Raw genomic sequence first — 72,089 nt, forward strand, 5'->3', positions numbered from 1 at the left:
ACCTGCGGTAAAGACAATGGACGTTCTTCAGTCTGAGACTAACACACACATAGGATGGCTTCTGCCAGTGATCTTTCAGTTACACACTCAACGCCTGAAAACATCCTCCAAAATATGTTTTTCCCTTATTAGAGTAGTTCAGGATGGTAACCAAAAACGTTTTGGTAGAATCATGTAAGACCCGGAATTGATTGTTGCAGCAATTCTTCTACCAAAGTTCAAAAACACACTTGGACTAATAGCACTGAGACTATAGGAGGAGGTACAATTTACTTTTTTTTTATGTCATAGTATAATCTGTTGTTTTCTGTATTTTCCATCTTTTCATAGAAAAAAATATTTAATATGCAATGCTGCATTTGTCTTTCAACAGGTCTAGTCTACGTGAGACAACACATTGACCAGATGGCAGAAATGGAGCAAGTTGGGCAACATTCGTCAGATAAAAAAGATTTCTTTGCATCAATAAAATCTAGAAGGTCACAAAGTACAGGGGAGGTTGATGGGTACTTTGCTTGTAGTTCAACCAAAATGGATCTTTTTAACTCATTTCAACACATCAAAAACCATTCTCTCAAACTGAACACTGGTCTTCCTGCTTCGGTTGCCTGTGAGGGTCTATTCAGTGGTGCTGGACTATGATTCACTGCAAAGCGAGCTTGATTAAAATCTAATAACTTTGAAAACCAATTGCTTCTCAAACTTAACAAAAAGTTTATAGTGTAAAGATATACAGAAAACAATGTTTATATTTTATTATTCGACAGCTGTTATCTGACAATGGCTGTTAAAAAAGTAACGCTGTAACTTTTACTTGGAGTACATTTTTATTAAGCTACTTTTTACAGTTGAGTAAACTTTTTGACCAATCACTTTTTGACCAATAACTTTTGACCAATAACTTTTACTTGTACTTGAGTACAATTTTACTCAAGTAACAGCGCCTTACTTGAGTTCAGAATATTTTAAGTTTTTCCACCTCTGATGTTGAGTAAGATGCTCATTCGACCAGTTATAAATTTTATGTTGAAATGGCTTTTATATTCGCACTCTTTTACTTCTGATGAGAGTCTTAGTTGTTCAGTTTGAAATATAACTAATAAATTTATACTCTCACCAGCCATAAAAACAAGGTCAGAAATATAACTACGAAATCTAATAAATAAAGGAATTTTGATAAATGGGAGAGTCGGAATATTAAACATTTCAAAATATAAAACAGCTCGCTGAATTTTTTAACACGGAAAACGGTATGAAATATGGGGTAACAGTTGGCGACCACTTCTTGTGAAACTTTGAAAATAATAGAATCATTTCTATGGACGTCATCTTTGGATTACCTTTTTAGCGGCTTTAATATAATTTATGTTAAAAAGGCTTTTATATTAGCATTAAGCTTGATGACGGTCTAAGTTATTTAGTTTGAAATATAACGAATATATTAATACTCTCACCTGCCAAGTAAATTACCTGCCAAGTAAATCACCTGCCAAGTAAAAAGTATTTTCTTCGTGATGGCCCTTGGGTAGAAATCTTTTGTCTTCCTGTCGATAAATGTGCTTCTTACATAACTTCGTGGATTCAGGCTGGCATGGAATCTTTTATTCCCTCTCGACGGTTCCAGGTCAAGCCTCACTCTCCTCCATGGTTTTCCTCACACTGTGCTGCTGCGATTGCCAATCGAAACCGTTACTTCCATATTTATCAGCAAAACAATTCTCCAGAAAACAGGCGTCTGTTTATTACTGCTAGAAACAATTGTAAAAAGGTTTTTTTCTAACGCCAAAACCCGCTATTCTCAGGTCATGAAATCTCGTATCTTATCTCAAAAATTAGGCTCTCGTGACTTCTGGAGAATCTTTAATAATATCAATAATAAGGGCAAATCTATAATTCCACCTCTCTTGAATGGTTCAGACTTTGCCACCTCACCCAAAGACAAAGCCGAATTGTTTGCTAAAAACTTTTCATCAATATCATCTCTTGATTCCACTAGTTGCGTTCTACCTGATATTGTCAACAAACAGGTTGATCCATTGCTTGACATTCATATCACTCCAGCATCTGTATCTAAAGTGATTTCCTGCCTCGACTCTTCTACAGCTTGTGGTCCGGACAACATACCTGTTATTGTCTTGCAGAAGTGTTCTCTGGAGCTGTCGTCTATACTCTCAAAACTATTCAGCAAGTGCTTATCAGAGTCTTGCTTTCCAGCCTGCTGGAAAGCGGCATCTGTTATCCATATCTTCAAAAATTCTGGAGAGCGATCTGATTTGTCTAACTACCGTTCTATTAGTCTTCTTTCTATCATAAGCAAGGTTTTTGAATCTTTAATTAACAAACACTAAATTTCTCATCTTGAATCTAATCACTTACTTTCTGACCATCAATATGGATTTTGATCTTCTCGTTCTACAGCTGATTTGTTAACAGTATTAACTGACAGGTTTTATCGTGCATTAGATAAAGGTGGAGAGGTTAAGGCCATCGCTCTCGACATTTTAAAAGCATTTGATAAAGTTTGGCATGCTGGTCTTCTCCATAAGCTTTCTTCTTATGGTGTATCTGGCAACATCTTTAAGATCATTGAATCCTTCCTTTCCAATCGTAGCATAAAAATTGTCCTCGATGGACAACACTCTTCTTCTTATTCTGTAACTTCAGGGTTTCCTCAAGGTTCTATCCTTGGCCCTATACTCTTTTTAATTTACATTAACGATCTTCCAGATATTCTCTTATCTAAGGTGGCATTGTTTGCTGATGACACTACCATTAATTCTTGTCGTGATAAAAAACCAATACCCTCTGATTGCTTGGAGGGGGCATTTGGGCTTGAAAAGGATCTCACTTCTGCTACAGCATGGGGCTCACAGTGGCTGGTGAACTTTAATTCAGATAAAACTCAATTTTTTTCAGCCAATTGTTATCGCAATAATTTAGATCTTCTTATATTTATGAACGGTGATATACTCGATGAGTCACCTACTCTTAATCTTCTAGGATTAACTCTTACTTCCAATCTTTCTTGGAAACCATATATCAAATCAGTTGCAAAATTAGCATCTGCTAAGGTCGCTTCTCTTTATCGAGCTCGTCACTTTCTTACTTCGGATTCTATTCTCTATCTCTTTAAATCTCAAATCCGGCCTTGTATGGAATATTGTTGCCATATCTGGGGGGGATCCTCTAATGGTGCCCTTTTTTCTTTTAGACAAGGTGCAAAAACGCGTTGTAAACATAATTGGACCTGCTCTTGCAGCCAACCTCCAACCATTATCACATCGTCGTAATGTTGCTTCTCTTTCTCTTTTCTACAAATCCTATAATGGGCACTGCTCTAAAGAGTTAGCGTCTCTTGTGCCATCTACTATAATTCATTCTCGTGTTACTCGTCATTCAATTAAGTGTCATCCTTTTTCTGTGACTGTTCCTAAGTGCTCCAAAAACACTTATTCGTCTAGTTTTTTTCCTCGAACATCAGCTCTTTGGAATTCGCTTCCTTCATCTTGCTTTCCTGATTCATATAATTTGCAATCTTTTAAGTCGTCTGTCAATCGTTATCTTGCTCTACAATCTTCATCTTTTCTTTTTTAGTAACTTCCAACTTAAATTAGTGGCTGCTTGCAGCCTTGTTGGAAGCGAAGATGTTTAAAAAAAAAAAAAAAAAAAAAAAAAAGAAAAAAAAAAGGGGGATTCTTAATAAATGAGAGGGTCACAATTTATAAAAAAGGGAACAATAAAAGCAACAAAGATTTTTTAATAGCTGCAGCAAATAAATTTACATTAAATAAAATTAATCAGAAGCGATTCTGAACTAAACAAGGTGTAGTTTCTTATGAAATAGCAGTTGTATGGTCTTTCCATCCTTTGACACTGTGTGCAATGAGGAAAAATACGTGCTATCTAAGACATATAACATAAATAGCCGTAATTGCAGTGTATTGTACTTACATTGACTGACAAAAATAGGGATAGGTACAGTGGAGTAAACATATATCGACTGAGGGTATATATTATAAATAATGCCTGCTGCCATTTTATTGGTTGGAAACGTAAAAAAAGAAACATCGCGGAAGCAATTAAAACCATTTAATACGCAAACCTTTTTAAACTTTTTAAAAGTTTTAAACCTTTAAACGTTTAAAAAGTTTTAATTGAGTTTAATAAGTTTTAAACTTTTAAACGTTTAAAAGTACTTTTTAACGTTTTATAGATTGTGAATTTTGTTGTTGTTGTTGTTGTAATTTGTCAAAACTAATAGCGAAATACGAGGTCGCAAATTTTTAATGAATATTAAAAGATATAATGAATACTAAAAGGTATTGTTTTGCAATATGTATTTATTAAAAATAAAAACATATCGTTATTGTAAATAACAAAATAAATAAAAAATTTAGGATGTCGACTTATTCAAAAAAACTTTGATCAAAATCTGACAATTTATTTATAATATAATTTTTTTTGTCGAAATGACTATTTTAGCCAATTGCATAGTAAAACTTCCAACTTCTAACTTTTGTTTTAAATTTCAAACTATTAATTTATTCGAGAGATAAAGAAAAAAAAAAAATTATAATCTTTTTGCAATAAATCATGTAAAACGAAATTTTTGATGTTTTTTAACATTTGTTCTTAATCAATATTTTAATTGCTCGTTAACCTAAAAACAAACGTGAAATTATTTTTCATTACCGCCTCCAATTGATTTTGTCTTCAAAATTTCATTTGGAGGCAGCCACCAATGGCTTTCGCCCCTCAATTAGCGTTGGCCTCCAAAACATTTTGCCTCTAAAAAAAAACTCTGGCTGCGGCCGCCAATAAAAAGGTGGAAGCCACTGAGGGCAGAAGAAAGAACATTTTGCCGCTAAAATTTTTTTGGGAGGCTACCGCCAATCGGGAGGATTGAATTTTAAGCGGAAAAAAGTTAGCCGACTTATTTAGATAAAATCTAAATAAGTCAGAGTTGAAGTTTGCCGCCGGGCGGCACTATCAACTCTGATTTTATCTATTATTCTATTTATGGACTATAATATTATGTCAATACTTTATCGACTGACTGTAAAGATCATAAAGTTATTTACAATAATGTTTTTAATTACGGCAACCAGTCAATATATAAATGTGGATCAAATGTATTGGTCCCCGCCACTTCATCTAATGGAGTTTTTCCGAATTTGTTTTTTACTGAAACATTAGCTCCATTCTCAATAAGAAGTTTGTAGATTTTTAACTGTCGCATTCTTGCCGCAATGTGAAGAGGTGTATCTCCATGGTTATTACACAAATTTACGTTTGCTGATTTCTTTATTAAATAATCTACAACTGAAAACATTTCCTTTCCGACAGCCAGATGCAACGCAGTGTTTCCATTTTGGCTTTGTGAATTAACGTTCACATTGTTAGCACATAAAAGTTCAATTATAGAAATAGCATTTTTTGAGATGCATCTATGCAATGGATAGTTGCCATGCACTGGTTTGTTTACATCAGCACCTAATTTTAATAAAACTTCAACCATTTCGACGCAATTATTCAACACCGCTCTATTTAATAATGTGTTTCCTAAATAGTAAAATAGTATTGTAGTAATATTATAGTAAAATAAACAGCAAAAGAAAAACAAAAAAAAAACAAAAAAACAAATAGAACTGCAAAAGATGAACACAGTTCTCATTCTCGTTATGCGCAAACGAAACTTTCATCAAAATAATATTTTGTTTGATTTAGTTGACCATGTCGAGAAATCGACATGGTCAACTAAAATCGAGTAAAAACTAAAATCGAGTCAAAACTAAAATCGAGTCAAAACTAAATATATAGAACGATTTTCTATTTTACAACAAACCGTATGTATACAGGGCAAGCACAACACAGGGTAATATTTTAGAATTCGAATCTAAAATATTACCCTGTGTGCGTCTTAAAAAGTTAATACTTTTTAAGACCGCACTTTTTTTTTTAAATTTTGGATCAAAGAATAATATTTTATTTCTATTTTAGGAACTTTATGTATCAATACAATTGTATACAAATATGAATTTTATTCAATCAACCAAATTTTTATTTTAAAGCTCTCTATTTGCTCCTTATGATTTTTTAAATCTAATAAAATGATCTGTCAAACTAAGCGGATTATTTAAACTTATTTTTGTGTTAACCTTTTTGAACTTTATGTATCAATACAATTGTATACAAATATGAATTTTATTCAATCAACCAAATTTTTATTTTAAAGCTCTCTATTTGCTCCTTATGATTTTTTAAATCTAATAAAATGATCTGTCAAACTAAGCGGATTATTTAAACTTATATTTGTGTTAATCTTTTTGAACTTTATGTATCAATACAATTGTATACAAATATGAATTTTATTCAATCAACCAAATTTTTATTTTAAAGCTCTTTATTTGCTCCTTAAGATTTTTCAAATTTAATAAAATGATCTGTCAATTTAAGCGGATTATTTAAACTTATTTTTGTGTTAACCTTTTTGAACTTTATGTATCAATACAATTGTATACAAATATGAACTTTATTCAATCAACCAAATTTTTATTTTAAAGCTCTTTATTTGCTCCTTAAGATTTTTCAAATTTAATAAAATGATCTGTCAAACTAAGCGGATTATTTAAACTTATTTTTGTGTCAACCTTTTGGGGATAAAAAAATGTATTTTTTCCCAATGCTTTTATTAACTCGTCTCTGTCTGTTGATCTATCTGTTAACATCATCATTTTATCTATCTGTTAACATCATCATTTTATCTATCTGTTAACATCATCATTTATCTATCTGTTAACATCATCATTTTATCTATCTGTTCACATCATCATTTTATCTATCTGTTAACATCATCATTTTATCTATCTGTTAACATCATCATTTTATCTATCTGTTAACATCATCATTTTATTTATCTGTTAACATCATCATTTTATCTATCTGTTAACATCATCATTTTATCTATCTGTTAACATCATCATTTTATCTATCCGTTAACATCATCATTTTATAAAAACGTCTCTGTATGTTGATCTATCTGTTAACATCTTGCAATCAATTCTCGAGTTACTTCTTGATGTTAGATATTCTTCAAATTTTGCATACATACTCTTGCTGATGACAATACAATATTCAATAATTAGTTTTGCAATAAGTCAATTAATTTACTTAATTTTAGTTAGGTTTATTTTTATATAGGAAGAGGAATAATAACTTTTATATGCGATTAACAAAACTTCATGAAAAATAAATTTAACCGCAATGGCTTAATAAAATAAAACAGTAGGGTAGATGAGCACCTTGGTAATATGAGCATTCTTAAAGATTTCTTAGATGTTAGCAGAGAAGTTAAAGTTGCTATGTATTTTTAAATCGACTTTATGTGGTGATTACAGGAATCAGTACAATTAGCGTAAATCTATATGCAGTAATTAGCGGCTATCATCTAATTAAACTTAACGCCGTTAAGTTTTTTGCGTTGTTAAAATTTTATTATACGTATGAATAAATCTGTGGCACTAAATGTTGATGCTAAAATAATGAAATTAATTTTTTCATAAGGAAAAATATGTTATCTGAAAATCCAATCCATTTTTGTTTGAAAAACAATGCATAGAACTGTTTAGTTTTGACTTTATTTAAAGATGCTATTTTTGTGTAATATGAGCATGCCCAAGTTACCCAGTGATTTTCATTGAAACTACCTAGTTTAAAGTCCTAAAAAAGCAGTGGTTTTAATTGGTTTTTTGAATAAAAACAAAATATAGTAAAAGTTTTTAATATTCTTCAATAATAAATATTTTTCTGTAATTTAAATTCAAAAAAGTTGAATTTTTATCGTTCAAAGGTTTGAGTTTATAAAATTGAAAAAGTTATGATACTTTTTGTTGTTGTTGTTGTTGCGGAAAAAGTTCGGGTGCCCAAACATCTAAGTGGATCATGAGTAGGGATCCCTATATATTGTTTATTCACAAAAATTTTGGATCCAGCTTAATTAATTTTTAAATTATTTCAATTTTCGCTTAAGGTGCTCATATTACCCTAATCTACCCTAATACCAGTAAAAATTGATTGCAAAGTTTGTGTTTTAATAACATATTTAATAACATATAGCATTGGCTTTTAAACATTCGTTTTTAATTTTACTTGCTGGCCTTCAATTCGTTTTTAATTTTACTTGTAAGTACCTTCAAAATAATCTAATAGGGTTGTTTTTGCAGTGTCTAAACGGAGGCGTTTAGATATTGTGTCATTAATGCAAAAAGTAAAATGTTTAATTGTTTTTAAATTGAGCAAAATGTATATTAAAAAGTTTATAGGCTATAGTTATAAAACAGTGACTTGACATTGATCAGACTTATTCAAAAAAAAAAAAAAAAAAAAAAATCTTAGGTATTTAAAAGTTTTCTCAAACAGCTACATCATTTAAAAAAAATCATTTAAATTATTTACAGTTATTGTAACCTATATTTTTAGATTACTTTTCATTTCTTTCAGAAAATCGTTTTAAAAGCAAAATGCAAGTTAATGTTGTTTTTCAAACTTTTATCCCCTGCATATATATTTTTTTAATTAAAAGGTTTAATAAGTTTAAATCGTGTGTGGTAAAATTATGCTAATTAATTTTTTATTATGAACTTATAAGCATCGGGGGGTCAAATACAACTGCTTAATTCTTTATTTCAAATGAAAATCATCTTTTGCACATTTATCTTTTTTTTTTTTTTTTTTTTAATAAATATTTATAGCAAATTATATTAAATAACAATTGATTATTATATATTTTATTAAACACCCACTGTTTTTAGTAGAAGACAAATTATAATAAACCTAGTTTAAAATAGAATAAAAGTAGTTTAGAATAAAAGTAGTTTAGAATAAAAGTAGTTTAGTAAATGAATAAAAAAGATCATCTTTAATATTCTTGTAGATTTACTGAGACAAGTTTTAACTTTACTTTTTCTATGCATTATTTACGAGATTGATTTAACATTTAGTTCTTAACCAATTACCCAAACCTTTTACATCATCTAAAAGAAGTGACAAATAAATAAGTTAAACTTATTTTGCTGTATAACTGTTGAAAACTCTTGGATGTAAAATAATTTTTACTATATTTGAAAATATTGAAGAATGAGTTTAGTGTATTCCTAATATATTGATATACTTAACATTTAATTTAACAAAATAACAAAAAATACATTTTTAAGGCCGTAATTAAATAATGTGATAAAGTGAAATACTTTTTGGTATGAATATTAAATTAATAGAATTCGAAAGCATTCAGCAAGTAACTAGAGGGATATGAAAACTTTTCTATTTTGGAAAAAACCAAATAAACTTTTAGTTTTTCATCAAAATTGATTTGCCAACACATTCGGGTGAGGATCATAAAACATTTTTCAAATTTTACAGATTTTCTACTACTACGCTTTAATTTTTTCTATATATTTTTTTATTATTTTTTAAATTAATTACTTAAATAATAAAATGCTTTTTAAGTATTTTTGGCGCGTTGTTTGTTTTTATAGGTCTTACGAAATTTGAAATCGGTTTTAATCAAACCAAAAAATGTAAAATAATTGTTTAAATATTGCAAGGTTTTTTAATTGTCGATCAAGTTTTTTTTTTATCATCAATCAAGGTTTTTTTAAATAGTACTGTACGGTTAAGATATTTTATACAAATTCAGAGAAATAAATATTTTATTGCGGAGATTTAAGCAGAACGCAAAATATCGTAGATGACTTAACATAACAATTATTAATCAATATGCAAATAAAAAAAATAAAAAATCACGCAAACTGTAAAAAAAAAAAAAAAATGTTATAAAAAAACAAACCTAAATATTCGGCGTTGACGTCAAAATCAAATTCAGTAATCAAACGTTGAGCTTTAGTGAAATCATTTCTGTCGATGGCATTTAACAAATCAGTTTTATAATCTTGTGTTGTTTGTTTTGGTTGTTTGGAGTAACTTGTAAACAATCTCATTCCAAATTGCATCCATATCTACAGAAATATTTTTTACTTCATTTATAATAACACAAAAATTGGAAAAAATATGTTTAATAATTTATTAGTGAAACGATTTTTTCACGTTTGTCTCAATTGAAAACTTATCTCAAGTGAAAACTTGTTTCAAGTAAAAACTTTTCTAAAACAAAAATTATGCACATTTATATTAAAATAAAATTATATTTTATTCTTCTTGATCTGATTATTCTTAACACGACTCTTTTAATATATATTATAAACAGTTTTTGTTAAAAAAAAAAAAATTTAATAAAACAATTTTATTTAAATTTTACTTAAAACAACTTAAGCAAAAAACTACGGTCGTTGAAAAAGTTCATTAATTTTACAAATTTATTAATTTTACAATAGGACAGGAAATAATTAAATATTTATACATCACGTTATTACGAAGTCTACCGACTTTTTACACGTTTCAAATTTGACAAAAAAACGTCTATATAATGCCGTGGCAACCTTTAACATAATCTTTCAGAACAATTTAAAGTTATTTTATCAAATCAGAATAAGGATCTGGCATTTGTTGCAAATTTTGATTTAAATCGACAGCATCAATAACATTTTCTCAACATATTTGCTAGAATAATTTTGCAGCAAGTATTTGCTATCAAAAAACATCGAAATAACTAAAATATAACTCTATAGTATGTTCGTATTTAGTCGTATTACAATATTTCAATATTGCATTGAGAAGCGCCCGGTAAATGTTATAATCAGGGCCGTCCCGAGGGGGTTGCTTAGATACCCCCTTCCTTTAAGATCTCTATGGGACGACCCTGGTTATAGTATTATAAAAATGATGCTCTATTCAAAATAGAGTAGTGGAAGAGGCGGTGTAAATGTTACATGTGTATAATTTCAAACATAGTAATATTTTTGATGAAATTTTAAATTGTTAAACAAATAATTTGTTGTTTCCCTCACTTTTTTTTTCATTAAAAAAAAAGTGAGAGAAATTTTTTATTTGAAATTCTCTTACCCTTAAACCCTAAACTATGAACCTTCTTCAACAAGTCGTTGAACACAACTTGTTGAAGAAGGTTCATAGTTTAGGAGTTTAGTTGAACAAGTTGTTTAGTTGTTTACATAAACTCCTTGTTGAACAAGGAGTTTAAATAAACAAGTTGTTGAACACAACTTGTTGAAGAAAGTTCATGTTTAGGAGTTTTGAATAATTTAGGGCCGCTGCATATAGAAATAAGTAAGGCAAAATACTTCCAGAGGCTTAGGGTAGATTTAAACATGATTATGAGCCAAAAGGTCAATTGCCAGTTTATTACCTCATTATTTACGTGGGTAATGCACATTTTTGCCGTTTTATGTAATAAATACAAATGTTTAGAGTTAAAAACCTTTACATGACATAAATATGAACATGATTGGAGTTAAAAACTTACCAGGAAGTTACTTAATTCGAATATTAAAAATCCAGTTGGGCTACATGCGCGACATTTTGTTGATTGCACAAAGAAACTTATGCGCTAAGTTAAAGAATCTATTGATACATGCTATACGTAAAGTAAAGAATCTAATGATATATGTTATACGTAAAATAACAGTTTAGCATATCAGAAGATTTATTTAACTTTTATCTTCATAAGTTTATTTGAATTGGTTTTTAAAATGTTCTGCATTTATATTTATAAATACTACGTATATTTAAACAACATTAAAAAACTCAACAGTTTTAAACATGTAAATTATACGCTTAAAAAAAAAGATTTATATCAACAATTTACAGAAAGAACTTTTAAGACTGCTAATATTAACAACATACACAAACGTTTTAAAAAAGTTTTAAAACTCTAAAAACATGCTCTAAAAACATGCTCTAAAATAAACAAAATAAAAATAAAAAAAAAAACATTACCAATTTCCAACAAAAAGTCTTACATTTAGTTATTCCAAATAAACAATTTTGTTTAAAGTAGAAAAATTCTTATGAAAGCGCTAAACAAATAATATTGAAGCGATTCGTTTTTTATCAAAATGGATCTATTAACAATTTTAAATAACGCGTTTTAAAACGTAATTTGACCTTAGCGGTATTTGCTAATTTTAGAAATCCTTTGCATAATGCCTATTTAAAAATCCATTGTGTAATAATATTATTTCTAAGTTTTTTTTATAATATAATATATATATATATATATTTTTTTATACAAATATATATATATATATATATATATATATATATATATATATATATATAAATATATATATATATATAAATATATATATATATATATATATATATATATATATATATATATATATCTATATATATATATATATATATATATATATATATATATATATATATATATATATATATATCTATATATATATATATATATATATATATATATATATATATATATATATATATATATATATATTATTTGTTATTATTATTGTTATTATAATTATTATTATTACTCAATGCTGTTGGATTATACTATTTGTTACACATTTATATTTACTTTTAATTGGAGTATATTTTTATTACTAATCATGTAAGCAATTCATAACGATTCATTATAAAATTGATATAAATTTTAAAACCGCCAGGTTGAATGCAAAAAAACGCCATACTAAATGCAAAAAACCGCCAGATTAAATGAAAAAAATCACCAGATTCGTGCAAAAAACCACCAGATTAAATGCAATAACCGGTAGTTTGTATGACAAAGTTATTGGCTTTAAATAGGTTTTATTCATTACATCTTTCTTGTGACAGAATAATCTTGTGATCAACCGAAATTCTGTTTCGGAATAGGTTATGACCGAAATTTTAATTTGATAAAAGTAAAAATACCGAAAAGTACCGATACCGAAATTTCGGTTTCGGTACTTTTTATTCAGTAAAAAGCACAATTACGGTTGAAAAACACGTTTATTTAAAGAAAACAAGTTTGCTTTAAAATAGTATAAGTATTTTAAATCTAAATCAACAATAGACAAAAGATCAAAGACCAAAATCTGATCAAAGAAGTGCCTAATGATTATCTTAATAATTAACCCTGATCCGGATTCTAAATTATCCTCTGGCTGTCTAAATTTGTGGAAGAATTTTAGACAACCAGAGGGTTAATCATTAAGATAATCATTAAGCACTTCTTTGATCAGGGTTAATCATTAATAATAAAATTACGAAAACATTTCGAGTAGTGATGTCAAGCTGGTCCTTGCTAAAACCCCCAGGAGGTTTTTCACCCCTCAACCAACATCGACTGATGTGGAAAGATTATTTTTAACCACTAGAGATATACTGAGTAATAAAAGAAACAGACTATTACCAGATAACCTCGAAAAAATCTTCTTTTGCAGAGAAAACTGCCAGTTGTTAACTTTCGCTATTAACTTATATCACCAACTTATGTATTAAATCTCAATTTGTGAAACACGTGTAATTAATTTTAACATAATACACGTATAAAAAACAACAAATGTAAAATTGCATTTTTAAATAAAATTTTTATAATGAAATTAATTTCGACTAGCCAAAATGTTTGCATCGGTTTCGATAAAATATTTGCTGAAATGTCGGTTTCGGTTTCGGCACCGAACAAGAGTATCCAAAACTTCGGTTTATTTCTATTTCGGCTTTTTTTTCTGTTTCAGTCAATCACTAGAACAATCTAATAATATTATTACCCAGGTCAGTGACCTGGGTAATAATGTATTAGATATGAGGCCACTGATTCTCTGACTACGTAACACTGTAATTTATTACTATTTAACGGATAATGATAATGATAATAATAATGCTATCTTTACTCGCTTTAAGTAAGCAATCAATTAGTTAATCAGTTAAGCCATCGTCATCCAGAGAAACATTTTAATAGTATTTAATAGACGTTTTTAAATAGTTATTTAATAGACTTTTCTCTAATTCGATTGCGCAACTGATTTCTCATCTTCAAAATGAGACCAGTAAGCACAAAAATGTAAACAAACTTTGTAGCTTCGCTCCTAAACAAAAATGTCTTAAACCAACTATAGCATTATCAGACCAAAAAAGGAGAAAAATGTAAGAGGGAATTATTGCTGTATATCATGGTGTGGAAATTCATTTTATAATAACAATATAGATAAAACTAATATTAGTCTACTTTCTTTCCCGAATCAAGAGAAAAAACACGACTTTTTTTTTTTTGTTACCGTTTAATAATATATACAGTTTCAAAACATATAAATAAAAATAAATATTGGCGGGGCAAGAAGACTTATTAAGCCTTATCACGTTCACAAAGCTTGTAACGAAATATTTAAATAAATTTTTTTATTTATGTGAGTTTCAATTTAGGCCTTAAGTGATATTAGTTCAGTTTGCGATAAAAATCTTTAAAAAAAGGAAATAAAGTTCCAAGCTTGTATTTGTAAGAATGTGCTTCGCGATGTAGATCTTAAGAAAACAATATTTATGTTAATGTAATTTTGTAAAAGATTATTATATAGAAGTAAGCGATAATAAAGGTTGTTTTACTTCATCAAATTGGCGACGAAAATAAAAAAAAAAAAATAACAAATAAATAAATAAGAGGGTTTAAATAAACCTTATATTTACCATGGCTATAAAAAACCTTAATCTACCAAACTTTCCACCATTTTCATGTACGGAAGATGCGAGTAAGTTATTTTCTAGCTGGAAACGCTACATAAAACGATTCGAGTTACTTTGCGATTCACTCATAATTACAGATGATAAGCAAAAACTTTCGTTACTTCTTACTTTAATTCGAGATAACACTTCTTACTTTAATTCGAGATACCGCAAGATACGCTGATCACATACCAGCAAGCTGTCGAAGCTTTTAATGAACACTTCAAATCCCAAGTTAACCCGAGCTATGAAATTTTTATTTTCCGTAAAATGGCTCAACGTACAAATGAAACCACTCAGCAGTTTTTCGTTCGATTACACGAACATGCTTTAAAATGCGAGTTTGCCGATAAAGATAAAGAAATTAAACAACAAATTGAGCTTAGTACAAACATTTTAAAACTTCGTAAATACAGTTTTCAAAATCCTAACAAAACTTTATAAGATTTGTTAACTACTGCAAAAACATTCGAACTGATGGACAATCAAATAGAAGAATTGGAGAAAGAAACGAATAAACAAAGCAAAGTAAATACAGTCAAGAAAACAAACCACTAATCAGTAAAGAACCATATAAGATTATAAATGAAAAAATTTGTAATCGATTCGGAACTGAATTTCCGCACACTAATGCGTGTTTAGCGTTAGGGATAACTTGCTACTCCTGCGGAAAAATTGGACATTTTACAACAGTCTGTAAAAGTAAAAAAACAAAAAGAACAGAATACAACAACACATCGAGAGAAATACCAAAAAAACCTATACTGAACAAACCTATACTAAACCAATAAATACAATTTACAAAGATATCAATGAATCCGAAAATCCTCGTGCAAAGTTAAATCAAGGAGACTTGTACTCTGTTAATGCTAACAAGATAAATACTGACGCAGTCGAAAACTTCGAGGTAACGATTGATATAGAAAATATACCAATATCCGTTTTAATAGATACCGGAGCTTCTATCAATATTCTCAACTTTAAAATATTTGAAAAGATAAATAATTTAATCAAAAGACCGCTTCGCCTATATAAATCTAAAACACAGATTATTACTTACAGGGATAACAATCCAAAACTTAAAATTGAAAGGCAAATCAATGCCGTGATAGAAAGTCAAATGAAATTCTTTCAGTCCACATTCTACGTGATTAAAACGCACCACAAAAATCTATTATCTGGAAACGATGCCAAATTACTCGGTTTAATACAATTGAATTAAGCTCTAGTACATACTGACGTCAATGAGAAACCTTTAAACAAACAAAAAAACCTTTAAACAAACAAAATAGTTATGGCGAAAGTAAACGACAAACTTGCCAAACCATGTGGAACATTAGCAAATTAAACAATTCTAAACGTTCCAAAACGACTACAACCACTTATAAACTCATACAAAAATTCTGTTTTTAGCGGGAAAATAGGAAAACTTTCTAACTACCAAGTTAAGTTGAAAATAAATGAAAGTATACCATCAGTCGCACAAAGAGAAAAGAGAATTCTTTTTGCACTTAGAGAAAAAGTTAAAGATGAACTCACAAGCTTGAAGCAGAAGGAATAATTGAAACGGTAATGGACGAAGCGAAACCCTGGATAAGTCCAATGGTAATTGTTCCAAAAAATGACGGTAACCTAAGGGTTTGCGTAGACATGCGAGCCGCTAACAAAGCTATTGGAAGAATGCGTTTCCCGACTCCAAACCTAGACGATGTTATTATAAAACTTAAAGACTCAGCCGTTTTCTCAAAACTAGATTTAATGAAAGCATTTCACCAGCTCAAACTTGCGCCGGAATCGAGATCAATTACTACTTTTCAACCCGAAACTCAAATTAAACGTTTCACAAGACTTAATTTTGGAGTAAATTCTGCGCAGGAGGAACTACAAAACGCTTTACGAGAAGTTTTGAAAGTTATAGAAAGGAACTCTTAATATTGCTGACGATGTTTTAATATTCGCTTTAAATGCAAAACAACACAATTCAATATTACACAAAGTATTAGAAAGATTCAAACAGAGAGGTTTAACTCTAAACTTTAAAAATGCTTATTTGGAAAAGAAAAAGTCAAATTTTTTGGATTTATATTTTCAAAAGAAGGAATGCAACCAGATCCTGAAAAACTTGATAATATCAAAAACATGTCTATACCAGAAAACACTAAGGCTCTCCAAAGCTTTTTTGGGCTTATGAACTATTTTAGGCGTTTCATTCTACACTACTGTACAATTACTTATCCTTTACGAAACCTTCTTCATAAAGATTCATCATGGAACTGGAACTTTGAGTGCCAGCGTGCGTTAGATAAACTGAAAAACACTATGACATTAGACTCATGCGTTGAGTACTTCGATCCCAACAAAGAAACTACAGTCTTCACCGATGCAAGTCTTGTAGACATATCGGCAATCATTGTACAAAACACGCCAAATAAACAAGACTTTAAACTCATATGCTATAATTCAAAAGCGCTGTCATCTGTACAACAACGCTGCTCTAAGCTGGAAAGAGAATATTTAGCTATAGTGTACGCCTGCGAACAAAACAGGACATACCTGTTTGAACACCCTTTTAAAATGTACAGCGATTACGAAGCTATTGTGAAGGTTTTAAACAACCCAAATGCTGCAGTACCACTTCGCATTGAGAGTATGACTTTACGATTACAGGGATATTCTTTTGATTTACACTACGTCCAAGGAAAACATAATATATCTGATTATTCAAGTTGACACCCGGTAGACCCTTGTGATAACGAAAAGCTAGAAAAGTATGTCAACTTTACTGCTGATGAAGCATGTTCTAAAGCCCTTTCACTACTAGATATTCAAAGAGAAACTAAAGCCAATCCTATTCAACGAATACTTACAGAGTTAGTCGCCACTAATACCTGGTATAAACTAACACATCCGAATTGCCCTCCAGAAATAAGAAAGTTTCAAAAAGACAGTAAATCAAACATCAGACGTTATCCTAAAAGCAAATCGAATTATCATTTTACGATCACTAGATATTACGGTTATACAACTGGCGCATAATAGTCACATGGGACTCGAGAAAACCAAAGCACTACTTAGACAGAAAGTTTACTTTCCTGGCCTAGACACTAAAGTAGAACAATATATAAAACAATGTGCAATTTGTCAAGCACTTGGTAAACAAAATCCACCAGCCGAGCTATTATTCACACCAACACCATCGGAAGTTTGGGACACAGTTAACATAGATTTCCTTGGTCCTTTACCTAACGGATTTTATTTGGTAGTTCTCATAGACCAAAAATCAAAATTTCCGATTGTTGATATTATAAATAACACATCCGCTGACCTTCTAATTGATTTTCTACAGAAAATGATCACAGTATATGGAATACCGAAAAAAATTATCAGCGATAATGGACCACCTTTTACTTCGTTCAAATAAAGATGTTTTTTAACAAACTGAATATTGAACATAAACGAATCACGCCGCTTTGGCCGCAAGCTAACTCACAAGCCGAATCATTCATGAAACCACTGATGAAAACAATACTAGCAACACACATTAAAAGAAGAGACAGGAAAAAGCAGTTATACAACTTCCTGTTCTCCTACCGTACCACTCCTCATTGCACAACTCGGATACCACCATCTACACTCATGTTCAATTGCCTTACAGGTTTCACAATACCCTCATTTAGACAAGGGTTGATACAAATATTAATGATCAAGCCAAGAAGAGACAAGAAAATGCTAAGTTATACAGAAAGAAATACCATGATTCAAAAAACCACGCTTAAAATCCAAATTTAAATATTGGAGATACAGTACTGATAAAACAAAAAAAATATAACAAAACTACAGCACCGTTTGAGTTTAAACCTTACACAATTACGGCAAAGAACGGTACAATGATTACTGCCAAATCTCCCGTTCATAACTCGCAAAAAACTCGGAATGCTTCACACATGAAGAAAATACCAATGGATATACAATTCAATCCAACACCAATTAAAGAAGAGGATGACGAGGAATACTCTCAGAACGAATCAGTTTCACCAGTAAAGGAAATAACAACTACTATGCCGATACAACGAAGCCATTATCAAAAACCGAATCCGAAAACATATCCAAACAGAGAAAGATGTCCTATAGAATTATGGAGGAAATATTAAAACATTCCCGAACTTAAATAGTAAAACATTTCATTTAAAGTAGAAGGGGAAGATATAAGAATGTGCTCCGCGATTGAGATCTTAAAAAAACTACATTTATGTTAATGTAATTTTGTAAAAGATTATTATATAGAAGTAAGCGATAATAAAGGTTGTTTTACTTCATCAAAGTATTCATTTAAGACATGACAAGAAAAATTACTGTGTATACAAATACAACACCGGACCACTATGGACCACACCGGATCGCAACGGACCACAATGGACCACTATGGACCACAATGGGCCACACCGGACCACAATAGACCACACAGAAGTCTGAAAAATCATTTTTGAATATTTCGCGAAAGTCATATGTGCAATAAATAGTCATGCTTGCAAATGGCAGTAAAGACCATTTTTATTTAATAATATAGTTTTAAATACTATTGATTTTTCTCAAAAATGTAATTTTGATTCTTTTAAACGGAATATAAAAAAACTTGGGTCATAAACCACAAAACCTATATCATAACTACGGAAGTCAAGCTACTATTTTTTTTAAAGTAGTTTATTATGTTATAAAAAATATTTTATTTTGAAATAAAAAATTAATTTAAATTCAATTGGTCTGCTAACGTCACAAATAATATATTGAGGCGCTTAATTAATGTTACCTACTTAAGATTAAAACGTCGACGTAAAGATAAATCTGTCAAAAGTCCATTTATTATTGGACCAATTTTTATTCACAGTCACTTTAATTTAGATACTTTTGGACGTTTTTTTGCACATCTTGCTCTGGGTTTTAGAGAATGCAATACAGGCCAACTTATCTTGGGATCAGATCTTCGTCTGATTAGTAAAAATTAGTAAAATATTACATTTTACCAATTTTTATTAGTTTTTCTATAAAATTACGTTTTTAGTCATTGATCATGATCAGGCTTGCATTGCATTGTGCAATGGATTTGTATTTTCCAAGGTTTGGACGTGTAATTTGCAGAAAACCCCTTCGACAAAGCGTTTTGAAAAAATTTAATCGTGTCACAGGTACACATAATGCAATAAAAAATCTGTTGCTGAAGGTATATTTAGTGATAAAGGTCTATCATCTTGCCGCAGCACCATTTAATTTAAAAAGGATGTTGAGAGATTGCGTGAAAACGTTCTCGGAACGTGTCCAGAGGTTAACTCTTTTACTTGATTTGTTGCTAATTTTATTACAAAATAGGGTTACTTAATGTTTTTTTAAATGCACTTAGTTTATTAGTTTTGATTAAACATTTTGTCTATTCAGGAGTTTTTATCGTACTTTAATACTCGCTTAGTGGTAAATCTTCGCAACAACGTTGTTATTGGTCTTCCTAATCGGACAAAAAACAACAGCAAAAGTATTAATCATGTGCTTAAAAGTTATACGCATTAGAAAACTCAGCAGATTTAGTTGAAAAGCTCAAGTTATTATACGAAGGCAAACATATTGAAACAGGTCGTTCTTTGTGTGATCTTGCTGATTTTGAACTAAAACCAAGCCAATTTTTAAAGGTAGTAAAATCAAAATCAAAATGTAACCCATCACTTTATATTGGATATTTAAAAAGTTTTTGTACAATCTTTTTATTTTTCAAGAACAAACTACAACATTTTTATTTTTAGCTTGTTTTATTTTACAATTTGAGAATATTTACAATACGTACGCATTTAACGAAAATTCTTTTCTAAATGCTCTAGTGAAGCCTTCTTTTGATATCTGTTCTTACTTGGCTTCTAACTTTATTTTGCCTGGTCATGATCAATGACTAAATGTTATATTATAGAAAAAATAATAAAAATATATATTTTACTAAATGTTATTAGTTTTTAAATAATCTGTCTAGAAATCACGACAAAAAAATATTTGTGAAAATTACTATTTTTAATGTGAGTACACTTTCTATTGCACTATATGACTTAAGCTCAACTAAAATGGTTTTCAGACTCCAGTGTGGTCCAGTGCGGTCAGGTGTGGTCCGGTGTAATACGTATACACCCTTATACATAACTGGATTTCACAAATAGTGAAAATTTTCAAAACTGTAAGTTGTTGTTATCCGAATTAAAGAAGCATCTAAAAAAGACTGGTAGTAGTTTATGAATATGTCTTGCTTGAAAAACGTGTTTAGCTACAAAAAAGATGATAAATGTTTTAACTTGTTCACTGGCATGAGAAAAAAAAAGTTTGTCATTTTATTTGAATATTTAAATCCTTGAAATGAATGTGAAAATATGAAGTATTATCCTTAACATCATTTTGAGGAAAAGTTACCCAAAAAACTGTTTACATATCCTTCATATTTTACACCAGAATCTGGTTATAGGTCAAACATAAAATTTTATTATATGTTTGACCTATAACAAGATTCTGGTTATAGGTCACACATGAAATAATATAAAAATATAACCGATTGACCAACTATTTATGTTTTTAACAAGGCTTAGACTTTTTTTATTTAAATTTTACTTCATGGTTATTTAAGTGACCAAAATCTACTATGTCAAGGTCTTATTATAGGTCAAATTTGGTATACCTTAAACTTGGTGCAATACTATTTTGGCCTAATTTAAATCACCTAAAACTTAACAAACCGTAATGTTTCAAAGAAACTTATCCTAAAATGAAAGTTATTATTGACTGTATTAAGTTGGTTTGTCAAAGACATTCAAGCCTTACATTTCAAAGTAGCTTGTTTTCCCACTATAAGCATCATTTTATCTTTAAAGGATTAGTCGGAATTATTTTTTTTGGTGCAATAGCATTTTGTTAGTGAACTACAAGTTGATTCTACGTTTTGTTAGTAAACTACAAGCTGGTTCAAAATTTTATAGTAATTTCTGATACTGAAATAGTTAAGCAATTAAGACTTTTCAAAAAGAATGCTATACCCAATAGGCAAAGAATGTACTGTTTATGTCCATTCGTTCAAGTCCAAAATGGTACGCCTTGGGACATCCAATTGACGTCAAAAAAAGTCCAAGTCCAAAATAGTACGTCCTCGGACGTCCATTGGACGTCCGCATCCAAAAGAGGTTTATTCTCTTCTCTGTGTGCTACTTTTACGCATGCGTGAATGTAAAATATTTTTTAAATGGTTAAAAAACATAGTTTTTTAACCATTTTAAAAATATTTTTCAATCACGCATTCAATTTTTAATGCTAAAAAACTCAACTATTTAGTTATCGAATACTAACTAGTAGTTAAACTATATAGCTATATGATGATTTTATTTAGATTAATAAATTTAATTAACAAATATGGACTGCACACGGTAATCAGATAGGTAAAATATTTTTCCTTCCCAAAGTTTATTTTGTGAGTTGATATATATATATATATATATATATATATATATATATATATATATAATATTATTATATATATATAAAATTAATATATATATATATATATATATATATATATATATATATATATATATATATATATATATATATATATATATATATATATATATATATATATATATATAATATTAATACAACATTAATTGGAAGTCTTAGATATTTTGAATACGCAGTTCAAAACATTCGCATCCTTTTTTAGATGATGTCAAAGATTTGTGCAACCGAAATGAACCGAAATGAAATCTATTAAACTTAATGCAAAACAAACAAAAAAGTAAAAGTTTATGTCCTAACAAATATATTTCCAAAAAAAGAGCTTCAAAATTTAAACTATGCAATAGATTGTTGGGATCTAAAAGATCAAAAAATTAATTTCAATGTTATTCTTGAGTTAAAAATTCAAAGGTAAAATTGTTTCTTTTTATTTATTTTATTTGTTTGTATCTTATTTCTTCTCCAAACTTTTGAAATAGTTTAACCTATATATATATATATATATATTATATACTGTAGGCGATAAATGAAATATAAATTAGGAATTTTTATAGTGGTATTTCATAAAACGATTGTCTTCTTAGAATTAAATATTTAGTTTAAACAAAATCTTCGCACGAGAGTTAATGAAATTATTATTAACTAATTTTATTAACTCTATTTAAATTAACATGAGCAGTTTTTAAAATGATTTTAATGAGCAAAATGTGCATTAGGGTGTTGACATTTTGGTAAATATTTGGTATCTTCAATTTCCTGTATAAAAAACAGATGAACTTTGGTTCGAAAGTAACTTAAAAGTCATTGCTTTTATTTAAGTTTTTGATAAAGGTCACCCACCATGACCCTTGATTACACACTTGCTCCCATATATCAGTTAATTTTTTTTCTTCAAAAGTATATCAACCTGGGTCTCAAAAGAACCAGAATTTTATAGTAATTTCAAAATTCATAAACTTTTCTAATGAAACCTATTTTTTAAATATATTGCAAACAAAATGCCATAAAAAACGACCTTTTCAGTTTTTAGTTAAAAATGTTATTTTTTTGTATATATATTTTAAACAACTTATTTTTATTTGAAATCATTATTATTTCTGAAATCTCTATGAAATCTTGGTTCTTTTGAGACCCAGGTTGACATACTTTTGAAGAAAAAAAATTCACTGAAATATGGGAGCTGTGGTGGGTGACCTTTTTCAAAAATTAAATAAAACCAATTTCATCTGTTTTTTATACAGGAAACCAAAATTTTTATACAGGAGATACCAAAAGATTTAACAAAGAGATACCAAAGATTTTATACTGGAGATACCAAAAAGTCAGCATCCTAATGTACAATCATTTTCTTCTTTAACGTCGTTAACTTTAAAGATTAAATTTCTTAATTAATTATTATTTGAAATTGTGGTAACTAAGTGTGTAACTAAGAACATTTTTTTTTCATTCAATCTTTTCATTTATTTTCTCGTAGCTTTTTCCGCCCTTAGCCACGAATGAATTATTTTTAAATAAATTTAAAATTATTATTGCGCGTATGACCTTTTTTTTCTATTATTGAATTTTAAAAGATTTATCAAACGTCAACCTATTAAAATGGAGGCGAATCAACTCATTAAAAAAAGATAAACAACGATTTCATTTTTGATAATACTTGAATCAAAGTTAAAACAACCGCACAGTGACTCAAAACAACAAAAAAATGGTAATAAACCCCTCACAACTTTTTTATAAATTAAGTGCCCTTTTTTGAATAATATTAAATTGCAATAATTATTTATTTTAAAAGAATAAATAATTTTTTGATAAATCTTTTATTGTGTATTTTATAGTAAAAAGAAGTGAAAAAATTTGTTATTATTTTTAAAGAAATCTGAAAAATGTGAGATTTTTATTTAACTAAAATAGAGTACTTTTAATTTAAATAAAAGTGTATATTTATTTTGAAGATAATCTTTTGACCCTATATATTTCAAATTTACTAAAAAGAAAAAAAAAGTCTGATTTTTTTGTTCAAGTTTGAAGACTTTTTGGAAAAAAAGGCAGCAAATAATTGCATTTTTTTGGTTTATAAATCAGCTAAAAAAATGTTCCACCGAGTTCCAAAATTATATTTTTTTTTTCTAGTTAGTTAACATTTCTACTTTTAAAATATAAAGAGATTACTGCGGTCTCCTGCGGTATTGGAAGTTATTAAAGAAATACAAGTGTTGTCAAACACTTAAAAATCTTGTTTTCCGCCATTTTTGAAAGTATTTTGTTATAATCAAACATATGAAAATGGCGGGAAACTTAAATTTTTTACTTGTATTACTTTTTTTACTTGCATTACTTGCTCTAATATAGTTTTTAAATCATAAATATTAAATATAGCTTTAAAAAACGTGCTTTTGTCATTATATACTATTTAAAATTTTGTTAAAATATTTATTGACAATTTTAAAGAACGATTTATTATTCGATAAGTACAACATGTTTGAAAAAGCTTAACTGAACAACTTTATTATTTCCTGTAATATAAAGTTAACTTAGTAATATAGTGTTTTTACAAGATGTAACAATGTGACAATTGTTAAAGCCATAACAAAATAAAATTTTAAACAGTGTTAAGTAAAAAAATATATAATGTAATTTAAAATGTTTCTGATATATTAGCTTTATTATATTGATGGTTCTTAAAAACAATAACAATGAAAAGATTAGATCTTATCCCAATTATACGTGAATTAGGAGTGGATAAATTAAGATTATGGAAGGATTTAATACTGAATACTGAAGAAATTTGCAAGGAAAACTTAAATAAAGTAAAGGTTGCTTTAGTTATATTTAATTCAAAGGTGAAGAAAAAACTAAAACAATATGGACAAGATTATGGACTAAAACAATGTGGAAAAAATTATGATACATTTATACAAAAAGAAAATCGTTGGCTTCAAAAAAATCTTATGAACAATAAAAATGGGTATTTTGGTTCTGGAAGGCCCCATAAACAATGGAGTGTTTTTGGAGAGCGAAGCAAAAGAAAAAAAAAAGAAAAGAATAGTTCTTTTCTTTTTTTTTTCACTGGACATCATGAAGCTCTATTTTAGCTTCTGCAAAAAGTGCAGCTGCTGAAGAAAAAAAAAAGCTTCTATTTTAAAAAACAATATTTCTAATGTTTTAGAGATAGAAAAAGTTGATGAAACTTTGGATAAAACCTTTCCCATTAATATGAGTGTAGAGGAGCTCTTGCGTTAAAAATGAACACTAATCTCAGCGATAAACAATATCAAATGATCAAAAACTCAGCTCTGGTACACAATGTACATATTTATCCTACCTTGTACGATATTTTTGAGGAAAAATTGAAATGCTATCCTGAGAATATACACTTTTCTGAAATTTCTGCAAAACTCTTTAAAGCATGTTAGATCAAACTGTGAGTAGAATAACTGAAATGATTGATATGCCTAATTGTGGTCAAGGTAACGAAATATTTGGAGTTTTATATGGAAAGATTGGTTTTGATAGAACATCGAGCCAAAGTATTTATAAACAGAAATACGTGTGAAGAAAATCTTTTTAGTACAGCTTTTGTGCCTCTATTGCTCAAAGTAGAAGATGGCAAAATTTGGAAAAATGGAAATCCTTCAAATTGTCACTTTTGTAGACCTCTTCATCTACAATATAAAAAAGAGAGTCCAATTTTATCCAGAGAAGAAGAATCAAATCTAAACAATCAAATAAATACCTTAAAGACGTTTTGAAAAGTTTTTGATATTGCAGGAAGAAAGGTGACCTTTAATATCAGCTATAGAGTTGATCTTACAATGTTTGATAATAAAGTAGTTAACACACTTACAGATACAAAATCCACTCAATCATGCAATGTGTGCAATGCTAAACCCAACAAAATGAACACTATTGATTTATTAAAAGCAAAAACTGAGAATGAGTCAGCCTAGGGGCTAGGAGTTTCAGCTTTGGATTGCTGGATAAGATGCTTGGAATATATTCTTCATTTGAGTTATAAAATTGAAATTAAAAAGTATAAGCCAAAAACAATTGAGGAAAAATTATCTGTAGACTTAAAAAAAAAGAGATTCAGGTACTCTTCAGAAAACGGTTAAGCCTATATGTTGACATGCCTAAAACTGTGTCTGGAAATACCAATGACGACAATACTGCAAGAAGAGCATTTAAAAATAGTGAAGTTTTTTCTAAAATTGCTAAAGTTGATTGTGGTATAATTGAAAGATTGCATAATATTCTTATAAAAATATCTTGTGGATATTATATTAATATCAATGAACTAGATTTATACTGCACTGAAACAGCTAAACGTATAGTTAGTTTGTACGACTGGTAGGTTATGCCTCCTACTGTACATAAACTGCTACTGCATAGTTCTTCTATATCACATAAATTACCTTTGCCAATTGGGATATATTTGGAAGATGCATTGGAGTGTTTAAATAAACAGATAAGAAACTCTAGACTTAAGCACACGGCAAAAATATCAAGGTTAAACACAATGATGAATCAGATGTACTACCTTCTAGTAAGATCAGATCCAAAAGTATCAAGCATATCTTTTAGAAAACATAAGAGCTATTGAGCAAAACCGTTACCAAACGAAGTTATTAAATTGATTGTAATGCAAATAATAAAATAAATGTAACAAAATATAGTTTTTTTTCTCTATGTATCAACATCCTTTAAAAACAATTTTTTTTTAAATATCAAGTAAAGCAATTAATCAAGATAATTTGTTTGTCTTGAAGATTCTAAAACTTAAATAAAAAATATTTTGTACGCGTATAGTCACCTTTAACGCGCGCATACGCGCATTATACGCGTTGAAGAAGCGCATAAAAAAAATTTATTGACAAATTTGAAATCTTTGACCCAAAAATTAATATTTTGATAAATAACATTATTTATTTACAACTTATGTCAAATTTTATTTATTTTTTGCCGTTTTTTGATCGTCCTGAGTCACTGTGCACCGGTTGAAAAAAAAATAGTCTACAGTAGAAATTTACAGCTAACGACAGCTCAAAAATGGGTAAATACTACTCTTGCAAAATATAATGCAAATCATGGTCAGAGATAGAAAATAATGGAAATGCTACTGCATTAAAATGTACTGTATGTCGTCAGTATGCTATACTTATAAAAGATTTACATGGAATGGGGAAGCAATTAAGGTAGTTTTCGAATACCTCGCAGTGGCGCAGTTGATCATGCAAATGGATTGCCACATCAAAGAGCATCTGAATTTGCAATGAAAAGTAAAGGGATGGATGTGAGCGAACGTATTGATATATTAAGCAACCTGGAAATAGCAATGCGGCAAACTGACATTTTATCAAGCCTGAAAACCATGATTAAGAAAGATTTAAATTTAACCAGGAAAAAATTTGAGGTCGCATACTTTATTGCTAAAGAAGAGCTTCCGCTTATACCCAGAAATACTACGCTTGGAAGGAAATCAGGGTTAGAATTCGGCCAAGCTTATAGAAACAAAATAACTTGTGGAACTTTTATTGACTACATTGGATTGAGTTTGTTAAACAGTCTTAGGAACAAATTGAAAGTACGAAATTATTTAAGTATTTTGATTGATGCATCAACCGATGTTTCGTGATTGAAAAAGAAGCTATATTTATTATCAGCTTCGGTCCAACTCTTATAGTAAAGGCTGAGATCCGCGTTAAATGTTCTTCTTTTTTCTGATCTTGAATATGGAACATCTAATGGAGTTTTCTATATAATCAGTCAATCTTTTGAATCAAAAGGCATCGAAAATTATAAAACTAAGTTAGTTGGTTTTGGCACTGATGGCGCAGCTGTAAATAGAGGAAGTAGGACAAGTATAAATTTATTACTTTAGACAGAAATTCCATGGTTAACTTTTGGTTGGTGTGTTGCACATTGCCTAGAGTTAGCATTAAAAGATAAATTTGCAGAAATTAAAGCGTTTAATGAAGTTGACAAAATCATTTTGAAAATGTATAACATTTGAAATCCCCCAAAAAGTTAAGGCAGTTAAGAGAGCTTACTGCTATCCTTGAACAGGGTAATGCATTTGACCTTGCAGGTATTTGCATTTAATTTTTTTTAATATTTTATTTTTAAAAAAGGTGCTTTATAAAATATTATACTTTATTAAATTCTCTTTTTTTTATACAACAAAACATTTTATACTACAATAGGGTAATTAAGTTATTATATAAATAAGTATAAATAAAGTTATTATATAAATAAGTATAAATAAAGTTATTATATAAATATATAAATAAAGTTATTATATAAATACATAAATTTATACTACAATCGGGTACTGAGCAACAAAAAAATTGTATGCAGTAAAATATATTATGCAAGGAAAATTTTATAAAATCATAAATTATTTTTGCTATAATAAAAAGGAACACGCTGGATTTCACATAAAATTCAAACACTTGAGATGATTTTAGATATATATATGGAGTTTATATGAAACATCTCGAAAACATGTCTGCAGGTTTGAGCTTTATTTACACAAGCAGAAAGAGCAATATTTACAAAAAGAGAATATTTACACAAGCAGAAAAAGCAAACTTTAAAGGGTACCATCAGAAGTGAAATCACGGAACCTCTTTATATAGCATTATTTATAGAAATTTTATCACCAGCTAAGTTGTTGTTGTTACCTTTTCAAAACAACAAAATTGATTTAGCAGCATCTTCTGGATTTGTTGAACAAGCTAAAAACAGTTAGGTTCGCCTACAAAAAACAGTTAGTTTCACTTACAGAAAAAATATTTTAATGATTTACCAACAGTCAAACGTTTTCTTGCAAAAGTAACAAACAGTAATCTAAAGTATTCATTTCAGGATGTTGTGCTTAATTATTTTAAAAATGTACTAACTTTAGTAAAGAATTCAAAAACAATGACTGTAGCATTAATTACCAAATCCATAGAAGAGCATTTAGAAACTCAAAATTCAGTTCATGACATGTATTGAATGTTAATTCTAAACACTGCTGGTTGGTTACAAAATAACACCAATAATTCATTTGCTAATGATAACATCAAAAAATTGTATGACTTTTATAGTATACCGTTACGTAATGCTGGCTTCACTGGGAGTGTAAACAATATGTTAGATGCTTGGCATAGCCTAGCTGATTATACTGTCAAATGTTTGGCACCGGATTTTTTCGAGTTATTTTAAAAAAGAGTGAAATCCAGAACTGCTTCTTGTTGAACTGTTGTTTGTATTGCCTGTTTCGAATGGAAAAGTTGAGCGTTTTTTTTCCTCCTATGAATCGAATTATAATAGATACTAAATCGCTTAAATGAAAAACGATAGAACAATTTAATTCAGGTGTGCATGGATAAAACAAAAAAAGTGTTGAATTTGATTTGAATCCTGCAGTTTAATTATGGGCTGAAATATGTTGAGAAGGCCAGTACAGAAAAGCAGAAAAATTTATTCTAAAATGGAAATAAAACCAACTATAAAAACACTAATTTGATTTAGAATCATCATCTGACGAAACTGTGGGTTTAGAATCGTCATTCAACAAAACTTTAGATCAGGAGTCAGACGAAACATTTATTTGAACACATATTTATTATGATTGTTATAGTAGTATTTCATAAATAAAATTTCTTTTAGTCGCAAGTATTCAGTTTAATTATTTTAAATATTTTATAAAATTGTTTTTTAATTTAAAATAAAATATAACATTAACGGGGATTAACCAAGCCAGTTTTGGTTCTTGCTGGAGTGTTATGGGTGCCCAAATAATATTTATTAGGGGAAAGAGGGGTAATTAGTACCGCTGTGCAATTCGTACCAGCGTCATTGTTCTTTTTCTAATTCGTTGAAATTGGTGGAAACACGATAAAATCAAGCCAGCAGATGAAATATGTATACTGACCAAAAAATGGCGGAATCGAACGTTAAAGAAAGGAGGTAAGTCTGTTTCCCTTTTTTTACACTATTTGATGTAATAATTAGGGGTCGTCCATAAAGTACGTACGCTCATAGGGGGAGGGGGGAGTTCTTCAAAAAGCGTACAAAAGCGTATGGGGGGGGGGGGTTCAATGTAAAAGTAAGTACTTCGATTTTCTAATTTATCACAATTAACCAGCTAATCAATAGAAAAGTTACATTCTGACTAAAGATTCTAGTTCGCCAACATAAAAAGATGTATGGTATATGGACTAGAGGGTATAGTTTTTCTCTATGCACACACATGTATCGCACCCTCAGAATTTTTTGATGCTCCAGATAGGACACTTTCACACATCGTGTAAACTCCTAACTTAAGTTTGTTTATATCTATGCCAAATGAGGAGGCCTTGCAAAATATCGGGATGGCGGAGGCCTGTGAACAAAAGCCCTAAAACGCTTACCCTCCCCTGCCCATACGTGAGGGCACTAATGTAGTAAAATTTTCAACTTTACTATCTAAAACTAAATTTAAATTTATTGACAGATTTTAATTTTTGTAGAAAAATATTTTAAATTACAAAAGTTATGACCATGCAAATATTCCGACCCCCAAAATGAGAGGGAAGTAAATTTTGCATGGTCATAACTTTTTTGTAATTTACAATATTTTTCTACAAAAATTAAAATCTGTCGATAAATTTAAATTTAGTTTTAGATGGTAAAGTTAAAAGTTTTGCTGCATATTTCCCTCAGGGAAATATGTAGCAAAACTTTAAATAAACTTTAAATTTAACTTTTAACTTTACCGGGAAGGGGGGAGGCAAACGTTTTAGGGCTTTTTGTTCCCAGGCCTCTGCCATCCTAATTTTTTGCAAGGCCACCTCATTTGGCATATAAACAAACTTAAGTTTACATGATGTGTGAAAGTGTTCTATCTGGAACATGAAAACATCCTGCGGAGGCCCATGCACACATGCCACTTCTTATATACTAGCCATGAGGAAGACCAATTTTTTGAGTTGACAAAAAACAGGTTTTAGCAGGGCCGTGGTTGATGGATCGGAGTCCCCCCCAAAAAAAAATAAAAATAAAACGTGTCATTGGCGTCTCAAAATCTTCCAAATTTGACCGCTAGGTTTTGCTAAAATAAAAAGCTTCTTAAATTAGCAAAAGGGCATAAAATTTCCTGTTGCCCCCTCCCCTTCCAATTAAGAGGTATAGGCTACCCTCATCATTGGGTTTTACCCTTTGTTTTCAATATTACTGATCTCGCGTAAGACTCGTTTTTTACTTACTAAAGAGGGGTGCCAGAAAAAAACGTCCGCCTTATACCAAAAGTATAGTTTATATATATTTGATTCGTTATTAAAACAAAGAAAAATGATTATACGGATTTCTCCGCGAATCAAACCTGGATCTCCGCCGACTATTTCCACCGCATTAACCTCTCGGCCAAACATACGCTCTACTCTAAAACAGTTTAAATTTATTTAAATTATTATTTGCATATATACTTAAGGACATTTTTAAAATGCGCAAACAAAAAGTTTTGGGGTCGTATAAAGTATCTAAGGTACTCTCCGTTTTTTTTTTTTAAATAAACATTTTTATTGAGAAAATAAAGTTGGGGGGGGGGTATTTGAGAAACGTACGTACTTTTTAGGGGGGGGGGGGGATAAAAGTAAGCATGGCAACAGGGGGGAGGAGGGAGGGTCAAATTTCAAAATTTTTTGCGTACGTACTTTATGGACGACTCCTTACACTGTCCTACTAGTCGTACCTTGCAGGCGTGGATATACGTAACTTATTTATATTTTTTTATGGTGTTAGCCCATCCATTCTTCTTCATTAATAAATATGTTTTTTTCCGATTCACTTTGCCCATTAAAACACTGAAGTAAAAAAATTTGTTTAGTCATAGTCGGGTAAATCGTACCTGTGATGATGGGGTGAATTGTACCTGTGGTACTAATTACCCCAACCTCTAAAGATAACAAAGGACAGCGTTGGTACTGCTTCATGTGTGATGAGGACATTGAGGAGGATATGATCCAGTGTTTAATTTGTGGAGCACGGGTACATGTTGCATGCTCATCATCTGAGTCTCAAAGTTGGTCACATGATAGTTATATATGTGAATTATGTCAATAAATATATTTTACAAGTGTAGAATGAACCAGTTATTGTTTTATTTATTACTTATTATTAGTGCTGAGCTTTTTTTTTCTTCATACCCTTTGATACTTATTAGCCTCACTAGTGGTACTATTTGAACCTTCTTGTGGGTAATTAGTACCACCTTGTTTAATTTTAGTTTTTATTAGTGTGCTCTTTATTTTAATATTTACATCTTGAAATCATGATTGTTTGTTTTAGTTTCATCAATGCTTGTTTCTATTTAAAAATAAACTTTTTACTACATTTAGTTTTATTTTTATTAATTTTTTTCCTTAGGGGGTACTATTTAGCCCTCTTTCCCCTATTTGTTGTTTTTCTTTTTTATTAAACTTAAGAAAAAAATTTCGTTTTCAAATGCAATAGTAAATAACACAACTTTTCTGTTTATTTAGGTTGTTCGCTTTTTATCAGGACAATAAAATGAATTAAAAAGTAATTTTTTTCTTTTTTCTCTTTATTTTTTGCCGTATAAAAATATAAATACAACCATTACTTTCAAGATAATGTATATGATTTGTCCAAGTAATGTTTTCGTCAAGGAGTACTCCTAAAAATTTTAATGACTGTTCTCTTTTTATAAATTGACTGCCAATTTTTTGGAAGTTTTGGAAGTTTTTTTGGAAGTTTTAAAGTTTTTATAAATTGACTGCCAATGTTTTGGAAGTTTTAAAGGGATTTTATCGCGTTCATGAAAGCGATGGAAAAAAGAATACTTTGTTTTATCTAAATTAATTGATAATTTATTTGCACTAAGCCATTCTGTGAGTTTTATGAGTTCCATGTTAACTGAATTAAACAACATTTTAATATCGTGACAAGCGTGAAACAAATTTGTATCATCCGCAAACAAAATAGTGTTTAGTACCTTACAAGATTTGCTTAAATCATTAATATAAATTAAAAATAAGAGTAGTCCTAAAATTGACCCTTGTGGAACACCATATTTTATATTCATATTATCAGTTTTTCCGCAGCTAAATGAAATGCATTGTTTCCTATTTGACAAATAGCTTTGAAACCATTTAAAATTTGAGTGCTTAATCCCGTAATTTTCAAGTTTATTTAATAGAATATAATGATCAACAGTGTCAAACGCTTTGCTAAGATCAATAAATACATCTAGCGTATATTTTGTTTTCATCAAATGCCTGAAAAATATTTTGAACAAGATGAATAATTGCTTGATCTGTGGAGTGATTTTTTTTAAATCCAAATTGTTTGTTATAAAGAATATTGTTTTTTCTAGAAAGGTAAATAGTCTATGATGCATAATGTATTCTAATAGTTTTGAAAGGCATGGTAGTATTGAGATTAGTCTGTAATTGGAAATGCTGGTATCATCTCCAGATTTAAAGTCTGGTACCACCCTTGCAAGTTTAAATTTATCAGAAAAGATTCCTTGCTCAAGAGACAAAGTAAAAATATGCATGAGCGGAGATTTTAAATAAGATATTGATTTTATTATTACATTACTGCAAACATCGTCAAGACCTAGACTTATGTTTGGTTTTAAATTAGGGGCAGCATTTAATAATTCTTTTTTAGTTAATTTATTATTTTCCATTATGGTATTATTAGCGGTTAGGTATGATTTAAAATCAGATTTATTAAGTTTAAAAAGAAGACTGTTACTATTTATACTTTTTTTTACCAATGACGTCATTTATTAAACGCCATGTTTTTTGCGAACTGTTTTTAAATTTTATTAACTGGTTAGTATAGTACGATTTTTTTGAGGACTTTATAATTGATTCAAAAAGTCGCTTGTAGTTTTTATAATTCGACTCATTTTCAAAGGTTCTTTTTTTAATAAATTTTTCATAGAAGCGTTGTTTTTTTTTTGATGATTTTATGATACCCGGTGTTATCCACGGATTTTGAAATGTTTTTTTTTTAATAAGTTTTTTAATTTTTGGATTACATGCCGCAACTCGCTTAATATTTAAAACGGACAGTTTTAACATTTAAATTAACATTTAACACGGACCAAAGGGCATTTGGTTACTAACCGAACATTAGATAATAAAAGACAATGAATTGTTGCAAAACTCAATTTCAAAAATGCAGCGGAAGGTATGACAATTTTATTTTTCGCCTTGCCGAATAAATTAAACAATTTTAAAATTGTCAACAAGCAGAAATTAACATAACTATGAAGTTTTTTGCTTGCTGGCAACTAAAAGTTAACTGTTTATAATAATTAATTAATGATGCTCAATATTAAAAAGATTTTGTTCACGAACAAATTCTTCAAATTTCAAAAATTTCAATCCTAATGACACTTTAGTAATTTAATTTGTGAATGAATGATCTTTGATCTTTAGCTCGCTTTTTTATTTGACATTAGTACTACTAATTTATCATATCTTGGATGTACATCAAAAATATTTAGACTGTCTCGGGATCAAGGATCCATACTGTCGCCTCATTTCTACAATATCTACACCGAAAATCTTCTAGAGAAAATTGTTTCAGAATCAAAAGTTGGAACTTCAATAAATGGGGTATACACAGGTGTCATTGCGTATGCTGATGATATAGTTTTACAAATTTCCGCTATTTCTGGTCTTCAGAGTCTTAATAACATTGTTCAAAAGTATTTAACTTTATTAAACGACAGTATTGTGCAAGTTATCATTTTTTTTCTTTTTACTTTTTGTTTCATAGAAAGTTAAATTATAGAAAACACAGAGTTTTTTATAATTTAACTGTAATTAGAAGAATAAATAAATAAAAATAGGATAAAAAAATGTAAATAAACAAAGATGGACACTACATCAAGAAAAAGATCTAAAATATTAACTTTACTTAAATATTCTGATAAATCTCAACGGGAGATAACCACATTGTGTTCGGTAAACCAATCTACAGTTAGCCGGGTTAAGAAGCATTACATTGCAACAGGCAGCTTATCACCATTAAGACAAAGAAAATGTGGTCGAAAACGAAAGACCACAGAAAGAGATGACCGATATCTGATGCTCGAGAGTATCAAAAATCCAAAAAAGACAAGTGACCAAATTATGAATGATTTAGGTATGCGTGACATTCATGTCTGCTCGAGTACTGTGTGGAGGAGGTTAATAGCTGTTAGAAGGTTTGCCAGAAAATCTTTTAAGAAACCATTACTTACAGATATCATGAAGAAGAAGCGTTTCTTGTAGGCAAAGGAATACAAAAAGTGGACTAAATAAGAAGATTAAGACAAAATGTGTTTATTAAATTTACAACTATTTGATTTATTATATTTATATAGTCATACTATTTTAAAAAATTGAAGCTATAAAATTGAAGAGACTTGATATCAGTTAACTTACTTATTTATTGATTGGAGGTTTTATTTTCGGATGAATCACATTTTGAAGTGCAAGACCAGCGGTCACAATTTGTTTGTCGTTCTGATGGTGAGCTTATACAACCCGAAAACATTGAAAAATATGCCAAGCATCCAGAAAAGAAGATGTTTTGAGGTTGTTTATCTGATTTTGGAGCAGGAAGACTCTACCCAGTTACTGGTATGATGAAATCTGCCACTTACATTGAGGTTCTGCAAACACATTTAATTCCAGAGATGTTAAAAGTATTTCCAAATGGAAATAGAATATTACAGCAGGATTTAACTACATGCCATACATCCAAAAAAGTCAAGAAATTCATGGTAAAAAATAATATTAAAACACTTAAATGGCCTGGCAACTCCATAGATCTTAATCCAATTGAGAATCTCTATGCAATTGTAAAAAAAAGACTGCGAAAACATGACTGCACAACTTAAACTAAGCTCACCACCACTATCCTTCAGATTTGGATCGAAGACACAGAAATCCAAAACATTTGTAAAAACTTAGTGGATTCCATGTCAAATCGTGTGCAGAAAGTCATAGCAGCACGAGGAGGACACATAAAATATTAGTGCATGAGTTTTTATTTTATTAGAGTAAGAAAACTTAAAATTTCCTGAACTTTTATTCTTTTTAAATTTGATGCAATTAATTTGCACAACACTGTAAATACAAAAAAAACTAAATTTTTAATATCTGGAATAAGCTCGATTACAAATAGCGTTATTTATATTAACGGTGCTCCTATCAAGTCTCAAAGCAATCTAAAATATCTTCTTTTCCATTGAAATAATAAGAACAAAAACATGATAGAAACATTCCAAAAAACAGTTATAACTAAATGTGTAACGCAATTTTTATCTGTTGCAAGAGCTCTTATAATTAAATGGACATCGCTTTTGCCAGCCTGCTACCATAATTCATTTGTTTAATTCCTAAGCTGTTCCAACGTTGTTATACGGATTAGAACTGTGTGGAAGCAACAATAAGTTTCTAAATAGCATTGATATAGTTAGACGAATTGTCTTAAAATCTTTCTTTAACGTTTCAAAGCAAAGTAGAAATTACCTGCATTCTTATTTTAAAGTAAACGCTATGTCAGCCATTCTTTTTCGCAACAAATTAAACTTATTTATCAGGCTTCTAAGCAATCCAATATGTTATTTGTTGTATAAAAAACAATGAAAATAAAGTAAAAAAAATTTAAAAAAAGTTTTAGTTATTTTTAAACCATAATGTATTTTTAAATCAATTCTGCAAGCAATATGATCGAGCATTTCGTGAAAAAAATAAATAATTGTGAAGACCAAAATTGTTTTAACTCCATGGATGTCTAACGGGTTACTAAAATCTTTAAAAAGAAAACAGAAGTTATATGATAAGTACTTGAAAAAAAAACTTATGAAAACGAAATGACATAAAAGTTATAAAAATATATTTGAAAATACAAAAAGGAACTCAAAACAGCTTTATTATGCAAAGCTATTAAGTAAAGCCACCCGAAACACTAAAAAAACATGGAGTGTAATTAAAGAAATAATCGGAAAAAATAATCATGCGAGAAACATTCTGCCAAAAAAATAACAATTGATAAAAACACAATTTATGGTAAATCAATTACTGCTGAAAAACTAAACAGCTTCTTTACTAATGCTGGTCCGAATTTGGCATTAAAAATTCCTATGAATTCAACACCATTTGAATCTTATTTAAAAAATTACGATAAAGTTATGGATGAACCTAATTTAAAACTAATTGAACTGCAAACCGCTTTTTTTTTACCTTAAATCTAATAAAAGTGCTGGATTTGATAAAATTAACGTTAATGTTGTAAAATCAGTATATAATATAATAAAACCCTCGTTATTTCACATATTTAATCTCTCATTTAAAACAGATATTGTCCTGAAAAGCTAAAAAAAACGTTTAAAAAAAATGGCGAATATTAGCGTTTTTTAATTTTTTAAACTTTAACAGCGAATTAGAGCACTTTTTGTTGATTTTTAGACCTATGTTTTTATACGATTCTTAATCAGCATAAAATTCTCTATCATAATCACAATAAAAAAAAAAAGGGTATATATATATACTTCTGATGGTTTGTATTTTTTGTGCATATATATATATATATATATATATATATATATATATATATATATATATATATATATATATATATATATATATATATATATATATATATATATATATATATATATATATATACACATAGAGAGTAAACTGGGGTAAAGCGAACTAGGAGTAAAGTGAACTATTTTTTGATATTAAAAAATGATCATGTTTTGAAAGTTTTTCGTTTAGTTATTTAGTTTAGTAATTTAGCATTATTTTTGCTTAATACAACATTTTAAAATTTTTCAAAAAAAAATCAAATTTAAATACAGCTTTTTTTATTTACGTGAAAGCCATTTTAAAAAACGAGTTTTGCGGAAGTTTTAAAATTACATTTTCAAACTTTTGCGATAGGTGTTACGAAATTTAAGATTTGTTGTTATTAATGCGAATATCAGCTATATTATTTATATACATTTTGAAGATAATATAATGCTGCTTAACAAAAATTTAGTTTTTATCATGTTATAAAACAGTAAAGTTTTTAGTTTGTAAATTAATTTAACTCACTTTACCCGCTCATTTTTCTGTCTAATGGGGTAAAGTGAACTAGTCTTTTTGTTATGTTTTTTAATCAAATACTTTTAGTAGAGCTGTATATATACATCGTAATTACTTACCTAAATTGTTTACTCTTAAAATAAATGTTTGCACTAGAAATTTTCTTGAAATTTATTTCAGAAATATAATATATTAAAACAATGCCAATAACACTGCCCAACAGTGATTTTGTATCGGAACCAAAATTAGTTATTTCTTATGCATTTCCATCTGCTGAATTCGAAAATGACATTGAAAATGACATATTAGCTCTAGTTTAAGAAATAAAAGCAAAAATTTTCTCTCAAGGCATGGGTTGAATTAAAGTGATCGCGAAATGAAAAATCCGGAAAAATATCTGGTCTTCAAAATTTTAGTTTATGCAAAACCGTGTACTTTGTTTTTAAGGGCGAATCAACTTAAATTTGTTAGCGAAAAAGTTATAAAGTATAAAATAACAAACTTACGACTACAAAAGTAATAACACTCTAGTAACTTCATTATAAAAGTAATAACACTATATAAGTGTAATACTTTTACAACGCACTTATAACTTTTATAATTCATTCTTAGTTTAAATAACATAAGTAATCCCAAATTTTAATTGAAGTAAAAAAGCATCTAGAAAAATAGAGTGGATATTTAAATAATATTTATAACGTGTTAAAGAACTTAAACAACTTCATAAAAAACGCACTTTATAAAAAGTTTAGCATTACGAAAAAAGCTTCTAATGGTCCGTAAAAGTGCGCGGTTATTTTTAAAATCAACCAAAAAAAACTTTTTATTGGTTGATTTTTAAATTAGCGCGCGTTTTTTCGGACTGTTCGTAACGTTTCATAATGCTAAACCCTTTTATAAAGTATGTTCTTATAAAGTTGTATAATTGTATTGTAGAAGTTCATGAAGTTTTTAATAATATTTGATTATCCACTTCATTTTTTCAGATGTTTTTTTACTTTGATTAAAGTTTGGAATTACTAATGTTGTTTGAACAATGAATGAACTTTAAAAGTTATAAGTGCTTTATAAAAATAATAATACTATTATAGTTTTATTACTTATATAATGCAGTTAGTGACTGGAGTGTTATTGCATTTGTAATCGTAAGTTTATTGTTTTGTTTTGTTTTGTTTTTTATAACTTTTTCGCTAACAATAATTTGCTCCTTAAAAACAAAGTAAACGGCTTGCATAAACTAAAATTTTAAAGACCAGATATTTTTCCAGATTTTGTAAATCGCGATCGCTTATTCAAATATTGCAAGGGTAAAAATTTTCATTTTTTTTTTTTTTTAAATTTTGTTTTTGACTATCCAAAATGTTTTGTTCATGTTTAAAACTTGTGATACTAGTTATGCGTGTTTGCTAAAGTTTCTGGTCTAATCTATTCTTAGTTTTTATTTATTTATTTACTAGTGTATAATTTTACAAATCAACATGCCAAGGAAATGTGTAAATTTAGTGGACAATTTTTGTTACATTTGTGGTGAAATAACATTTTCTTCACAGAAAAGAACTATGACACCTCTTGTGCAGACTGCTTACAAGCATTATTTCAATATGAAGGTAGGGGACCAGGATAAGTCATGGGCTCCACATATATGCTGTAGCTCTTGTTCGGTTACACTACGAGAATGGTTGAAAAATAAAAAAAGATCTTTGGCTTTTGCTGTTCCTATGGTATGGAGAGAGCCTAAAAATCATACAGATGACTGCTATTTCTGCTTGACCCCACCCATTAAAGCAGGTTTGTCAATGAAAAAAGTAGGAACAGTTAAATATCCGAATCTTCCATCTGCCATTCGACCTATTCCACATTCAGATAATTTACCAGTTCCTACTCCACCACAAAGTTGTGAGTTAGAAGCAGAAAATGAAATAGAAATAGAAGAAAACAAGCCTTCCACATCAAATGATCATGATTTTGTGTTAACAGATGTTGTGCCACACAGATTGAGTCAAGCAGAATTAAGTGATCTTGTTCGAGATCTGGACTTGTCACAGGAAAAGGCAGAACTTCTAGGGTCAAGACTAAAGCAGTGGAATCTTCTCCAACTTGATGTCAAGGTTTCACATTACAGAAAACGGCAGCAGAATCTGCTTTCTTTTTTTGAGAAAAAAAATAATCTTGTTGTTTGCATTGATGTTTTTGGATTAATGCATTGTCTTAATTTGAACTATGATCCAATTGAATGGAGATTATTCATAGACTCATCTAAGCTAAGCTTGAAAGCTGTATTACTGCACAATGGAAACCGTCTTCCTTCTGTTCCTATTGGCCATGCAGTTCACATGAAAGAGACTTATATAAACATGAAAGTTCTCCTCAACTCAATTAATTACAATAAACACAAATGGAAAATTTGTGGTGATCTAAAAGTCATTGCTATACTTTTAGGAATGCAATTAGGGTATACTAAATACTGCTGCTTTTTGTGTATGTGGGACAGTAGAGACAGAAGTTTACATTATATAAAAGAAGACTGGCCTGCAAGAAATCTCAACACAGATGAAAAAAATGTTATTGCTGAACCACTTGTGGATCCAAAAGATGTTCTTCTTCCACCATTACATATTAAGTTGGGTTTGATGAAAAATTTCGTCAAAGGTATGAACAAAGAAGGACAGGCTTTTAGGTATTTAAGAAATAAGTTTCCAAAAATAAGTGATGCAAAAGTTAAAGAAGGTATTTTTGTTGGGCCACAAATACGCCATCTTATGAAGGATCCTGCATTTGATGAAGTTTTGAAGGGGCCCGAAAAGGAAACTTGGGAAGCTCTTAAGGGAGTGATTAGTGGATTTTTAGGCAACAAACGAGATGATAACTACATTCAATTGGTAGCAGTACTTCTGCAAAAATATCATCAACTTGGATGTAACATGTCCCTCAAGATTCATTTCCTCCACTCACATCTAGACTTCTTCCCCCCCCAATTGTGGAGCTGTTAGTGATGAACATGGGGAAAGGTTTCACCAAGTTATTTCTGTAATGGAAAAAAGATATCAGGGTCGTTGGAATGAGGCCATGCTTGCAGATTACTGTTGGTTTGTGTGTAGGGATGCTCCAGAACTAGTTTACAAAAGGAAAGCAAAAAGATCACGATTTTGTGACGATACCCCATAATCATCTTTAACCCTATTAACTTGATGATCATGATTTCTTTGTTTAAAACTATTAGAATATATCTGTTATAAAAAAAAAACAAATGTACTTTAAATTTTATTAGAATATGTAAATTATATGTCATATTGCTCTGTTGGAAATTAACTGAAATAAAAATTTATTGCTATTGTATATCTCAGAAACTAGAGCTAATAAAAAATTTTCGTTGTCATATTCTTTTTTCTCAACCCGAAATTAGTATAATTTGAATAAAATTGCTTGAGATACAAAAAAAAAATATTTTTTTGTTGCCCAGTGTAATCTGCATTAAAAAAAAAGAATCTCGAAGGAAAACATATGCACCTAATTTGGTATCACATATCTAATTCTCAGTGCTCATGCTGAAGGTGGTTGGGAAATCTGTTTAGCGACCTACAAAAAAAAAATAAAAAGACTGTGGAGGAGGTGAGTGTCTTACATCAGAAGATACGTTTAAAAGATTAAACGCAAGCAGACAAAATTTAAAATAAAATAAATAATTTATCAAAAATAACAAACACATAAGAGTTAAAGATGAAGTAGTTCACTTTACCCCAACGTGGGGGTAAAGTAAATTAGTGAACATGTTGTTTTTTGAATACATATATAGCATTGTAATTACTCCAGTTTACCCTATATGTTGCAAAATAGTGACATATAATCGTTTTATTTTTTTGCTTGTTGCGCTATCGTCAGTGGAGGCTTTTTAAACATTGAAAAAATATTAACTGAAATAATAATCAAAAAAAATATTGCTGCACCATGTCAAACCCTCAGTCGATGTAGCGGTATTTCTTTGTAGCAGCAGGCTATAAGATAGTCGATGTAGCAGCAGCCCCCTTGTAGCGGCAGGTTTTAAGATAGTCGATGTATGTACTGAAATCAATAAATATTCCATTTGTTTATATTAAAAAGTCTCCACTTTGAGCAAGTCAACAACACGAAAGAGCAACAAGTGAAAAAATAAAACGATTCTACGCCACTATTTTGCAACATTACCCATATATATATACAGTGCCTGCTCAAGGTATTTTGCCGCCCGAGGCAAGACCCCAGTTTACCGCCCTAACTAAAAAGCACCAATAAATTAAAAAATACCTTAAAGTAAAACTATGAGTGACGTATAAAGTCGTATATTTGCAAAACATTAAATCCAGACAGTACAAACACAAAAAGCAAGAAAAATACATACAAAATGGGCATATTTTAACATGACTTAGTGAAAGAAGTTTACTTTCCTACTCTTTTCAGATGCAAAAGCCTTCAATAATTCAGTAAAATCTAATTTTTTAGCCATATCACTTTCTATGGAAATTAAAGAAAGTCCTGTCAAACGATTTTTTGACATAGTAGATCTTAAGTAATTTTTAATTGATTTCAGTTTTGAAAAACTACGCTCTTCAGATCAAACTGATACTAGCTGTGTTAACAGAATTTGTAAAGCAATAGAAACATTTGGAGTGAAATGATTGTTTCTTAAAAAAAACTCTAGTACTTTTAATGGTGACGCTTTTGGTTCAATTAATTCAGACAATGCAAGCAATTCATCTAATAACTCCATGCCATCAATATTTGCAGAAGTACCTGTGCTTAATATTTTTTGAAGATTTAAACATTTTTCTCTAAGGCTTTCCTTTGAAAAATCTTTTTTAATATTATATATCGAACAGGAATTTAAAAGCATCACAGTATTCATTTAAGTGGTTAAATCTTTTTTCAATCGAATTTATAGCACTATCCAAAATGCCTTTAAAACATTCTATTTTAAATCTATCTTTTGGATTTATAATGGGATCATCTCGAGTTTCATAAGAAAGCATCTGTTTTTTAAACCTTGAACTAATAGAAACTTCAAATGAAAATGATGGCTCCAAATCTAATTCAGCTGCAATTAATTCTGCATCAGAAATAACTTTTTCAAAAGCTTCATCTGAGCGATATAACTTCAAGAAGTTAACATTTTTGTTCAAAGTTTGTTTGGCTTCAGAAATATCAATTTCAATATTCTGAATAACTTTGCTTGCTAAGTTTACTTGGTTCAAAGTATTGAACCATATCACAGTAGAGCAACAAAATTTAAAGTTTTTCGTCTTTTGAGCTAATACTGCTTCATGACGTGAAGGTAGATCATAAGAAATGTAATGGCTGATTTTAAAAAGAGCATCAAAGATTTCTCCAGCACAGTATTAAAAAGGTCGCACAGTTTCAATCCTGCTTTCCCATCTTGTTACACTCAAAGGATTTGGAAAGATTTTTTACAAGATGATCCACTAAGAAAGTTTTAAATGGCTTGCACCATTTCAAAATAAGCCTCAGCCTCTCTAGATGATTTTGCAGCATCATTAACGAAGAAATTTAATGAATGACCATGACAAGGTACAAAGAAGGCTCTGCTGTTCTTTTCCAATATTTTTTTCTGCACTCCTGACTGATGTCCTCTCATATTCGCAACGTTGTCGTAGCCCTGTCCACGCCTATCTTCAATTGGAATCCCAGTTTGAGTCAACATTTGTAGAATAACATATGTGAGTGCTGCACCAGTTGTCTGCTCTACAGGTATGAAATCAATGAAATGCTCACAGACTTTAACTTCAGCATTTTCCATCTAAACAAAACGTAGCACAATTGACATTTGTTCCACTTTACTCACATCTTGGGTACAACCCACTATAATGGAAAAATATTTTTCCATTTTTTAATTTTGACAAAATTTCTTCACGAATTCGTTTTGCAATTATTTGAATGAGTTCATTTTGTATATTTTTCCCCAAGTAATGGGTGTTAATCTCCTCATTCTTTATTCGGTGAACATGATTTGTCATAACTGCATCAAATTGTGTTTGCAGTTCAACTAGTTTTAGGAAGTTTCCATTACTTTTCTCATGTAAAACATCAGAGTTTCCACGAAAGGCAAGACATTGTTCTCCTAAAAATGTCACTATTGCAAATAATCTTTCCAGAACTAACTGCCAACGCTGTATCTCTGCACTGAGAAGTCGTTGTTGTGATGCATCAATTGTTTTGTTGGTATCTAGTCGGTTTGCTAATTTCATCTATTTGTTTAATTAACAGATATATATATATATATATATTTGTGTTTAAGTGATTAATTTTAAAAATAATGCATTTTATGCATGGCCAGAATAAAGACTTATCTTGGTCAGATATAGGATACTGGATTGAAAGTATGTTATAAGATTGTATACAGAAATGTACAAAAAAAAAAAAAAAAAGAACTATTAAATGTTATGCAAAAAATAAGCATAAATGCATACACAGTTTTAACAATATATATTAACAATATTTTTAACGCAAAATGTTTGGATGTAATCAGGAAAACTATGAAAATACCAAACATCGAGTTTACATAATATAAAATTTATCAAATTTTAATAAAATGTTCTCAAAGCGAGTCAATAAGCGCTTTAACTACTTTTAAGTACTTTTTTTTTTTTTTTTAGTTTACAATTATTAATCGTAATATAACAATACAACAATACATTAACTTGGTATCTGAAAGAAGATCGAAAAGATCTTGTCGTCAGAACCATATAAAATATATCAAACGTGTATATATAATATAATAAAAATACAATTGATTTAATAATTATTAACAATGTAGAATAAACAAAAACAGAAAATAGTTTTACATTTCAAAAATATTTATATATATTGTCAGTAGAAAGAATAAAGTTTTTTAATTTAGTTTTAAAAACAGGAAACGAAATTGACAAATCAAAATTTGGAACAACAGTTTTGTTCCATAAATACGGTGCTCGATAGTTTATGCAAAATTGATTAAACTTTGTTTGACAAAAGGGTTCAATTATTAAATTATTTTTTCGTAAAGTATATTTGTTTATAGCTTTATGGGTAAAAAGATCTTTAAAAATGAACAATGGCTGTTCTCTTTTACAACGAAACATAAAACATAAAATATTATAGACATTGAGTTCGTAATCGTTAAGAGCTTTAACGTTTTTAAACAAAATATTAGAATGAGAAAAACGATTTTCAAAACATATTAAACGCATTGCGTGTTTCTGACGATGGTAGAGATTTCGTAACTTACTTTTAGAGGTACTTCCCCAAACAATATTGGCATAATTTATATAGCTATGAATAAATGAGTAGTAGAGTTGAATTAAATTTTGTTTATTTAGATAGTATCTTTAGATAGATTTAGATAGTTTTGTTTATTTAGATAGATACTTCCATGTAATATTTTCATCAATGTAAATGCCTAAAAATCTTGTGACCGACTCCTTTTTTATTTCAATTTTATCAATAAAATGTTTAGGTAAATTATTTGATAAAAAACGCTTTTTTGCGAGGGAGTGGAAAAGGATCCATTTTGTTTTGTCAATGTTTAAAGTTAACTTGTTGCACTTAAACCAGTTGGAGATGTGATTGAGTTCTTTATTCATATTTGAAAAAAGCTCATAAATGTCACTGTTTGACAGAAATAAATTAGTATCGTCCGCAAAAATGATACTCATAAGGTTAGAAGCTTTATTTAAATCATTTATACAGACTAAAAACAAAAGTGGGCCTAGAATAGAACCCTGTGGAACACCACATTTTATGTCAAGTAATTTTTCATTTTGAAAATAATCTCCATAGAAAACAAATTGTTTTCTATTTGTCAAGTAACTTTTATACCATTTTATTAATTTGCCATTAATTCCATAAAATTTGAGTTTCTTAAGAAGAATTTTGTGATCGACCGTGTCGAATGCTTTTGATAGGTCAATGAAAATACCTAGTATATATTGTGATCTACCAAATAAATTGGAAATTTCACGAATGAACTGTGTAATGGCTTGTTCAGTAGAACAATTTTTTTTAAAACCGAATTGATTTTTATATAGAAGTTTATTTAGATTAAGGTAATTGTATGTTCTATTGTATATAATTCTTTCTAAAATTTTCGAGAAGGTTGAAAGAACTGAGATAGGGCGATAATTATTAATATTTGATTTTTTTCCGTCTTTGTAAATTGGAGTAACTTTAGCTATTTTTAATTGGTCGGGGAATACACCTTGCTGTATAGATGCCCTGAACACTTTATAAAGAATACATTTAAATTTTCAAAGCAACCTATGACTATGTTGCCATTTATTTCGTCCGCACCTGTAGCTATGTTTCTTTTAAGAGATTTGTAAGCTCTCTCAAACTCATCAAAAGATAAGTCAGAATATAAATTATCTATAAAAAGCGAATTTTTTATAGGCTCTAGGAAATCACTAAAAGTTTTTTCCGTAATAGGAATCTTATTTGCCAATTTAGTTCCCATATCAATAAAATATTTTATTGATATAGGAACTTTATCAATAAAATATTGAAATATTAAACTCATTTGCAATTTCGTTTGGTTCATATATATTTGTTTTATTTATTTTAATTACTTTAGGAAGGTAGTTTGAATTTGTTTTTTGTTTTCCTGTTATTTCTTTTAACGTTCTCCAAGTATTTTTTGAGTCGTTTTTAAATTTACTAATTAAATTTGAATAATAATTTTTTTTTAGTTTTTTACGAACTTTTTTAAATAAATGTTGGTAATTTTTATATTTTTGTTGGTTTTCATCTGCTTTTGTTTTTAAATATTTTATATATAGTTTCTGTTTGATTTTAGAGGATTTTCTAAGTCCTTTGGTAATCCAAGGACTATTCAAGGTTTATTTTTTTGTTATTTGTTCACAAAGTGGAAAGTTTGCATTGTATATTGAGAAGAAAGTATCAAAGAACTTATTATATATTGTATTTGCGTCATCACTAAAGGTAATATGTTTCCAATGCAGAAGTGATAATTAATATTGAAAGGATTTTTAACTTGTTTTCGTTGAAGACACGTTTTTTTATTATATTTTGTCTTTCGGGGTTATTAGAGGATACAGTATGAATTGTAAGAAAAATGGGGAAAGGATCGGATATGTCGGTTTTTATAATTCCCTTAGGTAATTTCTTATTATAAATATCTGTTGTAAAAATATTATCAATCAACGTCGTAGAAGTTTTGGTTATTCTAGTAGGGCGATTAATTAAAGGAAGAGCTCCTGCCATAAATATTTCATCATAAAAACTTTTTACTTTTTTATCTTTACTATAAATTAGACATTTCATGTTGAAATCTCCAATTATAAAAGTAATTTTGTTTTCTTTGCTACCTTTGTGAATGATATTACGCTGTAAAAAGAAACTAAGATTTTCAGACGCACCATCTTGTGGTGTATAACAGCAGCTTAATAGAATACTTTTTTTTTATTGTTTAAAATTTCAATAGTTACGATTTCTTTATCACCGTCAGAAACGCACATATCGTTCCTAATGTAATATACAATGTGTTCCTTAACGTAAATCAGAACTCCTCCACCCCGTTTATTTGTTTGCCTTTATAACAAAATTGTTTCAAAACCTGGAAGATGGAAAATAGAATTATTTTTAAACTCATTCGAAGAAATCCATGTTTCTGTTAAGCAAATTATATTAAAAATATTTTCAGTTTCATCTAAAAAATCACAAAACTTTTCAAAATTTTTATTAAGACTACTAATATTAATGTGAAGGTTCTGATTTTTGATTTTCAGTGCCGTTTTTATTAAGAAATTCTTTTAACTTATTGGGATAAAGATAAGAACAACGTGTGTTCACATCATTAAAAAAGTTGACATCTGGATCTAAATTAAGATCTGATTTTAAGTATTTATCATGAAAATTAAAAGTAAAGGATTCGTAGTCATCCATTTTTGCTTTTAAATTTGATTATAGAATATTAAAAGAATTCCTTTATAATTATAGGTCACGCGTAATTAATTTATTGTAAGTTACTTTAGCAAACTTACCTTTCGCTCTCAATTCCTTCGCTTCTTTGAAAAGCTTTCTTCGTAAATTTATTGTAAAATCGCTAAAGTCTTCGTTAACGTACAACTGCTCGTTCCAAAGCTTCGTCGTCGTATATTTGTTTAATACTAGGGCTTTGTCTTTGTAGTTTTGAAATCGAACGACTATTGATCTGTTTTTTCCTGTTTCTTTTCCAACTCGATGGGCTCTATCTATTAAAATTTTTTCTTGTATATTAGGCTTCGTATTGAGGAATTCTTTGATTTTTGTTCACTTTCTTCCCAAGTTTCATTAGCTTTATCTTCAATCCCAACAAATCTCAAGTTGTTTCTACGGCTTCTGTCTTCTAGTTCTGCTATTTTCTCTTTTATGTTATTGTTTTCATTTTCAATATTACTTATATCTGGTGATTTTTTCGAAGTAGTATAAAAAACGGATTCTGGGCCAAAATTTTTCAGCTATATCCCTAACTATAATCTCATATCATATTTCAGCTATAAACATATCCATATTCTATAGTATAAAAATCGGATTTTGGGCAAAAATCATCGTTTGGCCTAGAAAGTATGATACATCTCTACCCTATTTCAACATGTATATTATGAGATCTCTTCAACCAGTATGACATGGTAATAATTATATAATTATAATTATAAGGTGAAATCTACGCGTAAATGTAATCTAGCTACGCATAACTCATTACTTATAGCCTAAGCGTAAAAGAAAACATGTCCTATTAAATCAAACTTATCAATTCTTTATTATCAACCCATGAGTTAAACGAATCAGGATACCCATACCACTTTACTAATGACTTGTTTTTAAGTTTACGAATAACTTTTTCAATCCTAAATATGCTTTGATCTGTTTTTTGCATTTCTTGTTCATAAAAAGTACCTTGTACTTCTTCACCATTATCGTCAGTTATTTTATAAGTTGGTGGATCTGTGAACTGAATCTGTGATACTGTAAAAACTTCTTCAGTCCATCTCGGTGTGCATCCTTTTTCAAAAGTTCCTTTCTTTTTAGTTATCCTAACTCTATCACCAATTGAAAACTTTGGTCTTACTGACTCTGATCGTACATTTCCATTCAGATTGAACCAAACAATATTTTCATTCTTTTTATCGCTAGCTTCAACTGGTGTCATTTTAATTGAGGAATGCGTTGTGTTGTTGTATTTATTAACCATTTCATCTAAAACGTCGATATATTTTCCAGTAGAATTAGCTGAAAAGTACTTAAACATTTTATCTTTCATTTATTCCAACGTTCAACTACACAACTTTTTTCTTCATTTTCAGTTGAATATAACTCAACACCTAGCGCTTTAATATGCTTATTATAAAATTCTAAGCCTTTATCTACCCACAGTTTTTGACACTTTCTTTCTTTAAAGATTTTATTTCAAGCATTAGCAACATCAACTCCAGTTTTACTATTCAATGGAACAATTCATCCATATTTAGAAAAAACATCTATTACCATTAATAAGTATTTTATACCGTCATTGAATTTGGAAAAAGATTTCATGTCAACTAAATCAGCAGCCCATATTTCATCGATTCCATTTACAATCACTTTTCTTTTTCTGAAATGTTTTACATCTGGTTTATGAAGTTCGTTTGCAAGTTCGTCCGTCCATTTCAGATCCTTTGGATCCATAAGAATTAGATCTTTATCCTCTTCTTTTTCTTTGATCGTTTGTAGTTTTTTTGAGTAGTTTCAACACCTAATTCATATGGGTCTGAAAGACCTAACCCAAATTTTGCTTTAGATGCTATAATAGGTTTTATAATACCTCGTTCAATTCTTTTACGTATTGTTGGATTTTTTATAGAATCCATTTCTTTGATCATAATTTTATCAGCTAAATTTCTTTTTGCTGTATCATCAAAGTATTTATAAGCAAGATCGTGATGGTAAGCTGCATTATCAACTCTATCTACAGGTTTACTCATTCTTTATATGCGTCAGTGGAAGTTAATTGTTCATCTAAATTAATACCAGGACCTGCAAAGTTCATTCCAGGTAAATCCATTTCACCTGGAAACTTAGACCATGGTAGTTTTATTTTACGTGTTGCTGAATTAAAAGAACTCACTAAATCTCCTCCTGTCTTTGAGGATACAAATTGAGTTTTTAATTTTCCACAAATAGCGCAATTTCCACGTTGCATATTTCTATTGTTTTTACTCATAACATTTTGCAAGTTTAGTGTATTTGTTTTCTTTTCTTTTTCTACATTTAACGCAGTACATTTTATATATATAAAAAATTTTTTATATAAAAAATCTTGATATATAAAAATGGATATTATAGATTTGTCATGGAATGCGAATAGCAATAAGAGAAATAATAATAAGTTGTTTCCTAAGAGTATAAGAGGAATTATTGTTGGAAAGTTGGGTTGTGGAAAAACTACTTTATTATTGAATTTACTTTTGAGACCTGCTTGGTTAAACTATAATAATTTACAAGTTTTTGGAAAATCTCTTTTTCAACCAGAATACAAAATATTAAAGCAATCTTTTGAAAAAAAATGGCCAAAAGAAATTATTCTTGAACTATTTAATCTACAAGACCAAATAGAAAAAATAAATGCAAGCCCTGCGCTTATAATTGAAGACATTTCAAAAATAAAGATAAAGCAGATATGGAGTGTAAGTTTTTTGAAACGGCAGAAGATGTGCCAGATCCTCAAGATCTCGATATTCATAAGAATAATTTGATGATATTTGATGAATTACAATTAACAAAGCAAAATAAGTGTGAAAAATATTATATAAGAGGAAGACATAGTAATGTAGATTGTTTCTATCTTGCACAAAATTATTTTATGTTACCTAGGCAAACTATACGAGAAAATACAATTTTTATTTGCTTATTTCCTCAAGATTCAAAGAATTTAAATCACATTTATAATGATCATGTTTCAAGTGATATGGAAAAAGATGAGTTTAAAAATTTTTGTAAAAAAGCATGGTCAGAGCCTCATGGATTTGTTATCATATGGATTTGTTATCTATCTTCTAAAAAAGATTATGGAAAATATAGAAGTGGATTAAATTGTTTTTATATACCAAATTGTTGAAAATAATATTATCTTATATATAAAAATGACATGTTTATTAGTGAGCGGAAATAGCAGTATATTAAGAACTATTTATAACCCTATTATTCAACTTAGAGAAGACAGAGAATATGAAATGGCACTAGTTCGTATAGATACATCTTACAGTTTTCCTAATATTAATTCTTCAAACAATAATTTTAGATATAGCGCAAATAATGGATCAACTTGGAAAGATATAAACATTTCAGTTGGATCTTATGAAATTCCTGATATAAATAATTATATCTAATCGATTATGATAGCAAACGGTGATGCAACTTCAGCAGTTTCAAATATTACAACTGTAGCAAATAGGAATACATTAAGAGCATCTTTAACTATTGCAACTGGTTATAAAGTTGATTTTACAACTTCAAATTCAATTAGAACTGTTTTTGGTTTTAGCAGTGGAATATATTCAGCAGGCTCCAATATAGTAACTAATATAATAAACATAGTAAGTGTTAATAGTATACTAGTAACAAGTGATATAATAGAATCATCGTATGTAAATGGAGCAACTAGTAACGTTATATATTCATTTTACCCAGATGTAGGTATTGGATATAAAATTATTGAAAAGCCTAATTACGTAATTTATGCACCACTAATACTAAAAAAAATATCAAAAATGGAAAATAGATTAGTTGATCAAGATGGAAATCTTTTGGATTTACGAGGAGAAGAAGTAACTATTAGATTTCATATAAGAGAAGTAGATAAGTCGTAAAAATAATTTTTTTAAAAATTATTTTACTTACATATAAAAATGAGTAATTATACTAATATTAAAGAAAATATTTCAGAAGGGCAATTGAAAAAAATTAAAAAAGTAATTGATGAAGGTGGTTATGGAGCTAGTATTAAATTAGCTCATTCAGATCTTAATGGCGATCATGTATTAGCTGTAACAAAAAGGCAATTGAATAAAATTACGAAAGCATATGAAAATGGTACTGGTGTGATAATTAATTTAAGTAAAGCGCAACTCATTCACAATTCTAAAATAGAGGGTGGATTTCTAGGAGCACTATTACCTTTCCTTGGTACAGCTCGAAGATTTTTATTATCAAGCGTTGCTCCAGCTCTTACAACAAGTTTATTAACAGGAGTAGGTTCAGCAGCTGGATCAGCTATGGTTGATAAAATTGCTGGAAGAGGTGTTGTGTACATGAAAAAGAATGGAAAAGGAATTAAAATGACTGCTGCAGGAAATGGCTTATATTTGAGACCGTGGAATAAAGGTGGTTTTATAGGTGATGGATTGTACTCACGTAGTGGAAATGGATATACATCAACAGGATCAGGTTTATTATTAGGACCAAATTCACCATTTGCTGATATTCCATTTTTGAATATACTTTTATGATTTCTTAAAATTTTTTTGATCTTTATAAAAAAGAAATGCCATTACATATTTTAGAAAATATACCACGTGAACTTCCAAAACCATTTATTTATTCTAAAGTACGCGCAAAGATATTCAATAATTTGGAGCATCCTTCAGTATTAATAAATAATAATAAATATGAAATATTTGCACAAAAAAACATTAAAATATAATCTCTATCACATCAATATATTCTTTTAAAGTTTGGTGTAGTGGTTAATGAAGGTGTTGCGTTAGTTTCATTAAAAGAAGAACTTAAATTAAAAATGTTAAGTTTACAAAACTCTGTAATATCAGAGACTGTTGATGATATTATAATAAATGTTGTTAATAATTCTGATTCAGATATATTGATTAAAAAGTGAGATTCAAAAGGAAATAGAGAGTGAGAGAGAAAAGAGAATAGAGCTGTAAAAATAATTTCAGCTATTGATAATTCATTACTAGCAAGCACTATGGCACTTGGAACTATTGGAATTGGCTTTTTAGCAACAATAGTTGCAGCACCAGTAGCTATTGCATGTGATGGTGCAGCATTAGGAGCAGGTGTTTTATCATTAATAGGAGGACAAGTTAATAAAAAATTAAATTTAAAAGCAGAAAAGCATGAAAAGATTAAAGTACTTGCTGATTCAAAACTAAATACAATAAGTGACTATATTTCTAAAGCTTTAGTAGATTGAAATATAGATGACAATGAATTTAAACTAATACTTAGTGAACTTGAAAAATTTAAAGCTATGCTTGAGCAAATTAGAACAAATTTAAAAGAATTAATGAATAAACAAACTAAAGAATCATTAATTAAGCAAGGAAGAGATTAAGCAATTAATATACTCCAAAGCAAATTTAGTAAAAATGTAAACGTCAAAACGTAAAATGTAAACGTCAAAACGTAAGGCGTTGTGTTTTTTTTATCTTTATTTATTAAAAAAAAAGTAAAATGTCATTTCTAAAAATTGAAGATCCTGAAATATATAAAGTGCAAGATCAATCTGATAAATTAGCACTCACTGTTTCAAATTATTATCCTGAAGCAAAAAGAGAGATGATGATAACTGAAACTAAGAACTTTTACCATCTCATGAAGAATATAAAGGTATGAGACAAGAAAAAATTGCAACAGATTATCTAAGAATGTATGCTAATAGTAAAAAATTTACAGATACTGCATTTGGGATACGTGATGAAGATGATATATTTTATATTGGAAAAAAACCAATACATATTAATGATAATGTTATAATTATTGATGATGAAAAATATTATGGTACTCCTGGCCTTTGGGAGTTGATAGTAAAGTTTAATCCTAATGAAGGAGAATATAGTGAAGATGATCTTAAAAAATATCGAAATATATTAATACAAACAGATGCAATTACTTCTGAAAACCCATACAAACCAAAGTCGTCTCGTAGTGGAAAATACATGGAAATAATAGCTCCTATTTGGAAAGACAAAAAAAATAGGAAACGTCAATCAAGAGGAAATGAAATTGGAGGAAGAATACAAACTATAATTCTTCCTAGCGACTATAATTAGTTGATAGGCTTTATTTGTGTATAGCTGCATGGAAAGCAGGTAACACTGGAGCAAGAAATGAAGGTGTTGCAGTTTGTGATGAATTATTACGGCGAGGTGAAATGGATAGTTCACAGTATAAAGCAATTCAAAATCTTTTATAATTATATCTCAGTGCATGTAAAAAAAATATATAGTACATAAAAAATGGTAATTGTTAATAATAAGATATATAGAAAAAAATATGCTGTTGGAGGAAGTGGTATAATCGAAACTATTAGAGATTTATTTAAACGAGTAAAAACGTCAAATGTAACAAGAGTGTCATCAGCTATGTTGAAGAAGATGGCTGTTACTGATTTAGGAAAAACTGCAATAACTGCTGCTAAATCAGCAGGAAAAGAACTTTCAAAATCAGCGATAGAAGCTGCTAGAAATGCTACAGTTGAAAAAGGAAAACAATTAATTGATAAAGCATCTTCAAAAATAGCTTCACAACCAGTTAATAATAGAATTGATGAATTAATTTCAAGTTTTGAAGCATCTACTTCGCATGGGTCTGAAAGACCTACTTCGCATGGATCTGAAAGATCTAATTCTTATGGATCTGAAAGATCTAAGGATCTAAAAAATAATGCAGATGAGGTAACAACAAATATAAATAAATTGATTATGGGGTCTGCAATAAGATCAGTAAAATAAGACCAACGCAAAGTATCAAATAAAAATGCTATAAGAATAGAAGATCTTGTTAAAATAGGACGCGGCCTTCGACTTGCGTAAATTTAGCTTTCGTAAAATTTTTTATATCGTTTTTAAGAATTGTCAATCAAAAAATTTTTTTTTATATTGTATTTAAAAAAATAAAATGACAACTTCTGAAGTATTTAATTTTACAGAACCAATAGAGATAGATAATGGAATTGAAAGATATGTAGAACATGAATCTGAACCCATTACTGGCACAAATCTAAATAGTCCTGGAGAAATAAGAATTAACTATGAGGAACAAGATTTGTTCACAAATTCCATCTAAAGCATATCTCTTATTTGAAGGGCAACTTGTTAAAGCTGATGGAACAGCTTATGCTAATGCAGATGCAGTGACGCTTACAAATAATGGTCTTATGCATTTATTTAGTCGAATAACATACCAATTATCAAACAAAGAGATAGAAGTTGTTTATTATCCAGGTCAAGCAAGTACAATGTTAGGAATGCTTAATTATTCAAATGACTTTCAATTAGCGCAAGGATTAAATCAATTGTGGTATAAAGATACTACATCAACAGCAGTACTTGCTGATAACACAGGGTTTGCAACAAGACAAGCATACATAATTCAGAAACCAACTACAAAAGGAACATTTTCATTTTGCGTACCTTTAAGACACATTTTTGGACTCTGTGATGATTACGACAAAGTTATTTATGGGCTTAAACATACAATAACTCTTGTAAGACAAAGTGATGATAATACAATTTTTAGACTTGCTGCTGCAGCTGCAGGAAAAGTTAATCTTAATAAAGTATCATTGTTTATGCCAAATTTAATCCCAGCAGATTTAGAGAGAGTTAAGCTTTATAATAGTATTGAAGAAAAAGTGACTATTCCAGTAAGTTTTCGAATGCGTCAGTGTGATACTACAACTGTTCAACAATCTACTTCATTTAATTGGCAATTGTACGTAAAGACATCTCCTGAAAATCCAAAATACATTATTGTCGGATTTCAAACAAATAGATCTAACGGTGACCAAACTGTCAATGCTTCAATATTTGATCATTGTGACTTGAAAAATATGTACATTATGCTTAATAATAATAATTACAGATATCCTGCTCCTGATTATATTTTGTCATTTCCAAATCAGCAAATTTCAAGAATTTATAGAGAAGCATCATTTTTAAAGAAAAATTTTATGGAATGAATGAATTGATTGCAAACAGCAGTATAAGTCCTTCTGACTATAGAGATTTATACCCACTTTTTGTTTTTGATATTCGCAAACAATCAGAAAGATTAAAATCATCAACAATACAAGTATAAATTATAGCAACATTTAATACAGCTGTACCAGCAAATACTCAGGCATATGCTCTTGTATTATTTGATAGAACCATAGAACTTCAATCAGATGGTAATAAATTGAATGTTAATGAAATTTTTTTTTAATTATTTAAATTTTTTTCTTTATAAAACAAAAATGCGTTATTCAAAGAAAAGTTTAAAAAGTTTATTAAAAAAAAATAAAATTTCAAAAACATCTGACAATATCGCTACATTGATAATGATTGCAATGGAAAATGGGCTATTAGATAAAGAATCTATTATGGCTAAAGTGAAAGAAGTAGATCCATCAGATCCATGCAAAGTAACTGAGAAAAGATCAGTTGGAAGACCTAGAATAAATCGAGTAAAAGAAGTTGATGAGAAAAGATCAGTTGGAATACCTAGAATACATCTAGTAAAAGAAAAGAAAAAAGAAATAGATCCAAAATATGAAAGATTAAAAACAATTAAGAAAAAACCAGTCACTATTAAATTAACAAACATAGAAACAGGACAAGAAACAGTATATAAATCTTTATATAGTGCAATTCGTGGAACTGGTCATGGATATAAATATCTTGAAATGCGTGATGGTAAGATTGATAATGGCTATAAGATTGAAATATCAAATTCTGAAAAATTAAAAAAATAAAATCTTGTCATAAAAAATGGATATTCTTGATGAGTCTATTCCAGATATAACATCTTCAGAAATTTTAACACCTAAACCTTTTATATATAGAATATTGACAATTACAAAAGAGCAAGAGATTGCGAAATATCGAAATATTACTTATTATTGTAGAATACGAGGATGGGGATGCATTTAAATTTCATATGAAACTTTACATAAGAAAATATTGACAAGAAAAAATAATTTGAAAAATTATTTAAGGAAAACGAAAATTAAAAAAAATTATCTTGCTATATAAAAATGGAAAATAAAACGGTAAAAGAATTAAAACAAATCGCTAAAGAGCGAGGAATTAAATATTATTATAATATGCGAAAAAGTGATCTCATTACAGAGTTATCGCACACACAGATGGATACAGAGTATCTACTTGATGAGCCTGTTCCAGATATATCATCAACAATTTTAGCTCCGTTACCTTTTCAGCCTATTACACAAATTAGAAAAGAAATAAATGAAAAGATTAGTTCTATTGCAGATTGGATTTTATTTATATGTTCCTGATAAAATTAAAAAAACAGCTAATGAAAAGATTGATGAATTAAAATCTACAGTTTCAAATTTGTATCAAAAAATATGGAATTAGAAATCCGATAGAATTTAAATTATCACAATCAGCTGTTAAGAATGTAACAAATCATTTTTCAGTTAAAGGAATAAAAGGATATGATGCTTTATCTTTCATGAATGCTGCTAAAAAAAGTGCAATTAAAATACTAACCGAAAATAGAAAATCAAAAGTTTATATAGTTCTCACTTGTGAAATGGAGCGTACTGATATTAAAACAGGAAAAACTATAATTACATATGCTCCATTTAGAACGAGTAATCAAGTTGTGTTAGAAACAACAGATTTAGACGAGTTTTATGAAACATCAAAGCAGAAAATTTTAGAATCCTTATCATCTTTTCAACAGTTAGGATCAGGTTGGAGATTTGTTTCTGTTGAAAAGATGGATATCAATTTTATTGAGTATAATCCTATTAAAGCTAAATTATATATTCCACTTGATAAAAATTTAGCTACTAAAAATCCAACAGATGATCATCCTGAAAGAGTAGATAAAGAGCTTAAAAATCAAGCTGAAAAAATAAACTGGGATAAAATAGAATTTCCGGTATCATTAAATCAAATTATACAATTTGAGAAGAACAATACAGATATCAGTGTCAATGTATATGGTTATGAAAACTCATAAGTTCATATATTGCATGTATCAAAGAATAATGATCGCAAACATTTAATAGATTTACTATTAATCTCAAATGGCGAAACCAATCATTACTGTTTGATAAAAGATTTAAGCAGATTACTTTCATCACAAACGTCTAATAATTATTGTAAAAATTACTATTGTTGAAATTGTTTATTAGGATTTAATTCAGAAGAATCATTATCTAATCATAAATCGTATTGTGAAACTCATGATTCAGTACGTATCGAACTTCCACCACCAAATTCAACAATGCAATTTACTAGTCACAATAAATCAATGAGAGTTCCATTTGTAGTATATGCGGACTTTGAAAGTTTTATCAAACAAATTGATACTTGTGACACATTTACTGCAAGTAGTGAAACAGATGATGTTGCAAAAATTTTTGTTGATAGTTTACAAGAAGATATTAAGAAAATTTGTGATAGTATTAAATTTCCCAAAAAGATGATATTTACCAATGAAAACAAGCATGATTTTAATGCAGCAATATCATGTCACATTTGTGGAGAAAAACTTGGAAAAGATAAAGTACGTGACCATTGTCATATTACAGGAAAATATAGAGGTGCTGCTCATCAAAATTGTAATTTAAATTATAAAATTCCAAAATTTTTTCCAGTACTATTTCACAATTTATCTGGCTATGATTCTCACTTATTTATAAAGAAATTATCAGAAGGGAAATTGAGTTGCATGCCAAACAATGAAGAAAAGTATATTAGCTTTTCTAGAGAAATTAAAGTGGATGAGTATATTAAAGAAGGTAAGAAATTTGAAGTTAAACGTGAACTTCGCTTCTTAGATAGTTATAGATTTATGCCTTCTAGTTTAGATGCTTTATCAAAGAATTTAGCAAAAGACCAGTGCAAAAATATCGGAAAATTATATTCAGGCAAAAAATTAGATTTGTTACTCAGAAAAGGTGTGTACCCATATGATTGGGTTGATTCTATTAATAGATTTAATGAGACACAATTACCGCCAAAAGAATTATTCTTTTCAAAATTAAACGATAAAGATATAAGTGATGATGATTACTCACATGCACAAAATGTATGGAATGAGTTTAATTGCAAAACATTTAGAGATTATCATGACTTGTACAATGTTTCAGATGTGCTTTTACTAGCTGACGTCTTTGAAAACTTTAGAGATGTTTGTATGAATTGTTATAAATTAGATCCTGCTTGGTATTACACATCACCAGGATTAGCTTGGGATGCAGCATTGAAGAAAACAAAAATAAAATTATAACGGCTGAGCGATTACGATATGATCCTAATGATAAAAAAAAGGTATAAGAGGTGGAATTAGTATGATATCCAATAGGTTAGGAGCTTCTAATAATAAGTACATGGGTGACGCATATGACAAAAGCAATGAATCAACATTCATCCAATATTCAGATGCTAATAATTTATATGGATGGGCAATGAGTAAACCACTTCCAACACATGGTTTTAAATGGATGGATAAAAACGAAATAGAAAACTGGAAATCAATTCCATGTAGTATACATGGAATTGATTTCCAGTTTTCTATTTCGAGGTAGATTTAGATTACCCTGAACATCTGAACATGATGAACATAATGATTACCCACTTGCATCTGAAAGATTAAATATTGATAAAGTTGAAAAATTAGTCCCCAACTTGATAAGAAAAAGTATATAGTTTTATGAATTATGAAATTTTTTTAACATTATGAAAATCTAAAACCATATGAAATATTAGGATTTAAGATTACTAAAATTCACAGAGGCATAAAATTTGAAGAAAGAGCATGGCTCAATGAATACATCGAACTAAATACAAACCTTAGAACTAAAGCAACGAATGATTTTGAAAAAGACTTTTTTAAACTCATGAACAACTCAGTATTTGAAAAAACAATGGAGAATGTCAAAAACAGAGTTGATATTAGATTAGTAACAGAAAGAAATGAAGCTATTAAACTAGCATCAAAACCAAACTTTGAAAGTAGAACAATATTTGATGAAAACTTAATTGCAAAACATATGAAAAGAACAAAATTAAAATATGCTACACCAATTTACTTAGGAATGTGTATATTGGATTTGAGCAAAACTCTAATGTATGAATTTCATTATGATTACATAAAGAAAAAATATGCCGATCTATTATATATATCTAGCATATTAATAATATGCTAACTATTATTCACAGATCTCTTTAGCATACGAAATTAAAACAGAAGGCTTTTATTCAGATATTTCTAAAGATGTTGAAAGCAAATTTGATACAAGTGAGTTTAACACAAAGCACCCACCAATTAATAATTTAGGATTTAAAGTTGGTTTTAATAAGAAAGTAATAGGAATTTTTAAAGATGAGACTGGAGGAGCACAAATTGAAGAGTTTGTAGGACTCAGATCAAAGTTGTATTCTTACAAAGTACACGGAAAAGATAACAAAAAATGTAAAGGAGTAAAGAAAAATGTTGTTAAAAAGTATATAACACATGAAGATTACAAAGATTGTTTTTTAAATAAAAGAAATCATATTAGGAAAATGAATGTAATAAGATCATATTCACATGAAATTTACTCAGAAGAGATCAATAAAATAGCATTAAGCGCAGAAGATGATAAAAGAGTTATTTTAGAAGATGGAATTAGCATATGGACACTACAAACTAAAAGAAAATAATTTATAAGTCAAAGAGCCCAAGGAGCCCAAGGGGTAGGGGGGTAGGGGAGCCCAAAAATTATTTAAAAAAAAAAAAATAATAATTTATAAATAAAAATGGAAAATAACATTTATAAACTTGTCAATGTTGAAGGAATAATTCTACCCAATGAACCACTAACAAACTTTCAATTGATCAAAGCAGCAAAAATATTAATAATAAAACATTTTAGAGGTGTATTTGTAAGAGATGAATTACCAAAAAATACACAAAGAAAAGAATGTGGAATACTAAATACAGGAGATTCAAGTACGCAGGGATTTCACTGGATTTGCTGGTACAAAGATGGAGATAAAAAACTAAGTTTTGACTCTTATTGGCTACCACCACCCGTTGAAATTGTTGATTATTTAAAAATGCCTGTTTATTAAAACAGTGAAAGAGTTCAAATTGGAAATACCTCATTCTGTGGACACTTGTGTTTATATGTTTTGAAAAAATTAGATTAGGGACATGATTTTCAGAATATTATTAATAATCTATGGTAATTTTTTTCTTTTTTATATTGTATATAAAAAACAAAATGCCTGTCGATATATTCGGTACTACTACTTCAGATGTATATTCAGATGGTTTAATAATATCTGAAGCTAATAACTTATTCATTAGGAGAGATGGAAAAAATAATGCAACTAGTAATATTAATATAAACTCTAATAAATTAATAAATGTAGCAGAGCCTACTAACCCACAAGATGCTGCTACAAAGAATTATGTTGATAATAAATCACTTAATCTTAATGAATTAGGTATAATACCAAATTCAAGTTTAACGTGCCTTGGATTAAAATCCAAGACTATTCCACCAAATACAGGTCCTGATGTAACAACAGTTTTTGTACAATCTTATGGTCCTGGTATTCTCAGAAAACTATGGTTAGCATTAGAAGGAACAGATCCTAATAACAATGTTCCAGGTAATGTATTTCTTAGAATATATGCAGATCATGGACTTGACTTAGGAGATTTTTCTACTTCTACAGCAGTGTTGGAGATAATAATATTCCTTTAGCTTGTGATATGTTAATTGCACCACTTGGTGGACCATTTTATGCAAACTCTTTTCAAGGTTGTAATGCATTTACAGGTAATGCACTAGGAGGTTACATTACACTTGATATGCCATTTACTACTAGTCTAGTAATTCAATTATACAATAAATCTAGTAAAGACGTTACATATTGGATACAACCTCATATTATAAGAACTACATCAATACCTCAATCATTGTCATCTATTAAATTATACTCAGAAACATTAGGATTTACAAACACAATTTATGGTAAAGAATATATATTATTAGATGCTCCAAACTTTGCTAATCAAGGTGTTTATCTTAAGTATATTAGAATGCATGTTATTGGAGTATCTGGAAATTGGTGGGAATCTAGAGTACGCATGTATGATGCATACGATTCTCCAAAAAATGCTACTAACTATGTTATAAACCCTTGGACACCCTATGACGAACAGAATTATACAGTATTTCAAGGATTTGATCAGAATAGTGTATGCATATACGCCTCATCTGGTTTAGAAGACTTTTACCTTTCTTCGTGGAACAGTGTTAATGTTAATTCATTTAGCAATGAATCATCTGGACTATTGTATCAATCAAGCTCAGTAATTGGTTCTACAACTACTATCTCATTTTACAGAAATTTTACTGACTCCATGCCTAGGTTGGTAGTGGAAGGAGATTAGTAGTAACATTAAACTCTGGTGATGCACAAGTGGGGAAATCTGGAAGTTTTCATGTAATAGGACATGTTTTCTTTTACGCTTAGGCTATAAGTAATGTGTTATGCGTAGCTAGATTACATTTACGCGTAGATTTCACCTTATAATTATAATTATATAATTACTACCATGTCATTCTGGTTGAAGAGATCTCATAATATTCATGTTGAAATAGGGTAGAGATGTATCATACTTTCTAGGCCAAACGATGATTTTGGCCCAAAATCCGATTTTTATACTATAGAATATGGATATGTTTATAGCTGAAATATGATATGAGATTATAGTTAGGGGTATAGCTAAAAAATTTTGGCCCAGAATCCGTTTTTTATACTACTTTTCGACTCTTGATTTGCTTTTTTTAATTCTGTAAGTTCAACTATTATTTTATCATAGCTTTGCTTATAAATTCAACAGCTTTCTGTACCTCAGATAATTCTTTTTTTAACGTAAAGTTTTCATCTTTTAAGTTATTAAATTTAATTTTCATTTTTTCTATCTGATCATTAAAAATTTTCATCATAGTATTCTCATGATTTTCAAGGATTTCTTTAAGTTGTGCTGGTGTAAATTTTTTCGCCATTATAAGTTTTTTAAAACGCTCTTAAAAACACGTCCGTTCGCGGTGAAATTTGCGGTGAAAAAAAGTACTTTAAAGTACTTTATTCATATATTTATAAATTATAAAGTCTAAATATTGTATTTTTACTTTAAAGCAATCAATACCACCCAGCATTAAAGATTTTTTTGAAAATCCGCCAGAATAAGGACGCAGCCAGATATAGGCCAGTTTATCCTAAATAACTAGATATGTAGGTTGAACGGAGTACCATAACGGCGTCAAGAAAAATATCGAAAAATTAACAAAAAGTGTTTTTTGTTAAATAAAAAATAAAATTAAAATCAAATTAGTATAAAAACAAGTATCAAATATTGTAATAAATAAATAAATAATAAATATAATATTATAAATATATAATATAATATTGTAATTTAATATGCTAAATACTCTTTTTTGATGTGCGAGAACCAAAAAAAGCAATTTAAAACAGTATATGTACTTGTCAAAAAGTGTAAATAAAATAAACTATAAAGAAAACGACTTGAAAAATCTTCTAGTTTCTTTTTTAAGAAACTTTGAAGAATAGCCTCCACAGATCAACATTTTTTCAAAACTTTTTCCAGTTAAATATAACTGGCAATTGGGTTTGAAATTAGATAGCATTAAAATTTTGGGGGCTTAATGATAAGACTAAGTTTGTCTTCTTCTAGCCCCGGTCATGTAATTATTTTTTTATAAGTTACGACTGTAAATCTTTTTTTATCGGCAAAAGTGTAAAAAAAAAATAATAATAATAATTCCCGAAAAAGTTGCCGAAAATTCGCCAATATTTATATTCTGAACTTGTCACACGGAAAAAGTCACGTGACTGAAGTACCTTTGGTGCGATAAAGAAGATCGCGATTTCTTGAAATATGTCACAATAAAATTACTCGGTTTTAATATTAGGATCCGTTTGCAAAAATTGAAGAAAATAGAGTTATGAGAAAATGTGTAATCCATAAGAGTTGAAGAGGCATAAACATAAAATTTAAAAAAAATGAAGCTAAATTTTAAGTAGATACAAAATCTTTGAATTTTTCGTATTGTAGCCTGTTTTAATTAAATTTAAAGAATTACTCCGCAACCATTAATTTAAAAAATCATTGGCTGCAATTTACCAAATAAACAAAATCATCGTCTGTTGGCATCTTAACGTTTAGATGCGATGAGAAAAACAGCACGAAAACTTATTAACGGAACTGGCTAACGGAGGAATTTTAACTGGAAAAATTATCGGAGCGGTTAATTAACGGAGCCAAAACGGAAGGACTAGAATGCCATTTACTTTCCTCCGTATTATAACCGGCCATTAACAGCTTTTTTTAACGGACACTCAAATTTACCGTTAGTTTAACGGAGATGTGAATACGGCTGCTGTTTTTTAAAAACATTAAGCACTCTATTTGCAGAATACACTAACATAATTTTATAACCCGGTTTTCAACAATATTAATATTTTTGCTTAATCTATAAATCATTACATTTTAAATTTTTTCTTTTCCAACGTTTTTATTAATTTTACCATGATTTAACATACCTCAGGCATTTGTGAACTTTTTATTGTCTTCCTTTAATTTGTTGTACCGAAAATTAAAATTATTTTTCTTTTTTTAAATATTTTTTTTAGATAGATAAACAGAAAAATTAGTAATTTAAAAATTACTGTTTGTAATTTCTAAATAAAATTTCTCAATGGTTTAAAATAAACAAGCTTTCACTTTTTTTTTTCTTTCTTTAGTTTACAATATTTACATGTCGTGATTTACATGTAATATAAACATAAACTTGGAATCTGGAAGAAGATCATAACGATCTTGTTGCCAGAACCATATAAAAATTACAATATAAATATAATATAAAATAATAGAAGTAGTTTATAACAAAATAACAATCCAAAACATTAGATAAAATAAATGGTAAAAATAATCTCAAAAATATTTCATATTATTCGTTGAAAAAATAATATTCTTTAACTTGTTTTTAAAAACAGAAAAAGAGATAGATGAATCTAAATTAGGCTGGACAATTTTATTCCAGAGATAAGGTGCTCGATAATCTATACAAAAATGATTAAACTTTGTTTGACAAAAGGGTTCTTTTAAATAGTTTTTATTTTGCAAACTATATTTATTCTTTACTTAAAGGTTTACTTAAAGGTTTACTTTACTTAAAGTTTAGGATTTGATGATATAAGTAGTAATGTCATTATCAAATCAATAAAACAAATTACAATTCCATTACTACATATTTTTAATTTATCTCTAAAACAGGGCGTTTTTCCAGATAACCTAAAAATTGCAAAAGTCATTCCAGTGTTAAAATCAGGTGATCCTTCCGATGTTACGAATTATAGACCAATCTCAATTCTTTCTTGTTTTTCTAAAATATTAGAGCGGGTTATGTATAATAGACTATATTCCTTTTTAAATGTTAATAATATTCTTTTTCATAAACAGTTTGGATTTAAATCTGGTCATTCAACTGATCATGCAATCACTCACCTTGTTCATGATATATTTAAAGGGTTTGATGAAGACAAGTATACCCTAGGTGTATTTATCGATTTAAGTAAAGCTTTTGACACTGTCAATCATCAAATCCTTCTATCCAAACTGAAAAGTTATGGTATAATAAATACTAATTTGTCCTGGTTTGATAGTTACTTGTCTAATAGAAAGCAGTTTATTTCATATGATAGCGGAAAAACGGAATGTAAGTCAATCACCTGTGGTGTTCCTCAAGGATCGATTTTAGGACCACTTTTATTTCTCGTTTATATTAACGACTTATATAAATTTTCTAACATTTTAAACTTAATTTTGTTTGCAGATGATACAAACTTGTTTTATTCTAGTAAAGATATCAGTAAATTATTTCAAACAGTAAACAAAGAACTTGAAAAATTAACCCAATGGTTCAAATCAAACAAACTATCTTTGAACATCAATAAATCCAAATACACTTTGTTCCATCGTCTTCATAAAAACAAGATATTCCATTAAAACTTCCTGATCTTTTTATTGATAACGCATTATTAAAAAGAGAGCAATCAATAAAATTTTTAGGTGTGGTTCTGGATGAAAATTTAACCTCGAGGGACCACATAGGTCTAATTGAAAATAAAATATCAAAAAATATAGGTGTTTTGTATAAAGCCAAGCAGTTTTTAAATCTATCTTGTTTAAAAAACTTATATTTTTCTTTAATTCATTGCTACTTAAATTATGCAAACGTTGCTTGGTGCAGCACAAACGCAACAAAAGTAAAAAAACTGTTTAGTAAACAAAAACAGGCTATAAGGATAATTACAAACGTAGACCGTTTCTCTCACACTCAAACATTATTTAATAAACTTAATATTCTAAATGTATATAAACTAAACCTTTACCATATTCTTATCTTCATGTTTAAACTTGATAAAAAAATATCACCAATGTTATTTAATTCACTTTTTGAAAAAATAAACCACATATACCCTACCAGATTTTCAAAAAACAATTACATTCAATCCAAAACACATTATTCAGCAACCAAATTCTCAATTGCTAACCGAGGTCCTAAGCTGTCGAATACAATATTAAATAATGAGCTAAAATCTAATTATTCTTTAAACCAGTTTAAAACAAAACTTAAGCAATTACTGATGATACATGAAAATGAATTAAAGTTCTTCTAAAAAGCTTTTTAAACTAGCAAACAAAAACAAAAATTAACCTACTAATTACTCTTTAATATTATATTTAATATTCTAAACAATAGTCTGCTATTGTAAATGTATTTCTTATCTTATAAGTTTTGAATTTACAAACGATTTTTTTAAGTTTTATTATTTGAAATACTAATTACTAAAAATATTGTAAAATTTTATAATTTCAATTTTTATTAAAAAAAGTTATTGTAAATTCTTTTTGTAATATTAATACTTATATATCATCTTATTTTACTAATCAGTTCTTAAATATAAATACTCTTTGAATTACTAAATATTTTAAACGTTATATATTTTATTTTTTGCATTTTGTTAAAACATTTTATTTGATGAATATGCATTTTTTTTGGGGGGGGGGGGGGCTTAATGATAAGATGAATTTTGTCTTCTTCAAGCCCCAGTCATGTAAATATTTGTTTTTATAAATTACGAGTGTAAATTATTTTCAATCGGCAAATACAATACTAAAAAAAAAAAAAAAAAAAAAAAAAAAAAAAAAGGTAAATAGATCTTTAAAAACATGTAATAAAGGGTTGTTCATACAACAAAACGTAAAACATAAAGTATTATACAAGTTAAGTTCAAAAACATTTAATCCCATTCATATCTTTGAATAAATGTTTTGTATTTGCAAAACGATTTAAAAAATATATTATTCGCATTGCATGTTTCTGATGGCGGTAAAGACATTGCCATTTACTTTTACCTGTTCTTCCCCAGTCAATATTTGCATAGTTTATATAGCTATGAGTAAATGAGTAGTATAGTTGTTTTAAATTATTTTTATTCAAATAATATCCAAACTTAGGCCTCTTTATCGTCAACAAAAGCATGTTGCTCGTCTTATTAATTTTAAAGATAGATTTACTCATGCCAAGCCTCTTTTATTTGAAATGAAAATTCTTTATATATATCAGCTAAATGTTTTTAATATTCTTTGTTTTATTTACAAATGTAAAACTAACTCCAATCCAGTTTCTTTCCATAATTTATATACCTTAAAAGATAAAAATAAATACGACTTAAGAAATAATAATTTAATTCGTCAACCATTCTTTCAGACTAATTTTGGAAAATCAAGCATTTCATTTCGTGGAGCTTCTTTTTGGAATAAAAAAATTTTAAAACACTTTGATTTTCTATGGAATGGGGCTACCTATCATTCAAAAAAAAGCTTAAGGAAATCATTTTGTCTATTGATGATAAATTTTTGTATTTTTAAACATTGAATGATTTACTTTTTTATTTTTTATGCAGTGTTGCAACTGAATATGTATATTAATGTAATTAAATTTTTTTTGTGCTTTATTCACTTGACTATGTATGTATGCATTTGATTTTTAAGAGATTTTTAAATTTACGACCGGATCTCGATGAAGACTTGATGGTCTTCTACAGTGTCTTTTTATTTGTTAAATCAAATACTTGTATATTTTTTGTTTATTTATATTTTCTAGTTGTAAAAGGATTTTTTAATCTTAACGATTTAATTAATTTGTATAACGACTTTTATACTTGGTATAAATTTTAAGTTTCAAGTTCTTCATCAGCGGTTCTCTCTGACAAGACCTAATCGTCTACTTTGAGTATCTGCTTTCTTTCTTGATTTATTTTTTATTTATTTATTTTTACGATACCTTCACTTGTAATTTTTCTCTTGTATATTTTTATTTGTATCTTAAACATTGTAATAAAGAACAAAAAAAAAATGTTTGTTTAAATTTTGTCCTTACTGACCTCGTTTTCTGGTTGCGAAAATAGTTGCGTAATCGAATTAGAGAAATGCCTATTTAATAACATTTTAAGAACATATAACTGTGAAGTCCATGTTGCTTATCCATCTGCGAATGAAGCACCTTGTTTAGTATCTGTACTGATGGTTAAGAATTTGACAACTTATATTGAAGAGGTTTTTAATAGTCTTTAGTGCCACATGTTTTGCATGTTATGTTAGGAGTTGTGTTAAAATTGTATAAATTATGAAGGGTCAATTTTACGAACAAAGTACAATGTTTTCTTTATGCCATAATGTCCTGTAGATCTATGAACATGCTTGATTTCTTTGGAAGATAGCGAAGTACTAATAATGCCACTTGCTGCCATTTCAGAGGGTTTATCAACCAATTTTAACCAACTATTAGGCACTCTAGAAAGGGCATTGGCCAAGTTAACTTCCGAAGCGACAAGCTTAATATCTATTTTGAATTGGTATTATTCCACTATATTTGCAATATTATTTAACAATTTTTATTGTCAAGTATGTTCAAGTTTTGTTTTATACTTGTTTACAATTTATTTTGATTTATCTAAGTACAATTAATTGTTTTTATGTTATTTTTTACGTACTTTTATTGTAAAAAGGCATTTTTATAATATTTTGCTCTCTTTTAAAAAAGGCTTTTGACGATAAAATCATTTTGATCTTCTTTTAGAAGCCTTATTTGTATTTGAAAAATATGTAATATATATATATTACGTCAAGTGAAACAAAACATTTAAAAAAAAAATGTTCTGTAGCCTTCTTCTTAACAGCATTTCGTTTGAAGCTTTTGTTCTCAGTCTAGATTTTCCCGTGAGTGCGTTGGTAACCCAATGGAATACCGCTTTCGAATTGGTCCAGCTGTGCAAAACTTTCATTTCCAGTTAAGGCCCATATTTAGCCCTTTAATTACTGCATCAACTTCGGACATGTTTATATGTGTTGTGTCATCTTTTCTTAACCAACAAGCGTCTTCGATTATATTGCCATCAACCTCGGCAACCACGCCAAGTGCTATGAAACTAGCATCTACCCAAATTGTTGCCTCTTTACTATAAACACTCCAAATTTTCTTAGCAGGATCGTCATTCCGTGTTCTTTTAACCATATCATTCAGCACTTTTTCCAGAAAATTGCATTTTTTTTTTTGTCCCACGTTTTTGTCAGGACGTTTGCTGTTCTTTTAACATACGATGAGGCTACACGCAACCAACCACAAACTGGAAGATTTACTGTAATTTTTCCGCACAAAGAAAAGATGTTACGTCTTGTTTGCGAATTCGGAATTTCACAAAAATTGCTATCTCTTCTCTAACATAACTTTTTGTTTTCCATTCCGACTTGTAAACCAAGAACTCTTGCTCCATTGGATACGCGAACCACGGGCTTACAATGAAGCCATTAGATTTCCAAATGATCAAGTACGCGACAAACAGATATTATGTCTTCATTAAAAAAATATCATTAATGTTTGATGACGTTCCTTTCCAGATTGTTTCGTCTTGCGATAACACTTTGTTCAATACCGCTTTCATTATGACTGACGCAATGTTTAGTGCGAATCCCAAATGTGTTAAACAAAATCTTTGTCTACGGAACACAACAGTTTGGTAAGCCCGGAGTTTCTTATCAATTTTTAGTTGATGTAAATGTAGCTGAAGATAAATCAATCATTGAAACATTTTCTCCAAACCGTCTCCAGTCTCGAAGTTTGTCGGCACACGCATCTGTGTTCGTAGTGAATGCTTCAATAAACGTGTTCAGCTCCCTGAAGTCTGACACTGGTTGTACTTTTCCTTTGTTTCGCTGCACCACTGCCATGTGAGGAACCAAACCCTTTATTGGACCGTGTTTCTTCAAATCGTACTTTTGCAGCCATTTTTTCTCTATCCATCCTTCAATTTCTTTTTCGTAATTGTGTGTCATGCTAACAGGGATAGTGTTTTCAGCAATCTTATTCACTAGAGTTTTAGGTTGGGAATTATTATTCCATTTCCACGCAACTATCCATTTTCGATTTTGTTACTTGAACGAAGCTGTGAAACCCTGAGCTATTAAATTGAGCTATTAAATGAGCAGCCGAGGCGTGGTGGTTAGAATTCTGGCTCAGAACCCAGAAGTCCTAGGTTCGACGCCAGCTTCAGCCCAACAAGCGACATTGGTACGGAAGGAGGCGTAAGCTTCCTGTTAAATGCTCTACCGCGGTGCTCTGTGATAAGACCGTAAGGACTTCTGGGAGCACCTAAAATAACTACAAAAAAAAAATTGTATTACTGACGAATTATCTTTTTAATCACTTCTTAGTCCAAGTAAACATGATTCGTTTCTTCTCATAAAACAAACATCATGAGTTGTAGATATTGATACTCCACCAAAAGCCACTATATCATCCATAGCCATCAAAAAAAAAAATAACCAAGTGGTTTAAAGTCAACTACAAGTGCTTCCACAAAAACTTCATTACCATGGTATGACAATTTGAGTTCGGCTAACGTCTTCACACTGTTGTTGTTGTCCATTTACAGTTACCACGCTAACTACTTTCTTCGTAATTTTGGCGCACATTTTTTATAAATGATGCAGCAGGTACATCCTGAGTCGATCAACACATCCCGAAGAACACCGTTAGTGTCCTCATGTATCTTAATACAATTCAACATAATTTATATACAAACTAATTCCCTTGATATTTACAATTATGTCTTTATTTTATATACAAATACATCTATATACATATACAATTATTTACAAGAAACGCAAATCGATCGTTAATTTTAAACAATCATTAAATATAATTACACTCTACACTATATTAAAATTTTTAAATTTTTTTCAACAAAAAAATTCAGTACCAACTACATATTTCTTTGGTAATTGTACTCAACACTTTTTACATTTTGCAACTTTTATTCGTTTGGCTGCAGGTAATTGTTCTTCATTATCGTTTTGCTGTTGTTGCTCAGGCATTTGAGTGTTTGACATATAGAGTCTACGCTTAGAGTTAAGCAGCTTTCACGGCTTCCTTTGTTGCTTTTTCTTCATTTTTTTTGTTTGATGAACTTGATCACATTTTCTTCGGTAATACATTTTCCGCAAAGTTTTGACATGTTACACTGTTTCGATTTCTTAATATGCAATTGATTTCTGGCAGGCACGCGTCGTCCGGGGGACGCCCGCTAGACGTCTCACAGACGTCCTTAAGACGTCTGAAGGAAAATGCATGCCCACTGGGTACCTATCAAAACTCGAAGCTGGCGTAGTTGATGAAGATGGTGTTAGGTGTATAGTTGGAGTAAG

At 29.1% G+C, this 72,089-nt stretch overlaps 3 protein-coding genes across 4 annotated transcripts; 1 reads left to right on the forward strand and 2 right to left on the reverse strand.

Moving 5' to 3' along the window:
• Positions 1-5,044: 5,044 nt before the first annotated feature.
• LOC100210291 (26S proteasome non-ATPase regulatory subunit 10) lies at positions 5,045-12,086 on the reverse strand. Of its 2 annotated transcripts, none has more exons than XM_065814906.1 (3): positions 11,931-12,086; positions 9,845-10,013; positions 5,045-5,562 (listed from the first exon to the last, which is right to left on the reverse strand). In XM_065814906.1, the coding sequence occupies exons 2-3, from the start codon at positions 10,005-10,007 to the stop codon at positions 5,096-5,098; spliced, it is 630 nt and encodes a 209-aa protein (XP_065670978.1). In that variant the 5' UTR covers positions 10,008-10,013; positions 11,931-12,086; the 3' UTR covers positions 5,045-5,095. The 2 variants fall into 2 exon arrangements, with proteins under 2 accessions (XP_065670978.1, XP_065670979.1); XM_065814907.1 differs by having other exon boundaries at positions 11,908-12,058.
• Positions 12,087-42,843: 30,757 nt separating this feature from the next.
• LOC136090033 (uncharacterized) lies at positions 42,844-44,043 on the reverse strand. Its single transcript, XM_065816137.1, has 3 exons — positions 43,733-44,043; positions 43,107-43,583; positions 42,844-43,027 (listed from the first exon to the last, which is right to left on the reverse strand). Exons 1-3 carry the CDS (start codon positions 44,041-44,043, stop codon positions 42,844-42,846), a joined length of 972 nt encoding a protein of 323 aa, XP_065672209.1.
• An 11,262-nt stretch (positions 44,044-55,305) lies between these two features.
• Positions 55,306-56,235, forward strand: LOC136090034 (uncharacterized). Its single transcript, XM_065816138.1, has one exon. The coding sequence runs from the start codon at positions 55,306-55,308 to the stop codon at positions 56,233-56,235; it is 930 nt and encodes a 309-aa protein (XP_065672210.1).
• The last annotated feature ends 15,854 nt before the right edge of the window (positions 56,236-72,089 follow it).

This window comes from Hydra vulgaris, chromosome 13 (assembly GCF_038396675.1).
Source record: "Hydra vulgaris chromosome 13, alternate assembly HydraT2T_AEP".
Taxonomy (NCBI): domain Eukaryota; kingdom Metazoa; phylum Cnidaria; class Hydrozoa; order Anthoathecata; family Hydridae; genus Hydra; species Hydra vulgaris.

Bases quoted from the DNA above. Each gene is read 5' to 3' on its own strand.
- LOC100210291 (XM_065814906.1), bottom strand. From the start codon at position 10,007: ATGCAATTTGGAATGAGATTGTTTACAAGTTACTCCAAACAACCAAAA. The intron at 5,563-9,844 runs GTTTGTTTTTTT...TTTACTATTTAG, and splicing joins CGTCAACGCCGAATATTTAG to GAAACACATTATTAAATAGA.
- LOC136090033 (XM_065816137.1), bottom strand. From the start codon at position 44,043: ATGGAAAATGCTGAAGTTAAAGTCTGTGAGCATTTCATTGATTTCATA. The intron at 43,584-43,732 runs GCAAGCCATTTA...TTTTAAAATCAG, and splicing joins GAGGCTTATTTTGAAATGGT to CCATTACATTTCTTATGATC. The intron at 43,028-43,106 runs GTTCGATATATA...AAAAATATTAAG, and splicing joins TGTGATGCTTTTAAATTCCT to CACAGGTACTTCTGCAAATA.
- LOC136090034 (XM_065816138.1), top strand. From the start codon at position 55,306: ATGAGGAACAAGATTTGTTCACAAATTCCATCTAAAGCATATCTCTTA.